Below are 64,531 nucleotides of genomic sequence, written 5' to 3'. Positions count from 1 at the left end.
ACCGGGACCGCAGTTAGACAACTGAGGAAGCGTCAGAAACCAAACTACCGGGAGTTCTCTCTCTCTCTTCCCTCCCCTCTCTCTCTCTCTCTCTTCCCTCCTCTCCCCCTTCTCTCTCCCCTCTCTCCCCAAAAGAGACACCTGTTTGAACTCTCTCTCTCTCTCTCTCTCTCTCTCTCTCTCTCTCTCTTTCTCTCTCCCTGTCTCTCTCCCTGACTCTCTAACTCCCTGTCTCTCTCCCTCCCCTCTCTCCCTTCCCTCTCTCTCCCTCCCCTCTCTCCCTTCCCTCTCCCCCTCCCCTTTCCCCCTCTCTCCTCCCTCCCCAATAGTGACACATGTTTGAACTATCTCTCTCTCTCTCTCTCCAAAGGGCGGTATGGAGAGAGGTCCTAGCAGCAGCCAGGTGTGGAACCCCTCCTCTGTTATCTGTATGGACAGAGCAGAGCCCCCCCTGCTGACCTGGTGGTCCACCTGCAGGTCTGGGATGGGGAAAGGAGGAAAACACCCATCCACTGGAGAGGAGTGGCACACCATACAGGACGCTTGGCTGTTTCAAGGTAACAATGATTTACACCTATTTGAATACATTCAGTACCATACAGGACGCTTGGCTGTTTCAAGGTAACGATGATTTACATTTTTGCTATAATGGGCATTTGTAAAACATAGACCTATTTGAATTACATTCAGTACCAGTCAAAAGATTGGACACACCTACTCATTCTTTATTTTTTTTAAATTATTTTCTACATTGTAGAATAATAGTGAAGACATTCAAACGATTTAATAACACATATGGAATAATGCAGTCACCAAAAAAAGTGTTAAACAAATTAAAATATATTTTCTATTTGAGATTCTTCAAAGTAGCCACCCTTTGCCTTGATGACAGCTTTGCACACTCTTGGCATTCTCTCAACCAGCTTCATGAGGTAGTCACCTGGAATGCATTTCAATTAACAGGTGTGTCTTGTTAGAAGTTAATTTGGGGAATTTCTTTCCTTCTGAGCCAATCAGTTGTGTTGTGACAAGGTAGGGTACACAGTAGAAGTCGAACGATTGTGATTTTTCAACACCGATACCGATTATTGTAGGACCAAAAAAAGCCGATACCGATTTATCGGCCGACTTATATATATATATATATATATATATATATTATATTTGTAATAATGACAATTACAACAATACTAAATGAACAATGGACACATTCATTTATTTTTTATTTTATAATACATAAATAAAATCAATTTAGTCTCAATAAATAATAAACATGTTCAATTTGGTTTAAATAATGCAAAAACACAGTGTTGGAGGAGAAAGTAAAAGTGCAATATGTGCCATGTAAAAAAGCTAACCTTTAAGTTCCTTGTCAGAACATAAGAACATATGAAAGCTGGTGGTTCAATATTCCCAGTTCTTCAATATTCCCAGTTCTTCAATATTCCCAGTTCCCAGTTCTTCAATATTCCCAGTTAAGAAGTTTTAGGTTGAAGTTATTCTAGGAATATGACGCGTCGACTATTTCTCTCTCTACCATTTGTATTTCATATACCTTTGACTATTGGATGTTCTAAGAGGCACTTTAGTATTGCCAGCCTAATCTCAGGAGTTGATAGGCTTGAAGTCATAAACAGCGCTGTGGTTCAAACATTGCTAAGAGCTGCTGGCAAACACAGTAAAGTTTGAATGTTTACGAGCCTGCTGCTGCCTACCACCGCTCAGTCAGACTGCTCTATCAAATATCAAATCATAGACTTAATTATAATATAATAAACACAGAAATACGAGCCTTTGGTCATCAATATGTTCAAATCCAGAAACTATCATTTTCAAAAACAAAATGTTTATTCTTTCAGTGAAATACGGAACCGTTCCGTATTTTATCAAACGGGTGGCATCCCTAAGTCTAAATATTGCTGTTACATTGCACAACCTTCAATGTTATGTCATAATTATGTACAATTCTGGCAAATTAGTTGGCAACGAGCCAGGCGGCCCAAACTGTTGCATATACCCTGACTCTGAGTGCAATGAACGCAAGAGAAGTGGCAGTAGTTAACTAGTGTAAAGAGACTTGCTTGGGCCAAGAAACACGAGCAATGGACATTAGACCAGTGGATATCTGTCCTTGGGTCTGATGAGTCCAAATTGGAAAATTTTGGTTCCAACCGCCGTGTCTTTGTCAGACCTGGAGTAGGTGAACGGATTATCTCTGCATGTGTGTTTCCCACCGTGAAGCATGGAGGAGGAGGTGTGGGGGTGCTTTGCAGGTGACACTGTGATTTATTTAGAATTCAAGGCACACTTAACCAGCATGGCTACCACAGCATTCTGCAGCGATAAACCATCCCATCTAGTTTGTGCTTAGTGGGAATATAATTTGTTTTTCAACAGGACAATGAACCAACACATCCAGACTGTGTAAGGGCTATTTGACCAAGAAAGAGAGTGATAGAGGGCTGTATCAGATGACCTGGCCTCCACAATCACCTGACCTCAACCCAATTGAGATGGTTTGGGATGAGTTGGACCGTAGAGTGAAGGAAAAGCAGCCAACAAGTGCTCAGCATACGTGGGAACTCCTTCAAGACTGTTGGAAAACCATTCCAGGTGACTACACCATGAAGCTGGTTGAGAGAATGCCAAGAGTGTTCAAAGCTGTCATCAAGGCAAAGGATGGCTACTTTGAATGATCTAAAATATATATTGACTTGTTTAACACTTTTTTGGTTACTACATGATTCCATATGTGTTATTTCATAGTTTTGATGTGTTCACTATTATTCTACAGTGTAGAAGAACGTTAAAATAAAGTAAAACCCTTGAATGAGTAGGTGTGTCCAACATTTTGACTGGTGTACTGTATAACTAGAATTATAGTATATTTCTAATGTTTGAATACATAGACTATGGTTGATTGCACTGGCCAAGTAACTATGATTATAATGACTTGGTTTGTACTATGGAGTCTCCCTCCTTCCTTTCCGATCTCTCCCTCTTTCCTCTATTTCTCCCCTCCATCGCACCCTCCCCCCTTCACAGGTCGATGCCTGACTTACTGGCTACAGGCGTGTGACTGACAGCTCGACTGTCGGCGGCATGCTCTCGCGCTGTCCTGCTGTCAGTCACTCTGGAGATGGGTTTTGCGCCAAGGCGACCGGAGCAGCAACAGCGGAAAGGTAGACTTATACCGATTTCTTCGTTTATATAATGTCTGTTTTGGGCTGTTGTTTCTGGTTTACTTTTTTTGTCTATTTAATTGTAGGGATTATCTTTTTTTTTTTTTTTTTTTTAAATTAAGCGAAGACAAGAGGCTACTTTTGCTTTTGGTTCGTCTCTACCTGGCTGTTTTTATTGAGCACATACTGTCATATGGAAAGTGTTTCTAGTCGCCGCTGTGTTGGACCCTGTAAACCAATCAAAGGTGCGCGTTGGGCTACGTCATTCTGTTCACATTGCAAGAAAAGTATTGATTCTTCGATTCTGCTTATTGGTCAGTGGTCTGTAATTGCTTGGTTATTGTCTAGACATTCTATCTCGTGTGTAGTGTAACGGGTGTCATCAGTGTATTCATTGTTATCTCGTGTGTAATGTAACGGGTGTCATCAGTGTATTCATTGTGTCGTCAAATCGATCATTTCTCTAAAGTACCTTATAGCCCTTTCCTGCACGAGGACAGAAATGATTTTTTTCAGGATTGAGATACATTTTTGTTGTCTTCTTTAATCTTTCCTGAATAAACCCAACAATTTAACCAATATTCTGTACCATTATCCATCCTGTGTTTATTAATTGAGTCAATTCAATACCTACATCATATTTGGTTTCTTATTAAAATTGGCAATTGTTTATTGGCAATGTTCTGAACATTCGCTCCACGGGACATTCCAATGTGCTCCTCTCTCCCGGTGTTGTGTCTCCTCTCTCCCGGTGTAGTGTGTCTTTCCGAACGGACGAGGCGCTGTTAAACACACACTCGATACTTAGCGCACACCGACCGTCATTCTCTCTCTCTCTGCTTGGAGTGTATTTGGAGACCTCCATGGCCACGGGGAGTTGAGAGGGCAAGACGGAAAGGCTTGTTGTCTTTCACGTTTTAATACTTCCAAGTTGTCCTTATGCCGCGTTTCACACACTACTGTTTTCGCCACTATCCCCGATGCGGTGGAAAACGGGGTGCGGGCTTGCAGATACGGTAGGTTGTATACTTTAAGCCGCTAAATACGGGATGTTTTGGTTTGATTTTTTTAGGTAGCTTGTTAGCCCTTTAGCCAAGCGGCGGGGGGTGAAACGTGCCTTCGCTTTCTTCTTGTGTGTTTTGATCCGTGATCGAAGGGGCTGGTTGCGCTTTGATCGATCAAACGGCGTCGGGATGTTCGTATCCCGTCCGGGTTAGTTTAGTAATCTGGCTCATGTTTACTGTGTTAAAGTAGTGTGTTGCGGGCCACCTCAAGGGGCTGAGTGGAGGACAGGGAAGGCAGCAGGCCCGTCTTGTGTGGAGTTTGTTGCCTTGTACCCCCCCCTTCCACCGTCTTTCGGAGAGGCCGAGATGAATGGGATCTCACTTCAACGCGATGGGAGGGAGAGGCTTGCTACGGTACCGGAGGAAGCGAGAGGACTGGACTAACCGGCTGGCTACGGTACCGGAGGAAGCGAGACGACTGGACTAACCGGCTGGTTACTGTACCGGAGGAAGCGAGAGGACTGAACTAACCGGATAGTTACGGTACCCGAGGATCTAGCTATGTTTTTGTTAAACGGGCAGCTAACTAACTAACGCGTACCGGCGACGTTAATGTAACGAAGCTAACTAGCTATTAGCTAACGTTAGTTATCCGCTGTTATCTTGTTTAACCATAACGTCTGTTTTGATGAGCTATTTACGGTGCTACCTGACTAACAACTAACCGGTGGTTTATAATGACCGTATTTCCTAACCAGTCCGGTGTTGATCATTGTTGTTAGCCGTCATTGTGAAAGTTGATAGCAGCATGGCTCTGCTAGCAAGTGCCAGGTACAACCTCTTTTTGATGAGTTAGCCAGTTATTAGCTTCAAAACATGTTCGCGGTGACGGGAGGTAACCTTCATTCATTGTGTCTGTAGAAGGAAGACCAGCGGTTCCGTGTTTTATTGTGTAAACATATCGCAGCTTATCGTCCTGAATCACGTTATTACCACGACAGGACCATCCCTTCCTTGTTCAGGACATCCCTTCCTTGTTCCTCTTCTCTTCTGTCCTCTTTCTCTCACTCAGATAATAAGTATTCTTTCAGTTTCACCTCTCCCATCATCTTGTCTCTGTGCTCTTCCCTCTTCTCTCCCAGGGTCAATCTGTGATCAGTATGTTCATTCTGTAGTTCAGCTCTGACCCTCTCCACCCCCTCTCAGGACCACCCCCCCTCTTCTCTCCTCTCTCTCTCTTCTATCAGGTAGGACCATCCCCCTCTTCTCTCCTCTCTCTCTCTTCTGTCAGGTAGGACCATCCCCCTCTTCTCTCCTCTCTCTCTCTTCTGTCAGGTAGGACCATCCCCCTCTTCTCTCCTCTCTCTCTCTTCTGTCAGGTAGGACCATTCCTCTCTAACTCCTCCCCCTCTCCTCTCTCTTCTGTCAGGTAGGACCATTCCTCTCTAACTCCTCCCCCTCTCTAACTCCTCCCCTTCTCCTCTCAGGTAGGACCATTCCTCTCTAACTCCTCCCCCTCTCCTCTTCCACCACAGGAAGAACCTCTCATCTCCAGCTGTTGTAGAGGTGTGGGTGTGACCGGTGCCCGACCCAGTGGTCCCCGACCAGAGACATGAGTGTGGTCCGAGACCCACAGGGGGCGTACAGGGGGGTGGGAGGGGGTGACCATCTGGGGGGTCTAGGGATGGGGATGGGGTGGACCCCCACAGCCACTTCACAGAGCACGCCCCTCGACCCCCTGTCCCTGGAGAAGAGGGGGACGACCGTGACCCCCACCACCTCCCCTCCAGCCATGGAGGCCGCCCCCTCACCCAGTCCACCTGTTACCCCCCCTCCAAAACAGACGCCTCCTTCCGTAGTAGCGAGTCCCCTTCCTCGGCCACCCCCAGGCGGCCGGACCTGGACCTAGGGTACGAGCCTGAGGGCAGCGCCTCCCCCACGCCTCCCTACCTGAAGTGGGCGGAGTCGCTCCACTCTCTCCTGGATGACCAGGAGGGCATCCAGCTGTTCAGGGGCTTCCTGAGACAGGAGGGCTGTGGGGACCAGCTGGACTTCTGGTTCGCCTGCTCCGGATTCAGGAAGAGCAGCCAGGAGAAGAGGCCCAAGCTGGCCAAGGCCATTTACAGGTAGGGATGACTTTTCTCTCTCTCATCTCTCTAGTCTCTCTTTCTCTCTATTCTCTCTCATCTCTATTCTCTCTCTCTCTCTTCTCTATTCTCTCTCTCTCTTTCTCTCTATTCTCTCTCTCTCTTTCTCTCTATTCTCTCTCATCTCTATTCTCTCTCTCTCTCATCTCTATTCTCTCTCTCTCTTTCTCTCTATTCTCTCATCTCTCTTTCTCTCTATTCTCTCGCTCTCTTCTCTCGCTCTCTTTCTCTCTCATCTCTATTCTCTCTCTCATCTCTATTCTCTCTCTCATCTCTATTCTCTCTCTCATCTCTATTCTCTCTCTCATCTCTATTCTCTCTCTCATCTCTATTCTCTCTCTCATCTCTATTCTCTCTCTCTCATCTCTGTATTCTCTCTCTTTCCAGGAAGTATATCCAGGATAGTAACGGCATCGTGTCGAGGCAGATTAAACCAGCTACTAAGAGCTTCATCAGAGACTGTGTGGTTCGACTGCATCTGGACCCTGCCATGTTCCAACAGGTAGCAATGCATCAACCAATCATTATGTGATGTTGGAACAGGAAGCAATGCATCAACCAATCATTATGTGATGTTGGTACAGGTAGCAATGCATCAACCAATCATTACGTGATGTTCCAACAGGTAGCAATGCATCAACCAATCAGTATGTGATGTTGGTACAGGTAGCAATGCATCAACCAATCATTATGTGATGTTGGAGTAGGTAGCAATTCATCAACCAATCATTATGTGATGTTGGTACAGGTAGCAATTCATCAACCAATCATTACGTGATGTTGGAGTAGGTAGCAATGCATCAACCAATCAGTATGTGATGTTGGAGTAGGTAGCAATGCATCAACCAATCATTATGTGATGTTGGAGTAGGTAGCAATGCATCAACCAATCATTACGTGATGTTGGAATAGGTAGCAATGCATCAACCAATCATTATGTGATGTTGGTACAGGTAGCAATTCATCAACCAATCATTACGTGATGTTCCAACAGGTAGCAATGCATCAACCAATCAGTATGTGATGTTGGAGTAGGTAGCAATGCATCAACCAATCATTACGTGATGTTGGAGTAGGTAGCAATGCATCAACCAATCATTACGTGATGTTGGAGTAGGTAGCAATGCATCAACCAATCAGTACGTGATGTTGGCACAGGAAGCGGTTGTTTTATTAATAACCTTTCACTGACCAGGCAGATGGTTGAGAGCACGTTGTTAATATCCTCCTCTCGGGAGACACAGGAATCAGGACACAAATACATTCATTGACATTTTATTGCGAACATATTTTCATGAACAGTTGTGGACAAGGGCTGGTTGTGTTGGTAGCTTGTACATAACCAACAACTGTGTGTTGCTGCTGGTAGAGAACCCAGCTTCCCTCTCTCTGTGTTGCTGCTGGTGTGGAACCCAGCTTCCCTCTCTCTGTGTTGCTGCTGGTGTGGAACCCAGATTCCCTCTCTGTGTTGCTGCTGGTGAAGAACCCAGCTTCCCTCTCTGTGTTGCTGCTGGTGTGGAACCCAGCTTCCCTCTCTCTGTGTTGCTGCTGGTGTGGAACCCAGCTTCCCTCTCTCTGTGTTGCTGCTGGTGTGGAACCCAGCTTCCCTCTCTCTGTGTTGCTGCTGGTGTGGAACCCAGCTTCCCTCTCTCTGTGTTGCTGCTGATGAAGAACCCAGCTTCCCTCTCTCTGTGTTGCTGCTGGTGAAGAACCCAGCTTCCCTCTCTCTGTGTTGCTGCTGATGAAGAACCCAGCTTCCCTCTCTCTGTGTTGCTGCTGGTAGAGAACCCAGCTTCCCTCTCTCTCTGTGTTGCTGCTGGTGTGGAACGCAGCTTCCCTCTCTCTGTGTTGCTGCTGGTGTGGAACCCAGCTTCCCTCTCTGTGTTGCTGCTGGTGTGGAACCCAGCTTCCCTCTCTGTGTTGCTGCTGGTAGAGAACCCAGCTTCCCTCTCTCTGTGTTGCTGCTGGTGTGGAACCCAGCTTCCCTCTCTGTGTTGCTGCTGGTGAAGAACCCAGCTTCCCTCTCTCTGTGTTGCTGCTGGTAGAGAACCCAGCTTCCCTCTCTCTGTGTTGCTGCTGGTAGCGAACCCAGCTTCCCTCTCTGTGTTGCTGCTGGTGAAGAACCCAGCTTCCCTCTCTGTGTTGCTGCTGGTGAAGAACCCAGCTTCCCTCTCTGTGTTGCTGCTGGTAGAGAACCCAGCTTCCCTCTCTCTGTGTTGCTGCTGGTAGAGAACCCAGCTTCCCTCTCTCTGTGTTGCTGCTGGTGAAGAACCCAGCTTCCCTCTCTCTGTGTTGCTGCTGGTAGAGAACCCAGCTTCCCTCTCTCTGTGTTGCTGCTGGTAGAGAACCCAGCTTCCCTCTCTCTGTGTTGCTGCTGGTAGAGAACCCAGCTTCCCTCTGTGTTGCTGCTGGTAGAGAACCCAGCTTCCCTCTCTCTGTGTTGCTGCTGGTAGAGAACCCAGCTTCCCTCTCTCTGTGTTGCTGCTGGTAGAGAACCCAGCTTCCCTCTCTGTGTTGCTGCTGGTAGAAACCCAGCTTCCCTCTCTCTGTGTTGCTGCTGGTAGAGAACCCAGCTTCCCTCTCTCTGTGTTGCTGCTGGTAGAGAACCCAGCTTCCCTCTCTCTGTGTTGCTGCTGGTGAAGAACCCAGCTTCCCTCTCTGTGTTGCTGCTGGTAGAGAACCCAGCTTCCCTCTCTGTGTTGCTGCTGGTGAAGAACCCAGCTTCCCTCTCTGTGTTGCTGCTGGTGAAGAACCCAGCTTCCCTCTCTGTGTTGCTGCTGGTGAAGAACCCAGCTTCCCTCTCTGTGTTGCTGCTGGTGAAGAACCCAGCTTCCCTCTCTGTGTTGCTGCTGGTGAAGAACCCAGCTTCCCTCTCTGTGTTGCTGCTGGTAGAGAACCCAGCTTCCCTCTCTCTGTGTTGCTGTGTTGCTGCTGGTAGAAGAACCCAGCTTCCCTCTCTGTGTTGCTGCTGGTAGAGAACCCAGCTTCCCTCTCTGTGTTGCTGCTGGTAGAGAACCCAGCTTCCCTCTCTGTGTTGCTGCTGGTAGAGAACCCAGCTTCCCTCTCTCTGTGTTGCTGCTGGTAGAGAACCCAGCTTCCCTCTCTCTGTGTTGCTGCTTGTGTGGAACCCAGCTTCCCTCTCTGGGATGTGTGTTGCTGCTGATGAAGAACCCAGCTTCCCTCTCTCTGTGTTGCTGCTGGTAGAGAACCCAGCTTCCCTCTCTCTGTGTTGTTGCTGGTTGCGAACCCAGCTTCCCTCTCTCTGTGTTGCTGCTGGTAGAGAACCCATCTTCCCTCTCTCTGTGTTGCTGCTGGTGAAGAACCCAGCTTTCCTCTCTCTGGGTTGCTGCTGGTAGAGAACCCAGCTTCCCTCTCTCTGGGTTGCTGCTGGTAGAGAACCCAGCTTCCCTCTTTGGGAAGTGTGTTGCTGCAGGTGTGGAACCCAGCCTCCCTCTTTGGGAAGTGTGTTGCTGCAGGTGTGGAACCCAGCTCCCCCCTGGGATGTGTGTTGCTGCAGGTGTGGAACCCAGCTTCCCTCTCTGGGATGAGCGTTGCTGCTGGTGTGGAACCCAGCTTCCCTCTCTCTGTGTTGCTGCTGGTAGAGAACGCAGCTTTCTCTCTCTGTGTTGCTGCTGGTAGAGAACCCAGCTTCCCTCTCTCTGTGTTGCTGCTGGTGAAGAACCCAGCTTCCCTCTCTCTGTGTTGCTGCTGGTAGAGAACCCAGCTTCCCTCTCTCTGTGTTGCTGCTGGTAGAGAACCCAGCTTCCCTCTTTGGGAAGTGTGTTGCTGCAGGTGTGGAACCCAGCTTCCCTCTTTGGGAAGTGTGTTGCTGCAGGTGTGGAACCCAGCTCCCCCCTGGGATGTGTGTTGCTGCAGGTGTGGAACCCAGCTTCCCTCTCTGGGATGAGTGTTGCTGCTGGTGTGGAACCCAGCTTCCCTCTCTGTGTTGCTGCTGGTGTGGAACCCAGCTTCCCTCTCTCTGTGTTGCTGCCCAGCTGGTGTTGCTGCTGGTGAAACCCAGCTTCCCTCTCTGTGTTGCTGCTGTTGCTGCTGGTGAAACCCAGTAGAGAACCCAGCTTCCCTCTCTCTGTGTTGCTGCTGGTGAAGAACCCAGCTTCCCTCTCTGGGATGTGTTGCTGCTGGTAGAGAACCCAGCTTCCCTCTCTGGGATGAGTGTTGCTGGGAAGTGGGATGTTGCTGCAGGTGTGGAACCCAGCCTCCCTCTTTGGGAAGTGTGTTGCTGCAGGTGTGGAACCCAGCTCCCCCCTGGGATGAGTGTTGCTGCTGGTGTGGAACCCAGCTTCCCTCTCTCTGTGTTGCTGCAGGTGTAGAACCCAGCTTCCCTCTCTGGGATGAGTGTTGCTGCAGGTGTAGAACCCAGCTTCCCTCTCTGGGATGAGTGTTGCTGCAGGTGTAGAACCCAGCTTCCCTCTCTGGGATGAGTATTGTTGCTGCAGGTGTAGAACCCAGCTTCCCTCTCTGGGATGAGTGTTGCTGCTGGTGAAGAACCCAGCTTCCCCTCATTTTTAAGTCTCACTTTCATTTTTTGTTTTTGATTTATAGCCCGAATGGACAATAAAGTTTTTGAAACTTTTGTACTGAAGCGAAGTTGTCCCTCTCCCAGGCCCAGACGGAGATCCAGAGCACTATGGAGGAGAACACCTACCCTCTGTTCCTGAAGTCAGACACCTACCTGGAGTACACCCAGACAGGGGAGGAGAGCCCCAAACCACCCAGCGACCACAGCTCCTCATCGGGTCCTGGGCAGCCCGGCTACCTGCCCACCCTCACAGAGGACGTAGAGTGGAGGTGTGTGTGTCTCTCTGCGTGTCTAGAGTCTGCGTGTATTGTGTTGTTGTTGTCAGCACCATGTCACCAGGTTAAACTCCTGGTCCATGTGAATGTAACTTGGTGAATTAAGGTGGTTGTGTTTCAGGTGCCGGGAGGAGGAGGAGGAAGAAGAGGAGAGCGGGGATACGCAGGCCAGCAGGCTGACCCAGAGGTTGCTAATGGAGACTGCTCCTCACAGAGTGTCGACCAATCGGAGAGCAGGGGAAAGCCGAGAGTACAGGTTGGAGTCCAGAGAGAGTGTGTATGGAGGTGTGTGTGTGTGTGTATGGATGTGTGTGTTTATGGAGGTGTGTGTGGATGTGTGTGTTTATGGACATGTGTGTGTGTGTGTGTGTGTGTGTGTGTGTGTGTGTGTGTGTTTTGCCTGTATCGCCTGGAGGCCTGGAGGATGCCCGTATCGCCGGGAGGATGCCCGTATCGCCGGGAGGCCTGGAGGATGCCCGTATCGCCTGGAGGATGCCCGTATCGCCTGGAGGATGCCCGTATCGCCTGGAGGATGCCCGTATCGCCTGGAGGCCTGGAGGATGCCCGTATCGCCTGGAGGCCTGGAGGACGCCCGTATCGCCTGGAGGACGCCCGTATCGCCTGGAGGACGCCCGTATCGCCTGGAGGACGCCCGTATCGCCGGGAGGACGGGAGGACGCCCGTATCGCCGGGAGGACGCCCGTATCGCCGGGAGGACGCCCGTATCGCCGGGAGGACGCCCGTATCGCCGGGAGGACGCCCGTATCGCCTGGAGGATGCCCGTATCGCCTGGAGGATGCCCGTATCGCCTGGAGGATGCCCGTATCGCCTGGAGGATGCCCGTATCGCCTGGAGGATGCCCGTATCGCCTGGAGGATGCCCGTATCGCCTGGAGGCCTGGAGGATGCCCGTATCGCCTGGAGGCCTGGAGGACGCCCGTATCGCCTGGAGGACGCCCATATCGCCTGGAGGACGCCCGTATCGCCTGGAGGATGCCCGTATCGCCTGGAGGCCTGGAGGATGCCTGTATCGCCTGGAGGATGCCTGTATCGCCTGGAGGACGCCCGTATCGCCTGGAGGATGCCCGTATCGCCTGGAGGATGCCCGTATCGCCTGGAGGATGCCCGTATCGCCTGGAGGATGCCCGTATCGCCTGGAGGATGCCCGTATCGCCTGGAGGATGCCCGTATCGCCTGGAGGCCTGGATGCCCGTATCGCCTGGAGGCCTGGAGGATGCCCGTATCGCCTGGAGGATGCCCGTATCGCCTGGAGGATGCCCGTATCGCCTGGAGGATGCCCGTATCGCCTGGAGGATGCCCGTATCGCCGGGAGGCCTGGAGGATGCCCGTATCGCCTGGAGGATGCCCGTATCGCCTGGAGGATGCCCGTATCGCGCGGCAAGGCGAACAGCCATCATGTTGGAAACGGACATCATCATGCTGTCATCTAGAGTCACGTTCATCTTCCAAGATTTAGCTTCAATAATTAACAACGAGTTTGATCTGCTTCCTGTTTTGATTTTTACCCTGGAAAAAATATTGAGATACTGGTATCATCATAGCTCTAGTGTTGTCTGATGAGGGAATATATATATATATTACACACAATCTACACACAATACTCCATAATGTAAAGCAAAAACAGTTATTTCTTTGACATTTATTAAAAATAAAAGACTATGACATTTACATTAGTATTCAGACCCGTTACTCAGTACTTTGTAGAAGCACTTTTGGCAGCGATTACAGCATCAAGTCTTCTTGGGTATGATGGTACAATCTTGGCACACCTGTATTTGGAGAGTTTCTCCCATTCCTCTCTGCTGATCCTCTCAAGCTCTTTCAGGTTGGAAGGGGAGCGTTGCTGCACAGCTATTTTCAGGTCTCTCCAGAGATGTTCGATGTTCAGTTTCATGTCCGGGCTCTGGCTGGGCCACTCAAGGACATTCAGAGACTTGTCCCGAAGGCACTCCTGCATCTTGGCTGTGTGCTTAGGGTCGTTGTTCTGTTGGAAGGTGAACCTTTATCCCAGTCTGAGGTCCTGAGCATTCTGGAGCAGGTTTTCATCAAGGATCTCTCTGTACTTTGCTCTTTTCATCTTTCCCTCGATCCTGACTAGTCTCCCAGTCACTGCCGCTGAAAAACATCCCCACAGCATGATGCTGCCACCACCATGCTTCACCGTAAGGATGGTGCCAGATTATCTCCACAAGTGACGCTTTGCATTCAGGCCAAAGAGTTCAATCTTGGTTTCATCAGACCAGAGAACCTTGTTTCTCATGGTCTGAGAGTCCTTTAGGTGCCTTTTGGCAAACTCCAAGTGGTCTGTCATGTTCCTTTTACTGAGGAGTGGCTTCCGTCTGGCCACTCTACCATAAAGGCCTGATTGGTGGAGTGCTGCAGAGATGGTTGTCCTTCTGTAAGGTTCTCCCATCTCCACAGAGGACCTCTGGAGCGCTGTCAGAGTGATCATCGGGTTTTTGGTTACCTCTCAGACCAAGGCCCTTCTCCACTGATTGCTCAGTTTGGCCAGTTCTAGGAAGAGTCTTGGTGGTTCCAAACTTCTTCCATTTAAGAATGATGGAGGCCACTATGTTCTTGGGGGCGTTCAATGCTGCAGAATGATGGAGGCCACTATGTTCTTGGGGGCGTTCAATGCTGCAGAATGATGGAGGCCACTATGTTCTTGGGGGCGTTCAATGCTGCAGAAATGTTTTGGTACCCTTCCTCAGATCTGTGCCTCGACACAATCCTGTTTCGGAGACCTACTGACAATTCCTTCGACCTCATGGCTTGGTTCTTGCTCTGACATTCACTGTCAACTGTGGAACCTTATATAGACAGGTGTGTGTGCCTTTCCAAATCCTGTCCAATCAATTGAATTTACCACAGGTGGACTCCAATCAAAATGTAGAAACATGTCAAAGATGATCAATGGAAACAGGATGCACCTGAGCTCATTTTCAACATGTCATAGCAAAGGGTCTGAATACTTATATCAATACAGTATTTATATTTTTTGCAAATATTTCTATAAAATCCTGTTTTCGCTTTTGTCATTATGGGGTGTTATGTGTAGATTGATGAGAATTTGGTTATTTAATCAATTTTAGAACAAGGCTGTAACGTAACAAAATGTGGAAAATGTGAAGGGGTTTGAATACTTTCCGTGTGTGTGTGTGTGTGTGTCTCTGTGTGTGTGTGTGTGTGTGTGTGTCTCTGTGTGTGTGTCTCTCTCTTTGTGTGTGTCTCTGTGTGTGTGTGTGTGTGTGTGTGTGTGTGTGTGACCTCAGACCATGCAGAGAGCCGGTGGTTAACCCCTACTACGTGAACATGGGTTCTGCTCGCGCCCCGGCAACCAGCGCTAACGACAGTGAACAGCAGAGCTTGTCCAGCGTCTCCGACGGCGACACACTCTCACTGACCGACAGCAGTGTGTGAGTACACACACACACGCACACACGCACACACACGGAAATACACACACACACACACACATCCTCTATCTCTCACACATACACTGTCATGGACTTTTTGCACAAACACACTGAAACACATTCTTCTGAATACTAACGTGTGTGTGTGTGTGTGTGTGTGTGTGTGTGTGTGTGTGTGTGTGTGTGTGTGTGTTGCAGGGATGGTGTTCCACCCTACCGGTATCGTAAACAGCATCGTAGAGAGATGCATGAAAGTGCCAAAGCCAACGGACGTGTGCCCCTACTTCATATACCTGTAAGTAGTACACACACTACACACACACCCTACCTCATATACCTGTAAGTACTATACACACTACACACTACCTCATACCCTACCTCATATACCTGTAAGTAGTACACACACTACACACTACCTCACACACTACCTCATACCTCACATACTAGTATACACACTACCTCACCTCATACCTACCTCATATACCTGTAAGTAGTATACACACTACCTCACACCTCATATACCTGTAAGTAGTATACACACTACATCACTACCTCACCTGTAAGTAGTATACACACTACCCTACCTCATATACCTGTAAGTAGTATACTCACACTACCTCACACCCTACCCTACCTCATACCCTACCTCATATACCTACACTACCTGTAAGTAGTATACACACTACACCCTACATACCCTACCTCATATACCTGTAAGTAGTATACACACTACCTCATACCCTACCTCATACCCTACATATACCTGTAAGTAGTATACACACACCACTACCTTTATACCCTACCTCATACCTGTAAGTAGTATACACACTCACACTACCTCCCTGTATACCTGTAAGTAGTATACACACTACACACTCATACCCTACCTCATATACCTGTAAGTAGTATACACACTACCTCATACCCTACCTCATATACCTGTAAGTAGTATACACACTACACATACCCTACCTCACATACCACTACCTCATACCCTACCTCATATACCTCACACTACACACTACCTCACACCCTACCTCATATACCTGTAAGTAGTATACACACTACCTCACACCTCATACCTCATACCCTACCTCATATACCTGTAAGTAGTATACACACTACCTCATACCCTACCTCATACCTACCCTGTAAGTAGTATACACACTACCTCATACCCTACCTCATACCCTACCTCATATACCTGTAAGTAGTATACACACTACCTCATACCCTACCTCATACCCTACCTCATATACCTGTAAGCAGTATACACACTACACACTACCTCCTACCCTACCTCATACCCTACCTCACATACCAGTAAGTAGTATACACACTACACACTACCTCATACCCTACCTCATATACCTGTAAGTAGTATACACACTACCTCATACCCTACCTCATATACCTGTAAGTAGTATACACACTACATCATACCCTACCTCACATACCTGTAAGTAGAATACACACTACCTCATACCCTACCTCATATACCTGTAAGTAGTATACACACTACACACTACCTCACACCCTACCTCATATACCTGTAAGTAGTATACACACTACCTCACACCCTACCTCATACCCTACCTCATATACCTGTAAGTAGTATACACACTACCTCATACCCTACCTCATATACCTGTAAGTAGTATACACACTACCTCACACCCTACCTCATACCCTACCTCATATACCTGTAAGTAGTATATACACTACCTCATACCCTACCTCATATACCTGTAAGTAGAATACACACTACCTCAGACCCTACCTCATATACCTGTAAGTAGAATACACACTACTTTATACCCTACCTCATATACCTGTAAGTAGAATACACACTACTTTATACCCTACCTCATACCCTACCTCACATACCTGTAAGTAGTACCTCACATACCTGTAAGTAGCATACACACTACACACTACCTCATACCCTACCTCACATACCTGTAAGTAGTATACACACTACCTCATACCCTACCTCATATACCTGTAAGTAGTACACACACTACACATTACCTCATACCCTACCTCATACCCTACCTCATATACCTGTAAGTAGTATACACACTACACACTACCTCACACCCTACCTCATATACCTGTAAGTAGTATACACACTACCTCATACCCTACCTCATATACCTGTTAAGTAGCATACACACTACACACTACCTCATACCCTACCTCATATACCTGTAAGTAGTATACACACTACCTCATACCCTACCTCATACCCTACCTCATATACCTGTAAGTAGTATACACACTACCTCATACCCTACCTCGTATACCTGTAAGTAGTATACACACTACCTCATATACCTGTAAGTAGTATACACACTCACACTACTTTATACCCTACCTCATGCCCTACCTCACATACCTGTAAGTAGTACCTCACATACCTGTAAGTAGTATACACACTACTTTATACCCTACCTCATATACCTGTAAGTAGAATACACACTACCTCAGACCCTACCTCATATACCTGTAAGTAGAATACACACTACTTTATACCCTACCTCATATACCTGTAAGTAGAATACACACTACTTTATACCCTACCTCATATACCTGTAAGTAGAATACACACTACCTCAGACCCTACCTCATATACCTGTAAGTAGAATACACACTACTTTATACCCTACCTCATATACCTGTAAGTAGAATACACACTACTTTATACCCTACCTCATACCCTACCTCACATACCTGTAAGTAGTACCTCACATACCTGTAAGTAGTATACACACTACTTTATACCCTACCTCATATACCTGTAAGTAGAATACACACTACTTTATACCCTACCTCATATACCTGTAAGTAGAATACACACTACCTCATACCCTACCTCAATTACCTGTAAGTAGAATACACACTACCTCATACCCTACCTCATATACCTGTAAGTAGAATACACACTACTTTATACCCTACCTCATACCCTACCTCACATACCTGTAAGTAGTACCTCACATACCTGTAAGTAGTATACACACTACTTTATACCCTACCTCATATACCTGTAAGTAGAATACACACTACCTCATACCCTACCTCATATACCTGTAAGTAGTATACACACTACCTCATACCCTACCTCATATACCTGTAAGTAGTATACACACTACCTCATACCCTACCTCATATACCTGTAAGTAGAATACACACTACCTCATACCCTACCTCACATACCTGTAAGTAGTATACAGACTACACACTGCTTTATACCCTACCTCATACCCTACCTCATATACCTGTAAGTAGTATACACACTATCTCATACCCTACCTCACATACCTGTAAGTAATATACACACTACACACTGCTTTATACCCTACCTCATATACCTGTAAGTAGTATACACACTACCTCATACCCTACCTCATACCCTACCTCACATACCTGTAAGTAATATACACACTACACACTGCTTTATACCCTACCTCATATACCTGTAAGTAGTATACACTATCAAAATACTAAATATTTGACATACTAAATAGTTTCACTGTTCCAGTAGAATGAATGTGGTCTCTGTCTGGTGCCGGCTGTGGTCCTAACAGTAGATCCTGTGAATGATGTTGATCTGATAGATGTTCTGTGGTCCTGATAGATGTTCTGTGGTCCTGATAGATGTTCTGTGGTCCTGATAGATGTTCTGTGGTCCTAACGATAGACCCTGTGAATGATGTTGATCTGGTAGATGTTCTGTGGTCCTGATAGATGTTCTGTGGTCCTGATAGATGTTCTGTGGTCCTGATAGATGTTCTGTGGTCCTGATAGATGTTCTGTGGTCCTAACGATAGACCCTGTGAATGATGTTGATCTGGTAGATGTTCTGTGGTCCTGATAGATGTTCTGTGGTCCTGATAGATGTTCTGTGGTCCTGATAGATGTTCTGTGGTCCTAACGATAGACCCTGTGAATGATGTTGATCTGGTAGATGTTCTGTGGTCCTGATAGATGTTCTGTGGTCCTGATAGATGTTCTGTGGTCCTGATAGATGTTCTGTGGTCCTGATAGATGTTTTGTGGTCCTAACAGTAGACTCTGTGAATGATGTTGATCTGATAGATGTTCTGTGGTCCTGATAGATGTTCTGTGGTCCTGATAGATGTTCTGTGGTCCTGATAGATGTTCTGTGGTCCTGATAGATGTTCTGTGGTCCTGATAGATGTTCTGTGGTCCTAACGATAGACCCTGTGAATGATGTTGATCTGGTAGATGTTCTGTGGTCCTGATAGATGTTCTGTGGTCCTGATAGATGTTCTGTGGTCCTGATAGATGTTCTGTGGTCCTAACAGTAGACTCTGTGAATGATGTTGATCTGATAGATGTTCTGTGGTCCTGATAGATGTTCTGTGGTCCTGATAGATGTTCTGTGGTCCTGATAGATGTTCTGTGGTCCTGATAGATGTTCTGTGGTCCTAACAGTAGACTCTGTGAATGATGTTGATCTGATAGATGTTCTGTGTCTAGCGTACGTACCGTGTACCAAAGGATGTCCACGTTGAGCCGGAGAGGTTTGCTGTTGACCTCATCAGTCGACTGGAGGCAGTTCTGAGAGAGAGAGAAGCACAGGAGAGACTGGAGGAGAGACTGAAGAGGGTCAGACTGGTACGTACTGGGAGGGTGTGTGTGTGACGTATCGGTGACGTGTGCGTGGTTTGGATGTGTGTGTGTGTGTGACGTATCGGTGACGTGTGCGTGGTTTAGATGTGTGTGTGTGCGGGGTTTGGATGGTAATCATCCCACACACACTAACCTGCTTCTCCTCTAACCCGCCCCTTCTTTCCTTTCCTGCTCTGTGATAGGAGGAGGAGGGTGACGACGCCGACGTCTCCATGGTAAACTCCCTCCCCCCCTACGGCAACAAGCCCCTCCCCCCCTCCACCTCGTCCCTCTTCCCCCACTACGGGTCCCGTTATTCAGAGACCTCGTACAACGGTGTTTTGGCGCTACAGGACGCGCACGAGGAGAACCCGGAGGCCATCTTGGACGAACACGTGCAGAGAGTGATGGAGACGCCGGGGTGTCAGTCACCAGGCACCGGGAGACACTCGCCCAAGTCCCGCTCCCCCGACGGAGGGGTGTACCCTCCACCTCACTCTGGGAGAACCCAGTGGCCTCCAGGGGTGAAAGGTCACAAGCCAGGAGCCAAGGGAGGGGACCCAACGGGGATGGGAGCAGGTATGTTGATGTTGTCTTTATTTATCCAGGTTAGTCTCTTTTTACATTTTTTAATTTATTTTTTTACCCCTTTTTCTCCCCAATTTCGTGGTATCCAATTGTTTAGTAGCTACTATCTTGTCTCATCGCTCGGGAGAGACGAAGGTTGAAAGTCATGCGTCCTCCGATACACAACCCAACCAAGCCGCACTGCTTCTTAACACAGCGCGCATCCAACCCGGAAGCCAGCCACACCAATGTGTCGGAGGAAACACTGTGCACCTGGCAACCTTGGTCGTTGGTGCGCGATGGTCGTTGGTGCGCGATGGTCGACCAAGATTTTTTTTTTTTGTCGAGCAGTGACAAATATATATATAAAAATAAAATGTCTGGCACACAAGACACCTGTCTGATTCACACCTGTCTTAGTGGACAGAAGAGGACTGGCCTCCCCTCAGAGCCTGATTTACACATAGTAGTAGTCCTATAGGCTACCTGGCCTGAATAGTAGTAGTCCTATAGGCTACCTGGCCTGAATAGTAGTAGTCCTATAGGCTACCTGGCCTGAATAGTAGTAGTCCTATAGGCTACCTGGCCTGAATACACATAGTAGTAGTCCTATAGGCTACCTGGCCTGATTACACATAGTAATAGTCCTATAGGCTACCTGGCCTGATTACACATAGTAGTAGTCCTATAGGCTACCTGGCCTGAATAGTAGTAGTCCTATAGGCTACCTGGCCTGATTACACATAGTAGTAGTCCTATAGGCTACCTGGCCTGACTACACATAGTAGTAGTCCTATAGGCTACCTGGCCTGACTACACATAGTAGTAGTCCTATAGGCTACCTGGCCTGACTACACATAGTAGTAGTCCTATAGGCTACCTGGCCTGATTACACATAGTAGTAGTCCTATAGGCTACCTGGCCTGATTACACATAGTAGTAGTCCTATAGGCTACCTGGCCTGATTACACATAGTAGTAGTCCTATAGGCTACCTGGCCTGAATAGTAGTAGTCCTATAGGCTACCTGGCCTGATTACACATAGTAGTAGTCCTATAGGCTACCTGGCCTGACTACACATAGTAGTAGTCCTATAGGCTACCTGGCCTGACTACACATAGTAGTAGTCCTATAGGCTACCTGGCCTGACTACACATAGTAGTAGTCCTACAGGCTACCTGGCCTGATTACACATAGTAGTAGTCCTATAGGCTACCTGGCCTGATTACACATAGTAGTAGTCCTATAGGCTACCTGGCCTGATTACACATAGTAGTAGTCCTATAGGCTACCTGGCCTGATTACACATAGTAGTAGTCCTATAGGCTACCTGGCCTGAATAGTAGTAGTCCTATAGGCTACCTGGCCTGAATAGTAGTAGTCCTATAGGCTACCTGGCCTGAATAGTAGTAGTCCTATAGGCTACCTGGCCTGAATAGTAGTAGTCCTATAGGCTACCTGGCCTGAATAGTAGTAGTCCTATAGGCTACCTGGCCTGAATACACATAGTAGTAGTCCTATAGGCTACCTGGCCTGATTACACATAGTAGTAGTCCTATAGGCTACCTGGCCTGATTACACATAGTAGTAGTCCTATAGGCTACCTGGCCTGAATAGTAGTAGTCCTATAGGCTACCTGGCCTGATTACACATAGTAGTAGTCCTATAGGCTACCTGGCCTGACTACACATAGTAGTAGTCCTATAGGCTACCTGGCCTGACTACACATAGTAGTAGTCCTATAGGCTACCTGGCCTGACTACACATAGTAGTAGTCCTATAGGCTACCTGGCCTGATTACACATAGTAGTAGTCCTATAGGCTACCTGGCCTGATTACACATAGTAGTAGTCCTATAGGCTACCTGGCCTGATTACACATAGTAGTAGTCCTATAGGCTACCTGGCCTGAATAGTAGTAGTCCTATAGGCTACCTGGCCTGATTACACATAGTAGTAGTCCTATAGGCTACCTGGCCTGACTACACATAGTAGTAGTCCTATAGGCTACCTGGCCTGACTACACATAGTAGTAGTCCTATAGGCTACCTGGCCTGACTACACATAGTAGTAGTCCTATAGGCTACCTGGCCTGAATAGTAGTAGTCCTATAGGCTACCTGGCCTGATTACACATAGTAGTAGTCCTATAGGCTACCTGGCCTGATTACACATAGTAGTAGTCCTATAGGCTACCTGGCCTGATTACACATAGTAGTAGTCCTATAGGCTACCTGGCCTGATTACACATAGTAGTAGTCCTATAGGCTACCTGGCCTGAATAGTAGTAGTCCTATAGGCTACCTGGCCTGATTACACATAGTAGTAGTCCTATAGGCTACCTGGCCTGACTACACATAGTAGTAGTCCTATAGGCTACCTGGCCTGAATAGTAGTAGTCCTATAGGCTACCTGGCCTGAATAGTAGTAGTCCTATAGGCTACCTGGCCTGCAGGCATATAAATGTGCCCATTTGGATATCTGACCGTATTTCTGATTGGCTTAAAGCAGCATCACTGTGGAGCTTCTCAGAGTCGTTTGTTCTTCACTTCATTGAGAATGACTGTAGTCCCTCAATGTAGCCTATTTGAAAAAATTTACCAGCTCTCTCCCTTTTCGATAACCACTCAGCATGTGGAGGGGGGACATGTAATGCTCTGATCCGGTGGAAATGTCATAAAATACACCTACCTGATTACTTCTTATCTCGCTGGCGTGGGAAACTCTGAGGTGGCAGAATATTTTATACAGTGTGGTAAGGTTGTTGGCATGATCGGGCTGGACGAAGTTAATAGTTGATACAGTGTTTCCAGTTCCTTACAGACATCCCATGATCAGGACATTTTCCACCTGCAGGGTGCCATGTTTTTCTATCAGGACATTTTCCACCTGCAGGGTGCCATGTTTTTCTATCAGGACATTTTCCACCTGCAGGGTGCCATGTTTTTCTATCAGGACATTTTCCACCTGTAGGGTGCCATGTTTTTCTATCAGGACATTTTCCACCTGCAGGGCGCCATGTTTTTTATCAGGACATTTTCCACCTGCAGGGTGCCATGTTTTTTATCAGGACATTTTCCACCTGCAGGGCGCCATGTTTTTTATCAGGACATTTTCCACCTGCAGGGCGCCATGTTTTTTATCAGGACATTTTCCACCTGCAGGGTGCCATGTTTTTTATCAGGACATTTTCCACCTGCAGGGCGCCATGTTTTTTATCAGGACATTTTCCACCTGCAGGGCGCCATGTTTTTATCAGGACATTTTCCACCTGCAGGGCGCCATGTTTTTTATCAGGACATTTTCCACCTGCAAGGCGCCATGTTTTTTATCAGGACATTTTCCACCTGCAGGGCGCCATGTTTTTTATCAGGACATTTTCCACCTGCAGGGCGCCATGTTTTTTATCAGGACATTTTCCACCTGCAGGGTGCCATGTTTTTTATCAGGACATTTTCCACCTGCAGGGCGCCATGTTTTTTATCAGGACATTTTCCACCTGCAGCTGCAGGGCGCCATGTTTTTTATCAGGACATTTTCCACCTGCAGGGTGCCATGTTTTTTATCAGGACATTTTCCACCTGCAGGGTGCCATGTTTTTTATCAGGACATTTTCCACCTGCAGGGCGCCATGTTTTTTATCAGGACATTTTCCACCTGCAGGGTGCCATGTTTTTTATCAGGACATTTTCCACCTGCAGGGCGCCATGTTTTTTATTAGCTGGTTTATGTCTGCTGCTTTTACATAATGGTCATGGCAATAGAAGTTAGTTTTTAGATTTGTATTCTTTTCATTTAGATATAATTTGTTTACATTGAGGGCGGCAGGTAGCCTAGTGGTTAGAGTGTAGAGGCGGCAGGTAGCCTAGTGGTTAGAGTGTAGAGGCGGCAGGTAGCCTAGTGGTTAGAGTGTAGAGGCGGCAGGTAGCCTAGTGGTTAGAGTGTCGAGGCGGCAGGTAGCCTAGTGGTTAGAGTGTAGAGGCGGCAGGTAGCCTAGTGTGTAGAGGCGGCAGGTAGCCTAGTGGTTAGAGTGTAGAGGCGGCAGGGTAGCCTAGTGGTTAGAGTGTAGGGGCGGCAGGTAGCCTAGTGGTTAGAGTGTAGGGGCGGCAGGGTAGCCTAGTGGTTAGAGTGTAGAGGCGGCAGGGTAGCCTAGTGGTTAGAGTGTAGAGGCGGCAGGTAGCCTAGTGGTTAGAGTGTAGAGGCGGCAGGTAGCCTAGTGGTTAGAGTGTAGGGGCGGCAGGTAGCCTAGTGGTTAGAGTGTAGAGGCGGCAGGTAGCCTAGTGGTTAGAGTGTAGAGGCGGAAGGGTAGCCTAGTGGTTAGAGTGTAGGGGCGGCAGGGTAGCCTAGTGGTTAGAGTGTAGGGGCGGCAGGGTAGCCTAGTGGTTAGAGTGTAGGGGCGGCAGGGTAGCCTAGTGGTTAGAGTGTAGGGGCGGCAGGGTAGCCTAGTGGTTAGAGCGTTGGACTAGTAACCGGAAGGTTGCAAGTTCAAATCCCCGAGCTGACAAGGTACAAATCTGTCGTTCTGCCCCTGAACAGGCAGTTAACCCACTGTTCCTAGGCCGTCATTGAAAATAAGAATTGAAAATAAGAATTTGCCTAGTTAAATAAAGGTTAAAAAAGGTTAAAATAAATTAAACAGATCAGTAGAAATGGTAGGATAACTTGGCACTCCACGTGGAGAAGGTTGGTAGGATAACCTGGCACTCCACATGGAGAAGGTTGGTAGGATGACTTGGCTACCAGCATGGCTACAAGCATGGCTACAAGCATGGCTACAAGCATGGCTACCAGCATGGCTACCAGCATGGCTACCAGCATGGCTACAAGCATGGCTACCAGCATGGCTACAAGCATGGCTACCAGCATCTTTGTTGGGTTAAGAGGTAGAGTTCTAGTTATTTAACCTATATGTCTCTGTTCCCTCAGGTGTGTACCACCACAAGCATGGCTACCACTACCCCCCAGGGGGCACCAAGCCCAAAGAGCCCCAGATGGATGAGGTGGTGCTGGGTGGAGGAGGAGGAGGCTCCAGGACCCAGGGGAACGGCCTGTGGAACGGGGAGGCCCACCACTACTCTACCGGGAAGGGACGCAACTACGCAGATGGGGCTGGGACCATGGACGCAATGGGCTATAGGTTAGTACCTGGGGGGTGTTTATGTGTTATCAGTGTTGTCGTACTTGAGGCTAGGACTCGAACTAGACTCGGACTCAAGTCACGATTTTCATGACTAGAACAGTGCAGCCACACTAATGTAGAATGCTGTCCACTAGCTAGTCTTACTATTGTAAAATACTGTCCACTAGCTAGTCTTACTGATGTAGAACACTGTCAACTAGCTAGTCTTATTAATGTAGAACACTGTCAACTAGCTAGTCTTACTAATGTAGAACAATGTCCACTAACTAGTCTTACTAATGTAGAACGCTGTCCACTAGCTAGTCTTATTAATGTAGAACACTGTCAACTAGCTAGTCTTACTAATGTAGAACACTGTCAACTAGCTAGTCTTACTAATGTAGAACGCTGTCCACTAGCTAGTCTTACTAATGTAGAACGCTGTCCACTAGCTAGTCTTATTAATGTAGAACACTGTCAACTAGCTAGTCTTACTAATGTAGAACGCTGTCCACTAGCTAGTCTTACTAATGTAGAACACTGTCCACTAGCTAGTCTTACTAATGTAGAACGCTGTCCACTAGCTAGTCTTACTAATGTAGAACACTGTCCACTAGCTAGTCTTACTAATGTAGAACTCTGTCCACTAGCTAGTCTTACTAATGTAGAACGCTGTCTACTAGCTAGTCTTAATAATGTAGAACACTGTCCACTAGCTAGTCTTACTAATGTAGAACGCTGTCCACTAGCTAGTCTTACTAATGTAGAACCCTGTCCACTAGCTAGTCTTACTAATGTAGAACGCTGTCCACTAGCTAGTCTTACTAATGTAGAACACTGTCCACTAGCTAGTCTTACTAATGTAGAACGCTGTCTACTAGCTAGTCTTACTAATGTAGAACGCTGTCCACTAGCTAGTCTTACTAATGTAGAACACTGTCCACTAGCTAGTCTTAATCATGTAGAACACTGTCAACTAGCTAGTCTTACTAATGTAGAACGCTGTCCACTAGCTAGTCTTACTAATGTAGAACACTGTCCACTAGCTAGTCTTACTAATGTAGAACGCTGTCCACTAGCTAGTCTTACTAATGTAGAACACTGTCCACTAGCTAGTCTTACTAATGTAGAACTCTGTCCACTAGCTAGTCTTACTAATGTAGAACGCTGTCTACTAGCTAGTCTTAATAATGTAGAACACTGTCCACTAGCTAGTCTTACTAATGTAGAACGCTGTCCACTAGCTAGTCTTACTAATGTAGAACCCTGTCCACTAGCTAGTCTTACTAATGTAGAACGCTGTCCACTAGCTAGTCTTACTAATGTAGAACACTGTCCACTAGCTAGTCTTACTAATGTAGAACGCTGTCTACTAGCTAGTCTTACTAATGTAGAACGCTGTCCACTAGCTAGTCTTACTAATGTAGAACACTGTCCACTAGCTAGTCTTAATCATGTAGAACACTGTCAACTAGCTAGTCTTACTAATGTAGAACGCTGTCCACTAGCTAGTCTTACTAATGTAGAACACTGTCCACTAGCTAGTCTTACTAATGTAGAACGCTGTCCACTAGCTAGTCTTACTAATGTAGAACACTGTCCACTAGCTAGTCTTACTAATGTAGAACTCTGTCCACTAACTAGTCTTACTAATGTAGAAGGCTGTCCACTAGCTAGTCTTACTAATGTAGAACTCTGTCCACTAGCTAGTCTTACTAATGTAGAACACTGTCCACTAGCTAGTCTTACTAATGTAGAACACTGTCCACTAGCTAGTCTTACTAATGTAGAACGCTGTCCACTAGCTAGTCTTACTAATGTAGAACGCTGTCCACTAGCTAGTCTTACTGATGTAGAACACTGTCCACTAGCTAGTCTTACTAATGTAGAACGCTGTCCACTAGCTAGTCTTAATCATGCAGAACCCTGTCCACAAGCTAGTCTTAATCATGCAGAACCCTGTCCACAAGCTAGTCTTAATCATGTGGACCATCACCATTCTGACCTGTGTGTGTGTGTGTTCCCTGCACCCCAGCAGTAAGGGCAGCACCCTATCGAAGCGTGGCTCTAAGAAGGGGGCGGAGCCGACAGGTAAAGGTGATGAGGGGCGTGTCCAGGAGGCCCAGGTACCGCTGGAGGACCTGGAGAGAAATCACAAGATACTGCAGTGGATGATGGAGGGGGAGGCACTACGACACAAAAAGAACACACACGGGTAACACACACACACACACACACACACACACACACACACACACACACACACACACACACACACACACACACACACACACACACACACACACACACACATCCTGAGGCAGCTATATACATATACATACTATATATAGCATATATACATACACACACATACACACACACACACACATACATACACACATACACACATATATACACATACATACATACATACATACATACATACATACATACAGTAGGATGCGCTCTCTGTCCCTCACTTACTCCAATATTAACTAACCTTCTCTTTCTCTCTCGCTCCCCTTCACTCTCCCTCTTTCTCCCCCCTCTTTCTCTCTCCCATCCCCCTCTTTTCTCCCCTCTCTTTCTCTCGCCTTCTCTTTCTCTCTCCCCCCCTCGGTTTCCTTCTCTCTCTCTCTCTCCCCTCCAGGAGTACCACAGGCTCCAGGAAGACCCAGGGGAGTGTGGAGCTGTTGAGACCCAGCTCTGTAGAGCGTCCTGGGGCAGTGCACCCCTGGGTGAGCGCCCAGTTGCGGAACAACGTGCAGCCCTCCCACCCCTTCATCCAGGACCCCACCATGCCTCCCAATCCTGCACCCAACCCCCTCACTCAGCTAGAGGAGGCCCGGAGGAGACTGGAGGAGGAGAGGAGGAGAACCGCCCTGCTGCAGGCTAAACAGAGGTAAGAGGAGGAGGGGTTGAGGTTGGAACGAGGGGTTAGTGTTGATTAGGATCAGGGGATCTAGCAGGAGGCCATGTCTCCGTCTCTCCTCCAGACAGAAGTCTTTAAGCAGTGCTGTCTGTCTCCTCTCCTCTCCTCCAGACAGAAGTCTCTAAGCAGTGCTGTCTGTCTCCTCTCCTCCAGACAGAAGTCTTTAAGCAGTGCTGTCTGTCTCCTCTCCTCCAGACAGAAGTCTTTAAGCAGTGCTGTCTGTCTCCTCTCCTCCAGACTGAAGTCTCTAAGCAGTGCTGTCTGTCTCATGTCTCCATCTCTCCTCTCCTCCAGACAGAAGTCTTTAAGCAGTGCTGTCTGTCTCCTGTCCTCCAGACAGAGGTCTTTAAGCAGTGCTGTCTGTCTCCTCTCCTCCAGACAGATGTCTCTAAGCAGTGCTGTCTGTCTCCTGTCCTCCAGACAGAAGTCTTTAAGCAGTGCTGTCTGTCTCCTCTCCTCCAGACAGAAGTCTTTAAGCAGTGCTGTCTGTCTCCTCTCCTCCAGACAGAAGTCTTTAAGAAGTGCTGTCTGTCTCCTCTCCTCCAGACAGAAGTCTTTAAGCAGTGCTGTCTGTCTCATGTCTCCTCCAGACAGAAGTCTTTAAGCAGTGCTGTCTGTCTCCTCTCCTCCAGACAGAAGTCTTTAAGCAGTGCTGTCTGTCTCCTCTCCTCCAGACAGAAGTCTTCAAGCAGTGCTGTCTGTCTCCTCTCCTCCAGACAGAAGTCTTTAAGCAGTGCTGTCTGTCTCCTCTCCTCCAGACAGAAGTCTTTAAGCAGTGCTGTCTGTCTCCTCTCCTCCAGACAGAAGTCTTTAAGCAGTGCTGTCTGTCTCCTCTCCTCCAGACAGAAGTCTTCAAGCAGTGCTGTCTGTCTCCTCTCCTCCAGACAGAAGTCTTTAAGCAGTGCTGTCTGTCTCCTCTCCTCCAGACAGAAGTCTTTAAGCAGTGCTGTCTGTCTCCTCTCCTCCAGACAGAAGTCTTTAAGCAGTGCTGTCTGTCTCCTCTCCTTCAGACAGAAGTCTTTAAGCAGTGCTGTCTGTCTCCTCTCCTCCAGACAGAAGTCTTTAAGCAGTTCTGTCTCTCCTCCAGACAGAAGTCTTTAAGCAGTGCTGTCTGTCTCATGTCTCCTCCAGACAGAAGTCTTTAAGCAGTGCTGTCTGTCTCCTCTCCTCCAGACAGAAGTCTTTAAGCAGTGCTGTCTGTCTCCTCTCCTCCAGACAGAAGTCTTTAAGCAGTGCTGTCTGTCTCCTCTCCTCCAGACAGAAGTCTTTAAGCAGTGCTGTCTGTCTCCTCTCCTCCAGACAGAAGTCTTCAAGCAGTGCTGTCTGTCTCCTCTCCTCCAGACAGAAGTCTTTAAGCAGTGCTGTCTGTCTCCTCTCCTCCAGACAGAAGTCTTTAAGCAGTGCTGTCTGTCTCCTCTCCTCCAGACAGAAGTCTTTAAGCAGTGCTGTCTGTCTCCTCTCCTTCAGACAGAAGTCTTTAAGCAGTGCTGTCTCTCCTCTCCTCCAGACAGAAGTCTTTAAGCAGTTCTGTCTCTCCTCCAGACAGAAGTCTTTAAGCAGTGCTGTCTGTCTCATGTCTCCTCCAGACAGAAGTCTTTAAGCAGTGCTGTCTGTCTCCTCTCCTCCAGACAGAAGTCTTTAAGCAGTGCTGTCTGTCTCGTCTCCTCCAGACAGAAGTCTTTAAGCAGTGCTGTCTGTCTCCTCTCCTCCAGACAGAAGTCTTTAAGCAGTGCTGTCTGTCTCCTCTCCTCCAGACAGAAGTCTTTAAGCAGTGCTGTCTGTCTCCTCTCCTCCAGACAGAAGTCTTTAAGCAGTGCTGTCTGTCTCCTCTCCTCCAGACAGAAGTCTTTAAGCAGTGCTGTCTGTCTCCTCTCCTCCAGACAGAAGTCTCTAAGCAGTAAGAAGCAGGGGTCACAGTGTGAGAACGTAACTGTGGCGTACTACTTCTGTGGCGAGCCAATCCCCTACCGCACCACGGCCAAAGGTCGCGTGGTGACCCTGGGACAGTTCAAGGAGCTACTCACCAAGAAGGGCTTCTACAGGTGAGAGGTCGTCGCCGTGGAGATTAAGCTGGTATTCACCCGGTTCCCCTACGTAGGGCACTACTTGTGTGTTGATTCACTGTGTGTGTGTGTGTTGATTCACTGTGTGGGTGTGTTGATTCACTGTGTGTGTGTGTGTGTGTGTGTGTGTGTTGATTCACTGTGTGTGTGTGTGTGTTGATTCACTGTGTGTGTGTGTGTGTTGATTCACTGTGTGTGTGGGTGTGTTGATTCACTGTGTGTGTGGGTGTGTTGATTCACTGTGTGTGTGTGTGTGTGTTGATTCACTGTGTGTGTGTGTTGATTCACTGTGTGTGCGTGTGTGTTGATTCACTGTGTGTGCGTGTGTGTTGATTCACTGTGTGTGTGTGTGTTGATTCACTGTGTGTGTGTGTTGATTCACTGTGTGGGTGTGTTGATTCACTGTGTGTGTGTGGGTGTGTGTGTTGATTCACTGTGTGGGTGTGTGTGTTGATTCACTGTGTGTGTGTGTGTTGATTCACTGTGTGTGTGTGTGTTGATTCACTGTGTGTGCGTGTGTGTTGATTCACTGTGTGTGCGTGTGTGTTGATTCACTGTGTGTGTGTGTGTTGATTCACTGTGTGTGTGTGTTGATTCACTGTGTGGGTGTGTTGATTCACTGTGTGTGTGTGGGTGTGTGTGTTGATTCACTGTGTGTGTGTGTGTTGATTCACTGTGTGGGTGTGTTGATTCACTGTGTGTGTGTGTGTGTGTGTGTGTGTGTGTGTGTTGATTCACTGTGTGGGTGTGTTGATTCACTGTGTGTGTGGGTGTGTTGATTCACTGTGTGGGTGTGTTGATTCACTGTGTGTGTGTGTGTGTTGATTCACTGTGTGGGTGTGTGTGTTGATTCACTGTGTGTGTGTGTGTGTGTGTGTGTGTGTGTTGATTCACTGTGTGGGTGTGTGTGTTGATTCACTGTGTGTGTGTCTTCTAGGTTCTACTTTAAGAAGGTGAGTGATGAGTTTGACTGTGTGTGTGTGTCTTCTAGGTTCTACTTTAAGAAGGTGAGTGATGAGTTTGACTGTGGCGTGGTGTTTGAAGAAGTCAAAGAGGATGACGCCGTCCTGCCCATCTACGAGGAGAAGATAATCGGTAAGGTAGAGAAGGTGGACTGAAACAGGAAATGGAGCCGGGAGGAAGTAGGAGGTGGAAGAAGGAACAATGACGCAGAGAAAAGACTGAACCGAATCGGATGAAGAGGAGGTGGAGAGAGTGTTTTTGGAAGAGGAGGAGCGGGGGGGGTGAAGAGGAGGTGGAGAGAGTGTTTTTGGAAGAGGAGGAGCAGGAGGGGGTGTAAAGGAGGGGGAGGAAGAGACAGAAGGATGGAATGGTCCAGAATGTCACTGCCTCCTGGTTCCAGGGTAGAGGAACACGCGTTTAGAAAGGAGGAGAGGGGGGGGGGGGGATGAGACGGAAGGATGAAGGGATGAACAGGGTGAAAAGCCGTTCTAAACAGTCTTCCTGTTCTGGGGGAGGAGTTGTTGTTCTCCTTCCAGAACCAGCTAAGTTGCCATGGAGACGTCATGGTGCTCGGAACAGGATGACGGCTGAGTTCCATTCCGGAATCTCACTCCCTTCAGTCCCTAGGGGGCGTCACTGAGGGGGCAGAGGGGATTTATGCGGCCCAAATAGTGATCATCATCTAGATTCAGCCACAGGCAGATTTTTTTATTTTCTTGAGTGGCTGGTCAGGGGACCTGAATATAATTACATATCATTTTTGGAATGCAAATTGACTGCAACAAGCCCAAACAAAGAGAGAATTTGACTAAAACATAATAATTTCAAACCTTGCTTACAATTGTATACAATCACATGTCTATATATTATGCCTGGGAATACTTATGGAATACCGAAATGTAAAATAATTTGGAACTGAGAGACGGTGTTTTAAAAAAAAAAATTACAAGCTTTTGTGTTTCAAAATAAAAGCCCTACGGTCCCTGGTCACTATAGGGGATAGGCTGCTGTTTGGGACGTGAAACGATGAGGTGAGAATTTTCACCGTGGAGCGGGAGGCCTTCATCTCCTCAACACAATGACATCATTATGACATCAATCATAATGACATCATAAAGACCCTTCACGCTCCATCCCGTGATGTCACCTAGTGATGTCAAAGCATTCTGTTCAAACAAACACGGTTGTATAAAACCTGTTTGCTGCAGCTGTATATTTTTTGATACAACGCTACGCCTACGGACATAAAAGGAGAAGTAGTCTGTTTACCTGTAGACGTTATTAGTGTTTTTTTCTGGGTGGGTAATGTACAGGTACTAGTAGGTTTTAACACATGTACAGGCTGGGGCAAGAGTCCCAAATGGCACCCTATTCCCTTTCTAGTGCACTACTTTTAACCAGAGCCCTTTGGCTAATGGCACCCTATTCCCTTTCTAGTGCACTACTTTTAACCAGAGCCCTTTGGCTAATGGCACCCTATTCCCTTTCTAGTGCACTACTTTTAACCAGAGCCTATAGGGTAGGAGTCCACTCTGTGAAATAGGGTGCCTTTTGGAATGCTGCCAGTGTGTTTCTAAACCATCAACGCTTGGGCTTGTCCCAAATTACACCCCATTTCCCCAGCTAGTGCACTACGTGGGGGGGAGAGGAGGGTTAGGGTGTGGTTTGGGACTCCTTGTGTTTTTATATGTAAAGGTGTATATTTTAAAGCTAGATGGCTGAGTCCTGTGAGGGCTGTCATTTTGTTTTCCACGCAGTCCAGACATCTTCTCCAGGAGACGCTTCATGTCTGTCCTGTTCAACTGCCTCTGGCTGTTTGTCCCAATGGGCACCCTATGTAGTGTGATACGTTTGAACAGGGTTCATAGAGTTCTGGTCAGAAGTAGTGCACTATATAGGGTATAGTGTGCCCTTTGGGACATAGCTTCTTACTTATGTCCAGCCCTAACCTACACTCTAGGTTGAACCCTAACCCTCTACACTCTAGGTTGAACCCCCTACACTCTAGGTTGAACCCCCTACACTCTAGGTTGAACCCTAACCCCCTACACTCTAGGTTGAAACCCCCTACACTCTAGGTTGAACCCCCTACACTCTAGGTTGAACCCCCTACACTCTAGATGGACCCCTAACTCCCCTACACTCTAGATGGACCCCCTACACTCTAGATTGACCCCCTACACTCTAGATGGAATCCCTACACTCTAGGTTGAATCCCCTACACTCTAGGTTGAACCCCCTACACTCTAGGATCCCTGAATCCCCTACACTCTAGGTTGAACCCCTACACTCTAGGTTGATCCCTAACCCCTAACCCCTACACTCTAGGTTGAACCCCCTACACTCTAGGTTGATCCCTAACCCCCTAACCCCTACACTCTAGGTTGAAACCCCTACACTCTAGGTTGAACCCCCTACACTCTAGGTTGAACCCCCTACACTCTAGGTTGAACCCCCTACACTCTAGGTTGAACCCCCTACACTCTAGGTTGAACCCCCTACACTCTAGGTTGATCCCTAACCCCCTACACTCTAGGTTGAACCCCCTACACTCTAGGTTGAACCCCCTACACTCTAGGTTGAACCCTAACCCCTACACTCTAGGTTGAACCCCCTACACTCTAGGTTGATCCCTAACCCCCTACACTCTAGGTTGAATCCCCTACACTCTAGGTTGAACCCCCTACACTCTAGGTTGAACCCCCTACACTCTAGGTTGAATCCCCTACACTCTAGGTTGAACCCCTACACTCTAGGTTGAAACCCCTACACTCTAGGTTGAAACCCCTACACTCTAGGTTGAACCCCCTAACCCCCTACACTCTAGGTTGCAACCCCTATACTCTAGGTTGAAACCCCTACACTCTAGGTTGAAACCCCCTACACTCTAGGTTGAAACCCCTACACTCTAGGTTGAACCCCCTACACTCTAGGTTGAACCCCTACACTCTAGGTTGAACCCCCTACACTCTAGGTTGAAACCCCTACACTCTAGGTTGAACCCCCTACACTCTAGGTTGAACCCTAACCCCCTACACTCTAGATGGACCCCCTACACTCTAGGTTGAATCCCCTACACTCTAGATGGACCCCCTACACTCTAGATGGACCCCTACACTCTAGGTTGAATCCCCTACACTCTAGGTTGAATCCCCTACACTCTAGGTTGAACCCCCTACACTCTAGGTTGATCCCTAACCCCTACACTCTAGGTTGAACCCCCTACACTCTAGGTTGATCCCTAACCCCCTAACCCCTACACTCTAGGTTGAACCCCCTACACTCTAGGTTGATCCCTAACCCCCTAACCCCTACACTCTAGGTTGAAACCCCCTACACTCTAGGTTGAACCCCCTACACTCTAGGTTGAACCCCCTACACTCTAGGTTGAACCCCCTACACTCTAGGTTGAACCCCCTACACTCTAGGTTGATCCCTAACCCCCTACACTCTAGGTTGAACCCCCTACACTCTAGGTTGAACCCCCTACACTCTAGGTTGAACCCTAACCCCTACACTCTAGGTTGAACCCCCTACACTCTAGGTTGATCCCTAACCCCCTACACTCTAGGTTGAATCCCCTACACTCTAGGTTGAACCCCCTACACTCTAGGTTGAACCCCCTACACTCTAGGTTGAATCCCCTACACTCTAGGTTGAATCCCCTACACTCTAGGTTGAAACCCCCTACACTCTAGGTTGAACCCCTACACTCTAGGTTGAACCCTAACCCCTACACTCTAGGTTGAAACCCCTACACTCTAGGTTGAAACCCCTACACTCTAGGTTGAAACCCCTACACTCTAGGTTGAAACCCCCTACACTCTAGGTTGAACCCCCTACACTCTAGGTTGAACCCCCTACACTCTAGGTTGAAACCCCCTACACTCTAGGTTGAACCCCCTACACTCTAGGTTGAACCCCCTACACTCTAGGTTGAACCCCCTACACTCTAGGTTGAACCCCCTACACTCTAGGTTGAACCCCCTACACTCTAGGTTGAACCCTAACCCCCTACACTCTAGGTTGAAACCCCCTACACTCTAGGTTGAAACCCCTACACTCTAGGTTGAAACCCCCTACACTCTAGGTTGAACCCCCTACACTCTAGGTTGAACCCCCCCTACACTCTAGGTTGAACCCCCCCCTACACTCTAGGTTGAACCCCCTACACTCTAGGTTGAACCCCCTACACTCTAGGTTGAACCCCCTACACTCTAGGTTGAAACCCCCTACACTCTAGATTGAAACCCCCTACACTCTAGGTTGAACCCCCTACACTCTAGGTTGAAACCCCTACACTCTAGGTTGAAACCCCCTACACTCTAGGTTGAACCCCCCTACACTCTAGGTTGAACCCCCTACACCCTAGATTTGGAGTGGGGGCTAGGGATCGGTTTGGAATTTGAAAACTGTCTGTCGATCATTAATGTACTGCAACTCTCCCCAACTTCTCCCCTCAGACACCCAGGGCCTGTATCTGTTTCAGATCAAAGCTGCTCCATGGCAGAGCACAGATCTGGGATCAGTTTACCCCTAACCCTGTGATGTGACACCCTATTCCCTATATAGTGCACTACTTTTCACCAGGTTTCATAGGTCTGTGGTCAGAAGTAGAAGTAGTGTGTGATATAGGGAATAAGGTGTCACTCTCCGGAGAGGAAGAGTGACACCAAGGTTCCTGGACTGTGTGTGTGTTCTATGTACTAAGTTGTATTTCTACAATGAACTGATCTACGGTGCGTGGATCTATGTAAAGCCAAAGAACATTCGTAACCTGTCTGTGTCTGGACACTGTTTGTCTCTGTCTCTGTCTGTACAGTTAGTCCCGTTGTGAAATATCTTGTTTTATTGTGTATCTGTCTGTATGGCAGAAATTAACTTAGTTATCCCAATGTCCCTCAATAGTCCAGTCTATAATGTGGAGTTAAATGTATTGGGTTTTAAATCAACTTCTGGAGAAACAGTGCCTGACTTGTTCTCAGATCTGGTCGAAGAGGGTAAATACACAATAGGAATATTTCATCCCAAAAAAATCCAAGATGGTGACCCACTCTAAATTCAAGATGGTGACCCACTCTAAATCCAAGATGGTAACCCACTCTAAATCCAAGATGGTGACCCACTCTAAATCCAAGATGGTGACCCACTCTAAATCCAAGATGGTGACCCACTCTAAATCCAAGATGGTGACCCACTCTAAATCCAAGATGGTGACCCACTATAAATTCAAGATGGTGACCCACTCTAAATTCAAGATGGTGACCCACTATCTCCCCCCTCTGAATTATTATTATTTTTTACCTTTATTTAACCAGGCAAGTCAGTTAAGAACACATTCTTATTTTCAATGACGGCCTAGGAACAGTGGGTTAACTGCCTGTTCAGGGGCAGAACGACAGATTTGTACCTTGTCAGCTCGGGGGTTTGAACTCGCAACCTTCCGGTTACTAGTCCAACGCTCTAACCACTAGGCTACGCTGCCACCCCGTTTTAGATGAGAAAATGTTGTTTATCTGTCCAATAAATCGGCAAGCATGTTCTCATTTTATATAAAATATATTTTACGATTATACGTTGGATTATACCTGATTTTAGTTGTAAACTACATTGCCCCTTCTGAATGGTATTTAATGCTGTGTTATTGGAAGTATTGGGGGGGGTGTATCCTGGGTGTGTGCCTTTTTAATCCCATCCTAACTTCAATCACTGATTGTCATAACCTGTCATTACATGCATTAGCCTCTAGATGCTGTTGTTTTTTAAATCACTGTCATTTTTGTTTATTATTTTCAACCAACAATTATGCTGTGTCGGTCTGGACGAGCTCTTCACTATGTAAATATGTACATTGTCATATTTCCTATGTTTTTAGTCGTCAACCCGCTGCCAGCCAGCCAGTCAGTCAGCCAGCCAGTCTCTGAGGTTTATAAACTACAGACGACACAGATTGCTGGATTCACTTGTACAGTTCTTTTTAAAAAGGTACTTCGTCAATAAATACATTGAATAAAACATGACCCCTGTCCTTGTTGATGGAGTCGTAGAGCATCATTCTGTTGTCGACGAGGGCCGTCGCTATGCCGTCGACGAGGGCCGTCGCTATGCTGTTGACGAGGGCCGTCAGGATTTATGTGAAAAGGATCTATTGACGCTCTAGAAAACCTAAACATTGACTGCTTCTGGCGAGTCACTTCTACCAATCTATACATGGAGTCTGCTAAAGGTATCAATTAGGGAAGATATCGGTAAGCATATCGGAATCAGCCAGGATCGGCTAAAAATGGCAACATGGGCATCGGCCCGATGTCTAGTTTAACGCTGATGTGCAAAACCGATGTCAAAGCTGACGTGCCATTCCTATATAACGTAGGTAGATGATGTAATGACGCCACAAATTATAACGCTACACGTACAACGCAGCATTCCTAACCTCGCCCACAATGTCTGCTGTGTGCATCGAGCAGTCAACAAGTCCAGCAGTACAACGCAGCATTCCTAACCTGGCCCACAATGTCTGCTGTGTGGATCGAGCAGTCAACAAGTCCAGCAGTCATTTGAAAAAGTTAGAACATTTCAGCGAGACAACTCGAAAGACTAAATCCATTAACGCCAACATAATAGAATTCATTGTCCTTGACAATCAACTGTTCTCTGTCGTGGATGATGTTGGCTTTCGCTGACTGGTCGAGCACCTCGAGCCCCAGTACACACTACTAAGTAGGCACTATTTTTTTCAGATGTTGCCCTACCGGAGTTACACAGTATTGTTGAAATGCACATCCATGAGCTACTTGCTACGGGCTTCACTGCTATTAGCTTCACCGACTGACATTTGGACCAGCGATGTCAGCCCCATGAGCATGCCGAGTCTGACAGCACAGCGGGTCGATGAGGATTTCCTACCGAGGAACGACATATTGCTCAAGAATGTGCTGGTTCTCATACCGCTGCTGCCATTTCAATGTCATTTGAGGAGATGTTTGAAACATGAACACCCTCCTAGCGCCGTTCAAACAACTGACTGGAGAAATAAGCTCATCACCTGTGTCTGCAGCAGACGTGATACCCTCTGTCATGGCATTGAAGCGTCTGCTCAACAAAACTGCCCACACAGACCGTGGGGTTAACTTGGAAAAGTACTCGAGGCTGTGAACAAGCGATTCGGTGGCATTCTCTCTGAGCCTCTTTACTGTGTTGCCACCATGCTCGATGCTAGGTACAAGACCTGCTACTTCTTTAACAGGCATTCTCTCTGAGCCTCTTTACTGTGCCGCCACCATGCTCTATGCTAGGTACAAGACCCGCTACTTCTTTAACAGGCATTCTCTCTGAGCCTCTTTACTGTGCCGCCACCATGCTCTATGCTAGGTACAAGACCCGCTACTTCTTTAACAGGCATTCTCTCTGAGCCTCTTTACTGTGCCGCCACCATGCTCGATGCTAGGTACAAGACCCACTACTTCAATGCAGACAGGAAACAGGGTTTACGTGAAATGTTACAATACACAGCTGGATAACATGGAAACAGACACAGTGACATGATGAAATCCTGGTTGAGAATGAAATGACTGAACAAAACAGCACAGCAAGTAAGTGAAAGAAAAAGGTTTTGATAATGTTTTACTGGTAATGGGGACATGCTTAAATGCCCTAAAAAATATATATTTTTTGCTGTGTGTAAACTATTTAACTACTAGAATGCTGAAAAGGCCGCTAACATTTTTTTAATATCTGTATCGGGTTTTTGGCAAGGAAAATATTGGATATCAGTATCGGCCAAAAATGTAATATCGGTGCATCCCTACTACCAATCCAGTAGGGCGGCAGGGTAGCCTAGTGGTTAAAGCATTGGACTAGTAACCGAAAGGTTGCAAGGTCATATCCCTGAGCTGACGAGGTACAAATATGTCGTTCTGCCCCTGAACAGGCAGTTAACCCACTGTTCCTAGGCCATCATTGAAAATAAGAATTTGTTCTGAACTGACTTGCCTAGTTAAATAAATAAATAAAAAATAGTCTGCAAAAGGTACCAATCTAGGGCCCTATCCCTAGGGACAGTTCCTATTGAACATGCTTTTATGTCCACGACTTAAAATCCCGTAATGTATGCAGGCAATCCTCATATTTGTTCCCTTCACTTATAGGACAGTCCCGAGCTATTCCGCAACATATTGTAACGACCCTGCCTCAGCCCTTTAATATCAGGAGTTGGATGGAATAACGTTTGTTGATTTCAGCCCTCAATGAATTGTTGTGACGATGACTATACAGTTTCCGTTTTGATGTTTACAGGTAAATGTGAGTAGGACGCCATCTTGTGGAACATTGGGAAATGTCCTTTTTTATTTTATTATTATTATTATTATTTAAAAAAAAAAAAAATTTTATTTTATTTTTTATTAACAACAAATCAATACATAAAGCACATGAGAGAACACAAGCATACATAGATTACAAACAATGGACAATCGAGCTAGGGGCGGGGCTGGGGGCGGGGCTAGGGGGTACAATATCACATTACAATTACACAAGGACCTTAAGGGACATGCATATACTTTTATTTTTTTTATTTTATTTCACCTTTATTTAACCAGGTAGGCTAGTTGAGAACAGGTTCTCATTTGCAACTGCGACCTGGCCAAGATAAAGCATAGCAGAGTGATCAGACAACACAGAGTTACACATGGAGTAAACAATTAACAAGTCAATAACACAGTAGAGAAAAAAAAAAAGGGGGGTCTATATACAATGTGTGCAAAAGGCATGAGGAGGTAGGCGAATAATTACAATATTGCAGATTAACACTGGAGTGATAAATGATCAGATGGTCATGTACAGGTAGAGATATTTGTGTGCAAAAGAGCAGAAAAGTAAATAAATAAAAACTGTGGGGATGAGGTAGGTGAAAATGGGTGGGCTATTTACCAATAGATTATGTACAGCTGCAGCGATCGGTTAGCTGCTCAGATAGCTGATGTTTGAAGTTGGTGAGGGAGATAAAAGTCTCCAACTTCAGCGATTTTTGCAATTCGTTCCAGTCACAGGCAGCAGAGTACTGGAACGAAAGGCGGCCGAATGAGGTGTTGGCTTTGGGGATGCTCAATGAGATACACCTGCTGGAGCGCGTGCTACGGATGGGTGTTGCCATCGTGACCAGTGAGCTGAGATAAGGCGGAGCTTTGCCTAGCATGGCCTTGTAGATGACCTGGAGCCAGTGGGTCTGGCGACGAATATGTAGCGAGGGCCAGCCGACTAGAGCATACAAGTCGCAGTGGTGGGTAGTATAAGGTGCTTTAGTGACAAAACGGATGGCACTGTGATAAACTGCATCCAGTTTGCTGAGAAGAGTGTTGGAAGCCATTTTGTAGATGACATCGCCGAAGTCGAGGATCGGTAGGATACTTACAATTCTAACAGCTTTTTTGTTAGAAGAGCATTTAGAAGAGCATTTAACCGTCTTAAAATACAGTTCAATTTCTTTTTGTAGGGTACGAAAATGTGGTTTTCTGTTTGTAAATTTACATTTGTGTATATGAAATTTGTCCAAAAGAATAATGAAATTAATTACATAAAAATGATTCCGCTTATTTCTATTGTATGTAAAGAATTCAAACAGTACATCTCTCCACAATAGTGTAAAATCTTCATAAATGTGTTCAATTATAAACCTACTGATGTCTTGCCACAGTTTTCTTACATGCATACAATGCCAAAAAAGATGCACAACTGTTTCTGGGTGGTCGTTACAAAAGGAACAATTTGAGTTGATGTTTTCCTTAAACTTCTTCATATAGTGGTTGGCAGGATAATATTTATGAATAATTTTAAAGGAAACTTCCTTAATTTTGTTAACAAGTAGGTATGTTTGTGGCAACATCCAAACTTTTTTCCAACAGATATTATCAATAAATCCATTCCAATAAGGCATGACATAAGGTATAGATACAACATCCTGCTGAAACATTGGGAAATGTCCTCCAGGAAACTTGACGGTTTGAGTGACGCGGAATGACGTACAACACAAGGTCAAAGTTTACACGTGCAACGTCACGATAGGAACACAATTGGAACGTCAGCTTCCAGAGAAAACATATATTTCTGCGTAAAATGTGCTTGATTTAACGTTTAATTCAGCGGTTTTAATTAAACAGGATACAATGCAGATGCTTTGAATGCATATCGAGACGTACAGTAGTAGTTGGTCATGTTTTAAACTTTGAGTTACGAATTTGCAGCGGAGCAAGTGAGCTAACGTTTGCGAGTTTGCGAGACATGGATCCGCTAGACATAGTAACGGACGAAGTGGCGTTGGAGGGACTGGACGGGGTTACTATCCTCTCTCTGTGGATTCGGTTGGAAAAGAGGAACCCCGCTTTCCCACGGAATCTAGACCCGTGTACTAAAGAGTTCATTTGGAAATCCTTGGTCTCGAACCACGAAGTCGACTTCTACGAGCTGCCGCAAGAGAGAGCGGATGTCGTGCTCGTCGACCGGTAGGTTGGAGTTGTCTTACGCGTCGATCACACGTACAGTGTCATTATGAAAAAATGGGACGGAGCATCATCTGGATATGTGTACAACAAAAGTTCAACATTTACCTAATGCTACCATTTCTGTCAAGCCGTCTACGCGTACAGTTTGACGCACACTTTAGATAAATCCAACGTACACAGAACGCACTGTAACGCAATGTTGCAAGGCAAACGCAGCGTTACATTGGAATGAATGTACTTCTTCTGGTCGACCAAAATGCATTGACACTGTCGGCGTGATCGAGCCGTCACTTGTCTAGCTACTTCAGTACGTTCAAAACAAATGAGAAATTGGAGAGAAAAAATTAGCTCCAACTACGAAAATTTGTTTTGAACTTGGATTTCCCAGGTCCCGACATCAGTCCTGCTATACATTTTCCCTATGTCGTACATTTGTAGCATTATGGCATTGTTTGATAGCCTATGAATTTGAAACAAAATATCTAACTAGCTAGTAAAATCATTCAGTTAGTAGTGTCACCAAAGCTGACACTACTAACTAGTTAACTAACCTTGATGGCTGAATATCTAGTGCCAATTGTTCAATTAGCTGCGTGCAAGTTGCCAACGCCACTATCCCTCTCCGTATGTCTGTTCTTCAGATTTGCAGACATAGATCCAGACACGGGGATTCAGGAAGCATCCCACTGGGACAGAGTGGACTCCTACCCTGTCCAGATCTTATTGGAGGATAAGAGTGGAATCCAGGGCTCGTGTGTCTTCTTCAAGGAGAGGAGAAACGTCACCCCAATCATCCGCACCACCAAACTGACGCCATGTGTAACGTTAGAGGACGCCTTCAAAAGGTGTGTGTGTGTGTGTGTGTGTGTGTGTGTGTGTGTGTGTGTGTGTGTGTGTGTGTGTGTGTGTGTGTGTGTGTGTGTGTGTGTGTGTGTGTGTGTGTGTGTGTGTGTGTGTGTGTGTGTGTTCAAGATGGGGCGGCAGGGTAGCCTAGTGGTTAGAGCGTTGGACTAGTAACCGGAAGGTTTCATGTTCAAATCCCGAGCTGACAAGGTACAAATCTGTCGTTCTGCCCCTAAACAGGCAGTTAACCCGCTGTTCCTAGGCCGTCATTGAAAATAAGAATTTGTTCTTAACTGACTTGCCTAGTTAAATAAAGGTAAAATAAAAAAGATATCTCTAACACATTCATATCCAGCTGGTCCCAATTCCTCCACCTCTCCTACCTCTCCTTGGCTGTTACTCAGGCTGTTACTCAGGCTGTTACTCAGGCTGTTACTCAGGCTGTTACTCAGGCTGTTATGTCTCGGCTATAATCAAGAAGTTTGATCTTAACAAGTTAGCAAACGCATAGCTGGATCCCTGAGCTGGATCTAATTTGACACTTATATAGTTATCCTTCGTTATAAGCCGTGGCGGAGCACGCGAGGCGATATTGAAAATCAGACCATCGGTGTTTCGAAATGCCCCCGTATGCTATATAAACGGTTTATCGCCCACTTCAATGTTTGTAGATCTGTAAGATGGAAGCAATAAACTGGTGCACGTTGGTGTTGGAAACGGTGGTGCACGTTGGTGTTGGAAACGGTGGTGCACGTTGGTGTTGGAAACGGTGGTGCACGTTGGTGTTGGAAACGGTGGTGCACGTTGGTGTTGGAAACGGTGGTGCACGTTGGTTTAGGTTTCAGCGTCACAAATAGAAATTACTTCTATTTTAGCGCTTGGCAACTCAGACGCTGGTTGGTGCGCGAGCAGCGCGGGTGCAATAATTGAATAACGTGTTTAAATGTATTTTGCGACGTGAGCTGTGTGGTCAGCATGTTACATCAAGGGTTTAGGGCCAAGGGGGAGGGATAGGGAGTGATATGGGACCGGCTGTTAACATTACATTAGCTGGCCCAACTACAGAAAGTCATAGACCCAACTGATAACCTCTCCTCCAGGTAGAAACAATCCACAACTTGTCATCAACTAGTCAGGTAGATACTCAGAATGGTCCTAAAACAACCCCTAACCCATGATGACCTCTCCTCCTCCAGGTGGGGGAGGAAGCTGGTAATGGTGGCCTCCCAGAGGTTAAGGTTCAGGGTGTTAATAGGTGACGGAGGAGACCCGGACTTGAAGCTGACTGACCACTCATACTGTATCCTGGAGAGGGTGGGGAGGGCCCGCTGGCAGGGAGAGCTACAGAGAGACCTGCACTCCTGCTCATTCAAGTAGGATAACACATCTCTACCACTTTAGCTACTCCTGCTCATTCAAGTAGGAAACACATCTCTACCTCTTTAGCTACTGAGAGACCTGCACTCCTGCTCATTCAAGTAGGAAACGCATCTCTACCACTTTAGCTACAGAGAGACCTGCACTCCTGCTCATTCAAGTAGGAAAACACATCTCTACCTCTTTAGCTACTGAGAGACCTGTACTCCTGCTCATTCAAGTAGGAAACACATCTCTACCACTTTAGCTACAGAAATACCTGCACTCCTGCTCATTCAAGTAGCTGGCTTGACAGGAAAACCACAGTGATCTCCTCTACCTCTTTAGTGTTTATGTACCAGCATGCTCTCTGTCACTTTCTCATCTCTGCAAAGTTGCTGGAATACCACTTATTGTCTGTTCTTATTGGTCACACTATGTAATAAGCTGTGTTGTGATTGGTGCAGGACGGACGCGAGGAAGATGCACTACTTGAGGAAGTCTCTGACACAGAATGATCTGATCACCATGCAGTCTCATGTCCTCAGACTGGCCAGCGGAGCACAGCAACACTCCATACTGCTCCTGCTCAAACGCTTCCATGTAGACCGGTCAGTACACACTCTCTAACCCGATTCAGTTCTAAACCCGATTCAGTTCTAAACCTGACTCACTCTCTAACCTGATTCAGTTCTAAACCTGACTCACTCTCTAACCTGATTCAGTTCTAAACCTGATTCACTCTCTAACCTGATTCAGTTCTAAACCTGACTCACTCTCTAACCTGATTCAGTTCTAAACCTGACTCACTCTCTAACCTGATTCAGTTCTAAACCTGATTCACTCTCTAACCTGATTCAGTTCTAAACCTGATTCACTCTCTAACCTGATTCAGTTCTAAACCTGATTCACTCTCTAACCTGATTCAGTTCTAAACCTGATTCACTCTCTAACCTGATTCAGTTCTAAACCCGATTCACTCTCTAACCTGATTCAGTTCTAAACCTGATTCACTCTCTAACCTGATTCAATTCTAAACCTGATTCACTCTCTTAACTGATTCAGTTCTAAACCTGATTCAGTTCTAAACCTGAGTCACTCTCTAACCTGATTCAGTTCTAAACCTAATTCACTCTCTAACCTGATTAAATTCTAAACCTGATTCAATTCAAGGGCTTTATTGGCATGGAAAACATATGTTTACATTTCCAAAGCAAGTGAAGTAGATCATTTTTATTGTTTATTTCACTTTTGTTTATTAACTGTAAACATTACACTCACAGAAGTTCCAAAAGAATAAAGACATTTCAAATGGCGTAATGATGTACAAATGGTTGAAGTACAACAGGGAAAATAAATAAACATAAATATGGGTTGTATTTACTAGAGGTTGACCGATTTTATGATTTTTCAACGCCGATACCGATGTCGTGTCTTTGGCCGGATTAAGTGATATGACATGCTATTCTATAAAATCCTTTCTCTGTAATAGTATTACCTGATTGAGCTAATCATGTAAATGTAATTAACTAGAGAGTCGGGGCACCACGAAATAATATTTATAGAGCTGTTATCTTCAGAATAAACTCTTAAAGACCTAGTAACATTTTACATCAATAGCAGTCAATATTAATCGTCACCTTATTTCAGTCTCATCTGAAAGTTGTACGTTTTTGTTATCTGCACGAACCCTGGCTCACAAGTTGAATCGGCAATACAAAATTGGGTTGAATTATTTATTTACTAAATACCTAACTAATCACACAGAATTACACATACACATAATTAAATCATTACTTGATTACCAATTACGTCATGAAGGAAAACGTCCCTAGCGGGCGGAACAGATATGACAGCTTGTTACACAAAAGAAAAGGGCTGGGTTTGAGTGAAAGAGCGGGAAGACTGAGGAACAAAGCGCGAAGCTGTGTCGTAAATACAGTATCTTATGCATTCTAAATTACCGCCCTTTTGGAAAAGGAAAATGCAATAAATATTTACTCTGAGCTGCTCTTCGGTAGATTGGTGGTAGATGGAAGGCCGTGTTGCCCAACCGAGTCCTTTGAAGAATGTCTCTGGTTGTCAATTGGATACGTTGTAGTAACGTCGTTTGGTGATAGACGGGATACTCTGTCTGTTCCTTCCTAACCCTCGTTTGCATCTGCTGTTGCTTACTCAACGGCTATGAGGTATCACTTCTGTAGTGAATAAGAGTTCAAAGTTCATACCATTCGCAACCAAAGCTCACGCTGATGTTGGCTTCGTTCTGTAGTTATTATCTGAACCATTCTGACATAGGACCGTCGTCCTCGGAACAGGAGGTTGCATTGTCGTCAAGGGCTTATATAGGAAGGGAGAGGAGGCGTGTTTGAAAAGTTTTATAGCCCATGTCCCTTTACAGAGGCGGGCCACTGATTGAGCAGCCCTGTCTTATGAATACCCACATCTCACATTTTAGATGCTAAAATCACATTTCATCCTATCACGAATAATTTCACATTCAAACATTTAAATTGAACAACAATTCCATGTGAATCTGATAACTCTGATGTGTAGACTTTCCACTGTAGAGTTTATGTCATCTTATCATTGATGAGAATGTCTCAGATGACATCCGAACTGACATCATATTCATTAAGTACCACCGCATATGTTCCATTGGTCGGAGTACCAGAATATAGTTCATTTCCCCCCACCTTCTGATGTCCCCAGAATCTCTATGTTAACCAAGGGTTTTGCAAATGTAACCTCAGTAGGGTAGAGAGAGGAAAAAGGGGGGAAGAGGCATTTATGACTCTCATAAACCTACCCCCCAGGCCAACGCCATGACACCGATTAATCGGCCGATTTTAATTTTAATTTTTTACATTTATATATTTGTAATAATGACAATTACAACAATACTGAATGAACACTTATTTTAACTTAATATAATACATCAATAAAATCAATTTAGCCTCAAATAAATAAATGTTCAATTTGGTTTAAATAATGCAAAAACAAAGTGTTGGAGAAGAAAGTAAAAGTGCAATATGTGCCATGTAAGAAAGCTAACGTTTAAGTTCCTTGCTCAGAACATATGAAAGCTGGTGGTTCCTTTTAACAGGAGTCTTCAATATTCCCAGGTAAGAAGTTTTAGGTTGTAGTTATTATAGGAATTATAGGACTATTTCTCTCTCTACGATTTGTATTTCATATACCTTTGAATATTGGATGTTCTTATAGGCACTTTAGTGTATTGCCTGTGTAATCAACTAGTCAGGTAGATACTAAGAATGGTCCTATAGGAATATAGGAGTTTATCAAAATTTTGTTTGTTTTCTAATTCTTTGTGGATCTGTGTAATCTGAGGGAAATATGTCTCTCTAATATGGTCATATATTGGACAGGTTAGGAAGTGCAGCTCAGTTTCCACCTCATTTTGTGGGCAGTGAGCACATAGCCTGTCTTCTCTTGAGAGCCATGTCTGCCTACGGCGGCCTTTCTCAATAGCAAGGCTATGCTCACTGAGTCTGTACATAGTCAGCTTTCCTTAATTTTGGGTCAGTCACAGTGGTCAGGTATTCTGCCGCTGTGTACTCTCTGTTTAGGGCCAAATAGCATTCTAGTTTGCTCAGTTTTTTTGTTAATTCTTTCCAATGTGTCAAGTAATTATCTTTTTGTTTTCTCATGATTTGGTTGGGTCTCTCTCTGTCTCTCCAGGCGTAGTAAGTATGATATCCTGATGGAGTTGACCTCTAACCTCCTGTCAGAGGCGCCCAACCACACAGCCTCCATGATCACACTACGAGACCAACTGGTGAGACCTCTGTGTTCCAGTCAACATTGCATCGTTGAGCGGACCTTGTATGCATGTGTACCAGGACATGCAGTGTGAGGTTAGAGAGTGTGTACCAGGACATGCAGTGTGTATCAGCAGTGTGTGGATAGAGTGTGTATCAGCAGTGTGTGGTTAGAGAGTGTGTATCAGGACAGTGTGAGGTTAGAGAGTGTGTATCAGCAGTGTGAGGTTAGTTAGTGTGTATCAGGACAGTGTGAGGTTAGAGAGTGTGTATCAGCAGTGTGTGGTTAGAGAGTGTGTATCAGCAGTGTGTGGTTAGAGAGTGTGTATCAGGACAGTGTGTATCAGGACAGTGTGTATCAGGACAGTGTGTATCAGCAGAGTGTGTATGAGGACAGTGTGTATGAGGACAGTGTGTATCAGGACAGTGTGTATCAGGACAGTGTGTATGAGGACAGTGTGTATCAGGACAGTGTGTATCAGGACAGTGTGTATGAGGACAGTGTGTATCAGGACAGTGTGTTTTCTCTCTGCAGAGTATCAGTGAGAGGACCTTCAAGCGTATGTATCAGTACATGCAAGCAGCCAAACTGGTCCAAGTGGTCATTAAACCAGTTGAACACCTCAACCCTACAGTAGGCCCCTGTGATACCAGGAGAGGTATGTACCCTACACACTACCTCACTACCTCAACCCTACAGTAGGCCCCTGTGATACCAGGAGAGTTATCTACACACTAGTCTGATGGCTGGTTCTCCTACCCACTAGTCTGACGGCTGGTTCTCCTACCCACTAGTCTGACGGCTGGTTCTCCTAGACACTAGTCTGACGGCTGGTTCTCCTAGACACTAGTCTGACAGTGTGAGGTTAGGTTCTCAGTGTGAGGTTAGACACTAGTCTGACGGCTGGTTCTCCTAGACACTAGTCTCAGAGTGTGAGGCTGGTTCTCCAGTGTGTGACACTAGTCTGACGGCTGGTTCTCCTAGACACTAGTCTGACGGCTGGTTCTCCTAGACACTAGTCTGACGGCTGGTTCTCCTAGACACTAGTCTGACGGCTGGTTCTCCTAGACACTAGTCTGACGGCTGGTTCTCCTAGACACTAGTCTGGCGGCTGGTTCTCCTAGACACTAGTCTGGCGGCTGGTTCTCCTAGACACTAGTCTGACGGCTGGTTCTCCTAGACACTAGTCTGGCGGCTGGTTCTCCTAGACACTAGTCTGACACTAGTCTGACGGCTGGTTCTCCTAGACACTAGTCTGACGGCTGGTTCTCAGCATAGACACTAGTCTGACGGCTGGTTCTCCTAGACACTAGTCTGACGGCTGGTTCTCCTAGACACTAGTCTGGCGGCTGGTTCTCCTTTGCAGACACTAGTCTGCTGATAAAGTTCTCCTAGACACTAGTCTGACGGCTGGTTCTCCTAGACACTAGTCTGACGGCTGGTTCTCCTAGACACTAGTCTGACGGCTGGTTCTCCTAGACACTAGTCTGACGGCTGGTTCTCCTAGACACTAGTCTGACGGCTGGTTCTCCTAGACACTAGTCTGACGGCTGGTTCTCCTAGACACTAGTCTGGCTTCTCCTAGACACTAGTCTGGCGGCTGGTTCTCCTAGACACTAGTCTGACGGCTGGTTCTCCTAGACACTAGTCTGACGGCTGGTTCTCCTAGACACTAGTCTGAGAGGCTGGTTCTCCTAGACACTAGCCTGACGGCTGGTTCTCCTGATGCCCTTTGTTCTGTCTGATTCCCTGTTTCCTTCCTCACTCACTCCCCTTCCTTACTCTCCTTGTCCTCACTGAGGCCACCTTGTTCCCTAACCCCTTGTCTCCTCTCCTCTAGGCACCAAGGTGGTGGCTCGTTGTCTGAAGCTAATCAAACCCTACGTGAGGAAGGAGGTGGTCGAAGCTGAGGATGACGATGATAACGACGATGATGATGGGGGAGGAGCAAATAGGAAGACCGTCCCCACAGAGGGGCGGATCATGGAGAGAGACTTACTCTCACAGGCCTATGGGATCAGTACGTTCTGGTTTGCTCTTTTCTTATTGGCCAAAATATTGATGTAGAAATGGATACATTTTCCTTTTTTTTTTTTTTTAAGACCGGAAACGGTTCCATTTCTGATTGGTCGAATGTCTTACTCTCTGCTTTGCGATTGGCTGATCTAGTCGTGTCCTGCGGGACCAAGGGCATCTCTCAGAGTGCGTTGCGTGCGAGGATGTGCATCGGCAAGCTGGAGTCTCGTATGATCTGCCGACTGCTGGAGAGGACAGACATGATCAAGGTAAAGTCTGTGTGTGTGTGTCTCTGTGTGTCTCTGTGTGTCTGTGTGTGTCTGTGTCTGTGTCTGTGTGTGTGTGTGTGTGTGTATACACATTACATAAATAGATACACGAATATGTCATCTACTGTGATGACACAGTTGTTTTGTCATAGATCATCATTGATCTGTCATTTTTCTGTCTGTCATGTTGAAGCTGATTGAACTGTGTCTGTCTGTCATGTTGAAGCTGATTGAACTGTTTCTGTCTGTCATGTTGAAGTTGATTGAACTGTTTCTGTCTGTCTGTCATGTTGAAGCTGATTGAACTGTGTCTGTCTGTCATGTAGAAGCTGATTGAACTGTGTCTGTCTGTCATGTTGAAGCTGATTGAACTCTGTCTGTCTGTCATGTTGAAGCTGATTGAACTGTTTCTGTCTGTCATGTTGAAGCTGATTAAACTTTCTGTCTGTCGGTCTGTCTGTCATGTTGAAGCTGATTGAACTGTGTCTGTCTGTCATGTTGAAGCTGATTAAGCTGTCTGTCATTGAACTGCGTCTGTCTGTCTGTCATGTAGAAGCTGATTGAACTGTGTCTGTCTGTCTGTCTGTCATGTAGAAGCTGATTGAACTGTGTCTGTCTGTCTGTCTGTCATGTAGAAGCTGATTGAACTGTTTCTGTCTGTCTGTCTGTCATGTTGAAGCTGATTGAACTGTCTGTCTGTCATGTAGAAGCTGATTGAACTGTTTCTGTCTGTCATGTTGAAGCTGATTGAACTGTGTCTGTCTGTCATGTTGAAGCTGATTGAACTGTGTCTGTCTGTCATGTTGAAGCTGATTGAACTGTTTCTGTCTGTCATGTTGAAGCTGATTAAACTGTGTCTGTCTGTCATGTTGAAGCTGATTAAACTGTGTCTGTCTGTCTGTCTGTCATGTAGAAGCTGATTGAACTGTTTCTGTCTGTCTGTCATGTAGAAGCTGATTGAACTCTGTCTGTCTGTCTGTCTGTCATGTTGAAGCTGATTGAACTGTGTCTGTCTGTCATGTTGAAGCTGATTGAACTGTCTGTCTGTCATGTAGAAGCTGATTGAACTGTTTCTGTCTGTCTGTCATGTTGAAGCTGATTGAACTGTGTCTGTCTGTCATGTAGAAGCTGATTGAACTGTCTGTCTGTCTGTCTGTCATGTTGAAGCTGATTGAACTGTGTCTGTCTGTCATGTTGAAGCTGATTGAACTGTTTCTGTCTGTCTGTCTGTCATGTAGAAGCTGATTGAACTGTGTCTGTCTGTCATGTTGAAGCTGATTGAACTGTTTCTGTCTGTCATGTTGAAGCTGATTAAACTGTTTCTGTCTGTCTGTCTGTCTGTCTGTCTGTCTGTCTGTCTGTCTGTCTGTCGGTCTGTCTGTCATGTTGAAGCTGATTGAACTGTGTCTGTCTGTCATGTTGAAGCTGATTGAACTGTTTCTGTCTGTCATGTTGAAGCTGATTGAACTGTGTCTGTCTGTCTGTCTGTCTGTCATGTAGAAGCTGATTGAACTGTTTCTGTCTGTCTGTCTGTCATGTAGAAGCTGATTGAACTGTTTCTGTCTGTCTGTCTGTCATGTAGAAGCTGATTGAACTCTGTCTGTCTGTCTGTCTGTCTGTCATGTTGAAGCTGATTGAACTGTGTCTGTCTGTCATGTTGAAGCTGATTGAACTGTGTCTGTCTGTCATGTTGAAGCTGATTGAACTGTGTCTGTCTGTCATGTTGAAGCTGATTGAACTGTTTCTGTCTGTCATGTTGAAGCTGATTAAACTTTCTGTCTGTCGGTCTGTCATGTAGAAGCTGATTGAACTGTTTCTGTCTGTCTGTCTGTCATGTAGAAGCTGATTGAACTGTTTCTGTCTGTCATGTTGAAGCTGATTAAACTGTGTCTGTCTGTCATGTTGAAGCTGATTGAACTGTGTCTGTCTGTCTGTCTGTCATGTTGAAGCTGATTGAACGGTTTCTGTCTGTCTGTCTGTCATGTAGAAGCTGATTGAACTGTGTCTGTCTGTCATGTTGAAGCTGATTGAACTGTTTCTGTCTGTCATGTTGAAGCTGATTGAACTGTGTCTGTCTGTCTGTCTGTCATGTTGAAGCTGATTGAACTGTGTCTGTCGGTCTGTCTGTCATGTTGAAGCTGATTGAACTGTGTCTGTCTGTCTGTCTGTCATGTAGAAGCTGATTGAACTATTGTCTGTCTGTCATGTAGAAGCTGATTGAACTGTGTCTGTCGGTCTGTCTGTCATGTTGAAGCTGATTGAACTGTGTCTGTCTGTCTGTCTGTCTGTCTGTCTGTCTGTCTGTCATGTAGAAGCTGATTGAACTGTGTCTGTCTGTCATGTTGAAGCTGATTAAGCTGTCTGTCATTGAACTGCGTCTGTCTGTCTGTCATGTTGAAGCTGATTGAACTGTGTCTGTCTGTCATGTTGAAGCTGATTGAACTGTGTCTGTCTGTCTGTCATGTTGAAGCTGATTGAACTGTTTCTGTCTGTCATGTTGAAGCTGATTGAACTGTTTCTGTCTGTCATGTTGAAGCTGATTAAACTGTGTCTGTCTGTCTGTCATGTAGAAGCTGATTGAACTCTGTCTGTCTGTCATGTAGAAGCTGATTGAACTCTGTCTGTCATGTTGAAGCTGATTGAACTGTTTCTGTCTGTCATGTTGAAGCTGATTAAACTGTGTCTGTCTGTCTGTCATGTAGAAGCTGATTGAACTCTGTCTGTCTGTCATGTAGAAGCTGATTGAACTCTGTCTGTCATGTAGAAGCTGATTGAACTCTGTCTGTCTGTCATGTAGAAGCTGATTGAACTGTGTCTGTCGGTCTGTCTGTCATGTTGAAGCTGATTGAACTGTGTCTGTCTGTCTGTCTGTCTGTCTGTCTGTCAAGTAGAAGCTGATTGAACTGTGTCTGTCTGTCATGTTGAAGCTGATTGAACTGTGTCTGTCTGTCTGTCATGTTGAAGCTGATTGAACTGTTTCTGTCTGTCATGTTGAAGCTGATTGAACTGTGTCTGTCTGTCATGTTGAAGCTGATTGAACTGTGTCTGTCTGTCTGTCTGTCTGTCATGTTGAAGCTGATTGAACTGTTTCTGTCTGTCATGTTGAAGCTGATTGAACTGTGTCTGTCTGTCATGTTGAAGCTGATTGAACTGTGTCTGTCTGTCATGTTGAAGCTGATTGAACTGTTTCTGTCTGTCTGTCTGTCATGTTGAAGCTGATTGAACTGTGTCTGTCTGTCATGTTGAAGCTGATTGAACTGTGTCTGTCTGTCATGTTGAAGCTGATTGAACTGTCTCTGTCTGTCTGTCTGTCTGTCATGTTGAAGCTGATTGAACTGTGTCTGTCTGTCATGTTGAAGCTGATTGAACTGTGTCTGTCTGTCTGTCTCTGTCTGTCTGTCTGTCATGTAGAAGCTGATTGAACTGTGTCTGTCTGTCATGTTGAAGCTGATTGAACTGTGTCTGTCTGTCTCTGTCTGTCTGTCTGTCTGTCTGTCTGTCATGTTGAAGCTGATTGAACTGTGTCTGTCTGTCATGTTGAAGCTGATTAAGCTGTCTGTCATTGAACTGCGTCTGTCTGTCTGTCATGTTGAAGCTGATTGAACTGTCTGTCATTGAACTGCGTCTGTTTGCCTTGTAAATGTCATTTTGTTTATTTTTTGTGTGTGTTGTCCTTGTGTCCGTCCGTCACCTCAGGGTTTCATGGAAGACGAGGGTCGTCAGAGGACCACTAAGTACCTCGGCCATCTGCACGTTGACGAGTCCGATCTGCTTCGACATCTGGTGAAAGAGCAGGAGCGATCAGACCGGCTTCGCACTGTAGGGGGAGGAGGGGAAGGAGACGGGGCCCCCCAAACCCCAGCACAGGCCACCCTAAAAACACCAGCTACCACAAAGACTCGGCCTACACCAAAAACACCATCGCTTCTGGAACCTCTGGGAAACACTGAGGGAGAGGAGGAGAGAGAGAGGGATGAGGAAGACGAAGACTGGGAAGTCGAGAAGAAAGGGAAGAAGAAGGGAGCGAAGAAGAAAAATGCAAAAAAAAAGAAAGTGGGCAAGATGTCTCTCCTGAAGCAGTCCAAACTCCACTTCCTGGTAGCTCATCACTCTGCACCCATCACGAGTAAGTACCCAACACCTTAAATACTGACCCAACACCTTAAATACTGACCTAACTCTACTTCCTGGTAGCTCATCACTCTGCACCCATCACGAGTAAGAACCCAACACCTTAAATACTGACCCAACACCTTAAATACTGACCCAACACCTTAAATACTGACCTAACTCTACTTCCTGGTACCTCATCACTCTGCACCTATCACGAGTAAGTACCCAACACCTTAAATACTGACCTAACTCTACTTCCTGGTAGCTCATCACTCTGCACCTATCACGAGTAAGTACCCAACACCTTAAATACTGACCCAACACCTTAAATACTGACCCAACACCTTAAATACTGACCCAACACCTTAAATACTGACCCAACACCTTAAATACTGACCTAACTCTACTTCCTGGTAGCTCATCACTCTGCACCTATCACGAGTAAGAACCCAACACCTTAAATACTGACCTAACTCTACTTCCTGGTAGCTCATCACTCTGCACCTATCACGAGTAAGAACCCAACACCTTAAATACTGACCCAACACCTTAAATACTGACCCAACACCTTAAATACTGACCCAACTCCACTTTCCTGGTAATCACTCTGCACCTATCACGACCCAACACCTTAAATACTGACCCAACACCTTAAATACCGACCCAACACCTTAAATACTGACCCAACACCTTAAATACTGACCCAACACCGACCCAACACCTTTAAATACTGACCCAACACCTTAAATACTGACCCAACACCTTAAATACTGACCCAATACTGACCCAACACCTTAAATACTGACCCAACAATGACCCAACACCTTAAATACTGACCCAACACCTTAAATACTGACCCAACAATGACCCAACACCTTAAATACTGACCCAACACCTTAAATACTGACCCAACAATGACCCAACACCTTAAATACTGACCCAACACCTTAAATACTGACCCAACACCTTAAATACTGACCCAACACCTTAAATACTCACCTTAAATACTGACCTAACTCTACTTCCTGGTACCTCATCACTCTGCACCCATCACGAGTAAGAACCCAACACCTTAAATACTGACCCAACACCTTAAATACTGACCCAACACCTTAAATACTGACCGAACTCTACTTCCTGGTACCTCATCACTCTGCACCCATCACGAGTAAGAACCCAACACCTTAAATACTGACCCAACACCTTAAATACTGACCCAACACCTTAAATACTGCAACCTTAAATACTGACCCAACACCTTAAATACTGACCCAACACTGACCCAACACCTTAAATACTGACCCAACACCCAACACCTTAAATACTGACCCAACACCTTAAATACTGACCCAACACCGACCCAACACCTTAAATACTGACCCAACACCTTAAATACTGACCTAACTCTACTTCCTGGTACCTCATCACTCTGCACCCATCACGAGTAAGAACCCAACACCTTAAATACTGACCCAACACCTTAAATACTGACCCAACACCTTAAATACTGACCCAACACCTTAAATCCTGACCCAACTCTACTTCCTGGTACCTCATCACTCTGCACCCACCCTAACACCCAATTCCCTACCCCTTAGCATCCTGTAGGGGTTCAATCTAACTAATGCTCATTTAAGATTTCATCTCCGTTTACAGTGCATTCGGAAAGTATTCAGACCCCTTCACCTTTTCCCGCATTTTACAGCCTTATTCTAAAATAATAATAAATAAATAAAAATCCCTCATCAGTCTCCACACAACACAAATCCCTCATCAGTCTCCACACAACACAAATCCCTCATCAGTCTCCACACAACACAAATCCCTCATCAGTCTCCACACAACACAAATCCCTCATCAGTCTCCACACAACACAAATCCCTCATCAGTCTCCACACAACACAAATCCCTCATCAGTCTCCACACAACACTCCATAATGACAAAGTACCTCATCAGTCTCCACACAACACTCCATAATGACAAAATACCTCATCACTCTGCACACAACACAAATCCCTCATCAGTCTCCACACAACACTCCATAATGACAAAGTACCTCATCACTCTGCACCCAACACAAATCCCTCATCAGTCTCCACACAACACAAATCCCTCATCAGTCTCCACACAACACAAATCCCTCATCAGTCTCCACACAACACAAATCCCTCATCAGTCTCCACACAACACAAATCCCTCATCAGTCTCCACACAACACTCCATAATGACAAAGTACCTCATCAGTCTGCACCCAACACAAATCCCTCATCAGTCTCCACACAACACAAATCCCTCATCAGTCTCCACACAACACTCCATAATGACAAAGTACCTCATCACTCTGCACCCAACACAAATCCCTCATCAGTCTCCACACAACACAAATCCCTCATCAGTCTCCACACAACACTCCATAATGACAAAGTACCTCATCAGTCTCCACACAACACAAATCCCTCATCAGTCTCCACACAACACAAATCCCTCATCAGTCTCCACACAACACAAATCCCTCAGTCTCCACACAACACTCCATAATGACAAAGTACCTCATCACTCTGCACCCAACACAAATCCCTCATCAGTCTCCACACAACACAAATCCCTCATCAGTCTCCACACACAAATCCTCATCAGTCTCATAATGACAAAGTACCTCATCACTCTGCACCCAACACAAATCCCTCATCAGTCTCCACACAACACAAAGTACCTCATCAGTCTCCAACACAAATCCTCACAGTCCATAATGACAATAATGACAAAGTACTCATCACTCTGCACCCAACACAAATCCCTCATCAGTCTCCACACAACACAAATCCCTCATCAGTCTCCACACAACACAAATCCTCATCAGTCTCCACAACACAAATCACAAATCCTCATAATGACAAAGTCCTCATCCACAACACAAATCATCAGTCTCCACACAACACAAATCCCTCATCAGTCTCCACACAACACAAATCCCTCATCAGTCTCCACACAACAAAATCCTCATTAGTCTCCACACAACACAAATCCCTCATCAGTCTCCACACAACACTCCATAATGACAAAGCAAAAACAGGTTATTTAGACATTTCTGCAAAAGTGTTTAAAAAAAAAAAAAAGACAAAAAATGAAATATCACATTTACTTAAGAATTCAGACCCTTTACTCAGTACTTTGGCAGCGATTACAGCCTTGAGTCTTCTTGGGTTTGACGCTACAAGCTTGTCACACCTGTATTTGGGGAGTTTCTCCCATTCTCTGCAGATCCTCTCAAGCTCTGTCAGGTTGGATGGAGAACATTGCTGCACAGCTTTTTCAGGTCTCTCCAGAGATGTTCGATCTGGGTTCAATTCCGAGCTCTGGCTGGGCCGCTCAAGGACATTCAGAGACTTTACCCGAAGCCAATCCTGCGTTGTCTTGGCTGTGTGCTTTAGGGTCGTTATCCTGTTGGAAGGTGAACCTTCGCCCCAGTCTGAGGTCCTGAGCGCTCTGGAGCAGGTTTTCATCAAGGGTCTCTCTGTACTTTTCTCTGTTCATCTTTCCCTCGATCCTGACTAGTCTCCCAGTCCCTGTCACTGAAAAACATCCCCACAGCATGATGCTGCCACCACCATGCTTCACCGTAGGGATGCTGCCACCACCATGCTTCACTGTAGGGATGCTGCCACCACCATGCTTCACTGTAGGGATTGTGCCAGGTTTCCTTCAGATGTGACACTTGGCATTCAGGCCAAAGAGTTCAATCTTGGTTTCATCAGCCCAGAGAATCTTGTTTTACATGGGAGTCTTCTGAGAGTCTTTACATACCTTTTGGCCAACTCCAAGCGGGCTGTTGTGAGCCTTTTACTGAGGAGTGGCTTCCGTCGCCACTCTACCATAAAGGCCTGATTGATGGAGTGCTGCAGAGATGGTTGTCCTTCTGGAAGGTTCTCCCATCTCCATAGAGGAACTCTGGACGCCCAGTCATTGACCGTCAGGTTCTTGGTTACCTCCCTGACCAAGACCCTTTTCCACCGATTGCTCAGTTTGGCCGGGTGGCCAGTTCTAGGAAGAGTCTTGGTGGTTCCAAACTTCTTCCATTTAGGAATGATGGAGGCCACTGTGTTCTTGGGGACCTTCAATGCTGCAGACATTGTTTGGTACCCTTCCCCAGATCTGTGCCTCGACACAATCCTGTCTCGGAGCTCTATGGACAATTCCTTCGACCTCATGGCTTGGTTTTTGGCTCTGACATGCACTGTCAACTATGGGACCTTATATAGACAGGCGTGTGCCTTTACAAATCATGTCCAATCAATTGAATTTACCACAGGTGCACAACAATCAAGTTGTAGAATCATCTCCAGGATGATCAATGGAAACAGGATGCAACAGGAGCTGAATTTAGTCTCATAGCAAAGAGTCTGAGTACTTATGTAAATAAGGTATTTCTGTTTTTACATTTCTAAAAACCTGTTTTCGCTTTGTCATTATGGGGTATTGTGATGTCATTATGGGTTATTGTGATGTCATTATGGGTTATTGTGATGTCATTATGGGTGTAGATTCAAGATAGTAGATTGAATTTTAAAAAATCCATTTTAGAACAAGGCTGTACTTTCCGAAAGTACAGAACCTGTTCAGAACGTTGAGATGGAGAACAGATATGATTGGTTGTCAGGTAGAATAGGGAACCTGTTGAGAACGTTGAGATGGAGAACAGATATGATTGGTTGTCAGGTAGAATAGGGAACCTGTTCAGAACGTTGAGATGGAGAACATATATGATTGGTTGTCAGGTAGAATAGGGAACCTGTTCAGAACGTTGAGATGGAAAGGTTTGTTGGAGAACAGATATGATTGGTTGTCAGGTAGAATAGGGAACCTGTTGAGAACGTTGAGATGGAGAACAGATATGATTGGTTGTCAGGTAGAATAGGGAACCTGTTCAGAACGTTGAGATGGAGAACAGATATGATTGGTTGTCAGGTAGAATAGGGAACCTGTTCAGAATGTTGAGATGGAAACATTGGTTGTAGAACAGATATGATTGGCTGTCAGGTAGAACAGGGAACCTGTTCAGAACGTTGAGATGGAAACATTGGTTGTAGAACAGATATGATTGGTTGTCAGGTAGAATAGGGAACCTGTTCAGACGTTGAGATGTAGAACAGATATGATTGGTTGTCAGGTAGAATAGGGAACCTGTTCAGAACGTTGAGATGGAGAACAGATATGATTGGTTGTCAGGTAGAATAGGGAACCTGTTCAGAATGTTGAGATGGAAACATTGGTTGTAGAACAGATATGATTGGCTGTCAGGTAGAGGAATTGTATCAGATCTATTTCGTAGAGGAATTGTATCAGATCTATTTCGATCTATGATGTTTCACGCCCCTAAATATGCCCCTGCTTTCACTTGCCTCCTACCACGCCCCCTACCAAAGGTGGAGCCAATCAGGAGCCAGAGCTGGAATCTTGGCTCAGCCCAGTTGAGGAGGAGGAGTCAAAATTCGGTCCTGACGTTTCATTGGACCAGACCAGTATGTTCGCAGGCAACAGCCAAGCGGAGGACAGCGTCACGGTCATCGAGGACATCCCCAGTCAGAAGGTGAGGCTGTGTGTCTCTCAAACATTATGATGTAGAGATGTCTTTAAATCGAGTGCATGAATTCCCTGTCTGAATCCCTGTCCCCCCCCTCGTCTCTGTTGGGTCAGGAGCACCACCGCCAGACGTACCGCCTGCTGAAGAGGAAGAACGTGATTGTGGAAGCTGTTCAGAGCCTCAAGATCATAGAGGGCCTCTTCACGTCAGTCACACCACTTCCTGTCTCACTGGGATTTGTTGTTAAAAAAAAAAAATAATAATTCTCAATCTGATTATATTGTTTCTTCTCATCCTCCCTCTCTCTGTCCCTCTCTCTGTCCCTCTCTCTGTCCCTCTCTCTGTCCCTCTCTCTGTCCCTCTCTCTGTCCCTCTCTCTGTCCCTCTCTCTGTCCCTCTCTCTGTCCCTCTCTCTGTCCCTCTCTCTGTCCCTCTCTCTCCCTCTCTCTGTCCCTCTCTCTCTCTCTCTCTGTCCCTCTCTCTCTCTCTCTCTCTCTCTACCCTCTCTCTCTACCCTCTCTCTCTCCTCTCTCTCTCCTCTCTCTCTACCTTCTCTCTCTCTGTCTCTCTCTCTCTCTCTCTCTCTCTCTCTCTCTCTCTCTCTCTCTCCTTCCTACCTCTCTGTTCCTCTCTCTCTCTCTCTCGGTCTCTCTCTCTCTCTCTTCCTACCTCTCTGTTCCTCTCTCTCTCCCTCCCTCTCCCCCCTCCTCCCTCCCCCTCTCTGTCCCTCTAGAATCCAGAGGTTGGTTCAGGATGAGGAGAAGCTAGATGGTGTAAACACTAAGTGTTGTAAGAAGTCTATCCTGCGTCTCATCAGATCTCTGTCTAAAGAGGGAATGCTCAAACTGTTCAGAACCACTGTTATACAGGACGGAGTCAGCAAGAAGGTACACACACTGCACACACACACTGCACACACTGCACACACACACTGCACACGCACACACACACTGCACACACGCACACACACACTGCACACACACACTGCACGCACACACACACTGCACTCACACACTGCACTCACACACTGCACACACACACTGCACTCACACACACTGCACTCACACACACTGCACATACACACACTGCACACACACCGGACACACGTGCACACACACACACACCGGACACACGTGCACACACATACCGGATATAAACAGACATAATTCACACAGTGCATTTACAGCTTGTTACCATGACTACACTCCTATAGATGATATATTCAACTAGTTTCTCTAACAGTTCATCACTTTGTCTTCTCTCCTCCCCCTCGCCTCCCCTTCTCCTCCCCTTCTCCTTCCCCTCTCCTTCCCCTCTCCTTCCCCTCTCCTCCCCCTCTCCTCCTCCTCCCTCCCCCCTCCTCCTCCTCACCTCCTCCTCCTCACCTCCTCCTCCACCTCCTCATCTCCTCCTCCTCCTCCACCTCCTCATCTCCTCCTCCTCCTCCACCTCCTCATCTCCTCCTCCTCCTCCACCTCCTCATCTCCTCCACCTCCTCATCTCCTCCTCCTCATCCCCTCCTCCCTCTCCTCCTCCTCTCCTCCCCGTCCTCTCCTCCCTCATCATCTCCTCTTCCTCCTCATCTCCTCTTCCTCCTCTCTTCCTCCTCTCCTCCCCCTCTCCTCACCTCCTCCTCCTCACCTCCTCCTCCTCCCCCCCCCCTCTCCTCCCCCCCCCCTCCTCTCCCCTCTCTCTCTCCTCTCCTCCCCCTCCCCTCCTCCCTCTCCCCTCCCCCCTCCCTCCTCTCCTCCCTCCCCTCCCTCCTCTCCTCCTCTCCTCCAGGTGGAGTTTATAGTCCACCCCTCTGTCTCTCCTCGTGATGCTTTAGTGAAGTCGGCTATAGAACAGGTCCGCTTCCGCATCTCCAGCTCCTATCCTGCTGCACGGTGAGACAGACAGACAGACACCCTGCTGCACGGTGAGACAGACAGACAGACACCCTGCTGCACGGTGAGACAGACAGACACCCTGCTGCACGGTGAGACAGACAGACACCCTGCTGCACGGTGAGACAGACAGACACCCTGCTGCACGGTGAGACAGACAGACACCCTGCTGCACGGTGAGACAGACAGACAGACACCCTGCTGCACGGTGAGACAGACAGACAGACACCCTGCTGCACGGTGAGACAGACAGACAGACACCCTGCTGCACGGTGAGACAGACAGACAGACACCCTGCTGCACGGTGAGACAGACAGACAGACACCCTGCTGCACGGTGAGACAGACAGACAGACACCCTGCTGCACGGTGAGACAGACAGACAGACACCCTGCTGCACGGTGAGACAGACAGACAGACACCCTGCTGCACGGTGAGACAGACAGACAGACACCCTGCTGCACGGTGAGACAGACAGACAGACACCCTGCTGCACGGTGAGACAGACAGACAGACACCCTGCTGCACGGTGAGACAGACAGACACCCTGCTGCACGGTGAGACAGACAGACACCCTGCTGCACGGTGAGACAGACAGACACCCTGCTGCACGGTGAGACAGACAGACAGACAGACAGACACCCTGCTGCACGGTGAGACAGACTCCCTGCTGCACGGTGAGACAGACAGACAGCCAGACACCCTGCTGCACGGTGAGACAGACAGACAGACACCCTGCTGCACGGTCAGACAGACAGACAGACACCCTGCTGCACGGTGAGACAGACTCCCTGCTGCACGGTGAGACAGACAGACAGCCAGACACCCTGCTGCACGGTGAGACAGACTCCCTGCTGCACGGTGAGACAGACAGACAGCCAGACACCCTGCTGCACGGTGAGACAGACAGACAGACAGACCCTGCTGCATGGTCAGACAGACAGACAGACAGATTTAAGAGTGTGTAAAGACTCCTCTCTAACTGCTCTCTCATTTCTCTCTATCCTTCTTTCTTTCCTTCTCTCTCTTAATTTCTCTCTATCCGTCTCTCTCTCTATCCGTCTCCCTTTCTCTATCCTTCTCTCTCTTCATTTCTCTCTAACCTTCTCTCTCTCTCTTTCATTTCTCTCCATCCTCCTCTCTCTCTGTAGTAATGAAATGCAGGAAGAGGAGAAGGCGAAGGAGAGAGAGAGGAGGAGTGTGGGAAATGAGGTCCCTGCTGAACCCCAGAATATGAGAACAGAGGACAAGATGGGAGACAAAGACAAACAACTGAAGAACTTCAAACCTTCTATAGGTAAACTTCTGTGTGGCGTGAGATGGTTGTTACCCTGCTACCTGGAACCTGACTGTTCAGTAGCTGAGATGGTTGTTCCCCTGCTACCTGGAACCTGACTGTTCAGTAGCTGAGATGGTTGTTCCCCTGCTACCTGGAACGTGACTGTTCAGTAGCTGAGATGGTTGTTCCCCTGCTACCTGGAACCTGACTGTTCAGTAGCTGAGATGGTTGTTACCCTGCTACCTGGAACGTGACTGTTCAGTAGCTGAGATGGTTGTTACCCTGCTACCTGGAACGTGACTGTTCAGTAGCTGAGATGGTTGTTACCCTGAAACGTGACTGTTCAGTAGCTGAGATGGTTGTTACCCTGGAACGTGACTGTTCAGTAGCTGAGATGGTTGTTACCCTGGAACCTGGAACGTGACTGTTCAGTAGCTGAGATGGTTGTTACCCTGCTACCTGGAACGTGACTGTTCAGTAGCTGAGATGGTTGTTACCCTGCTACCTGGAACGTGACTGTTCAGTAGCTGAGATGGTTGTAACCCTGGAACGTGACTGTTCAGTAGCTGAGATGGTTGTTACCCTGGAACGTGACTGTTCAGTAGCTGGGATGGTTGTTACCCTGCTACCTGGAACGTGACTGTTCAGTAGCTGAGATGGTTGTTACCCTGCTACCTGGAACATGACTGTTCAGTAGCTGAGATGGTTGTTACCCTGGAACCTGACTGTTCAGTAGCTGGGATGGTTGTTACCCTGGAACGTGACTGTTCAGTAGCTGAGATGGTTGTTACCCTGGAACGTGACTGTTCAGTAGCTGAGATGGTTGTTCCCCTGCTACCTGGAACGTGACTGTTCAGTAGCTGAGATGGTTGTTACCCTGCTACCTGGAACGTGACTGTTCAGTAGCTGAGATGGTTGTTCCCCTGCTACCTGGAACGTGACTGTTCAGTAGCTGGGATGGTTGTTACCCTGCTACCTGGAACGTGACTGTTCAGTAGCTGAGATGGTTGTTCCCCTGCTACCTGGAACGTGACTGTTCAGTAGCTGAGATGGTTGTTACCCTGCTACATGAAACGTGACTGTTCAGTAGCTGAGATGGTTGTTACCCTGGAACCTGGAACCTGACTGTTCAGTAGCTGGGATGGTTGTTACCCTGCTACCTGAAACGTGACTGTTCAGTAGCTGAGATGGTTGTTACCCTGCTACCTGGAACGTGACTGTTCAGTAGCTGAGATGGTTGTTACCCTGGAACGTGACTGTTCAGTAGCTGAGATGGTTGTTACCCTGGAACGTGACTGTTCAGTAGCTGGGATGGTTGTTACCCTGCTACCTGGAACGTGACTGTTCAGTAGCTGAGATGGTTGTTACCCTGCTACCTGAAACGTGACTGTTCAGTAGCTGAGATGGTTGTTACCCTGGAACCTGACTGTTCAGTAGCTGGGATGGTTGTTACCCTGCTACCTGAAACGTGACTGTTCAGTAGCTGAGATGGTTGTTACCCTGCTACCTGGAATGTGACTGTTCAGTAGCTGAGATGGTTGTTACCCTGGAACGTGACTGTTCAGTAGCTGAGATGGTTGTTACCCTGCTACCTGGAACGTGACTGTTCAGTAGCTGAGATGGTTGTAACCCTGGAACGTGACTGTTCAGTAGCTGAGATGGTTGTTACCCTGGAACGTGACTGTTCAGTAGCTGGGATGGTTGTTACCCTGCTACCTGGAACGTGACTGTTCAGTAGCTGAGATGGTTGTTACCCTGCTACCTGGAACGTGACTGTTCAGTAGCTGAGATGGTTGTTCCCCTGCTACCTGGAACGTGACTGTTCAGTAGCTGAGATGGTTGTTACCCTGCTAGCTGAAACGTGACTGTTCAGTAGCTGAGATGGTTGTTACCCTGGAACCTGGAACCTGACTGTTCAGTAGCTGAGATGGTTGTTACCCTGCTACCTGGAACGTGACTGTTCAGTAGCTGAGATGGTTGTTACCCTGGAACGTGACTGTTCAGTAGCTGAGATGGTTGTTACCCTGCTACCTGGAACGTGACTGT

At 46.6% G+C, this 64,531-nt stretch overlaps 2 protein-coding genes and 1 long non-coding RNA gene across 7 annotated transcripts in view; all 3 read left to right on the top strand.

The window, feature by feature from the left end:
- Positions 1–4,005: 4,005 nt before the first annotated feature.
- On the top strand, positions 4,006–31,130 carry LOC115127505 (axin-1-like). Its single transcript, XM_065000920.1, is given in 15 exon segments — positions 4,006–4,198; positions 5,722–5,880; positions 5,883–6,312; positions 6,721–6,835; positions 10,958–11,142; positions 11,270–11,404; positions 14,441–14,584; positions 14,783–14,879; positions 19,090–19,227; positions 19,425–19,800; positions 24,713–24,923; positions 26,941–27,120; positions 27,556–27,807; positions 29,718–29,879; positions 30,892–31,130. Coding segments are annotated over 14 exon segments (2,634 nt in total). The 5' UTR covers positions 4,006–4,198; positions 5,722–5,798; the 3' UTR covers positions 31,019–31,130.
- Positions 31,131–31,199: 69 nt separating this feature from the next.
- Positions 31,200–36,878, top strand: LOC135559987 (uncharacterized). 5 transcript variants are annotated; one of them, XR_010458632.1, is made up of 5 exons: positions 31,200–32,941; positions 33,733–33,754; positions 34,186–34,386; positions 34,582–34,607; positions 35,085–36,878. It is a non-coding gene; the product is annotated as an uncharacterized LOC135559987 (long non-coding RNA). The 5 variants fall into 5 exon arrangements; XR_010458629.1 differs by lacking the exon at positions 31,200–32,941 and having other exon boundaries at positions 33,719–33,754; positions 33,859–34,386; XR_010458630.1 differs by lacking the exons at positions 31,200–32,941; positions 33,733–33,754 and adding an exon at positions 33,812–33,926 and having other exon boundaries at positions 33,987–34,386.
- A 4,008-nt stretch (positions 36,879–40,886) lies between these two features.
- The window catches only part of LOC115119212 (general transcription factor 3C polypeptide 1-like), a 76,619-nt gene continuing 52,974 nt past the window's right edge, over positions 40,887–64,531 (top strand). The window contains 14 exon segments of the mRNA XM_065000918.1: positions 40,887–41,359; positions 42,001–42,204; positions 43,399–43,575; positions 44,026–44,169; positions 47,261–47,357; positions 47,876–47,999; positions 49,182–49,361; positions 49,511–49,626; positions 53,323–53,752; positions 59,164–59,327; positions 59,435–59,526; positions 60,055–60,208; positions 61,104–61,207; positions 62,358–62,503. Of these exon segments, the coding sequence (XP_064856990.1) occupies positions 41,139–41,359; positions 42,001–42,204; positions 43,399–43,575; positions 44,026–44,169; positions 47,261–47,357; positions 47,876–47,999; positions 49,182–49,361; positions 49,511–49,626; positions 53,323–53,752; positions 59,164–59,327; positions 59,435–59,526; positions 60,055–60,208; positions 61,104–61,207; positions 62,358–62,503 (2,353 nt within the window). The 5' untranslated portion in view covers positions 40,887–41,138.

Source organism: Oncorhynchus nerka, linkage group LG15 (genome assembly GCF_034236695.1).
Source record: "Oncorhynchus nerka isolate Pitt River linkage group LG15, Oner_Uvic_2.0, whole genome shotgun sequence".
NCBI lineage: Eukaryota > Metazoa > Chordata > Actinopteri > Salmoniformes > Salmonidae > Oncorhynchus > Oncorhynchus nerka.
This window is presented reverse-complemented; position numbering and strand designations above follow the sequence as displayed.